Source organism: Piliocolobus tephrosceles, chromosome 5 (genome assembly GCF_002776525.5).
Source record: "Piliocolobus tephrosceles isolate RC106 chromosome 5, ASM277652v3, whole genome shotgun sequence".
NCBI classification, from domain to species: Eukaryota; Metazoa; Chordata; class Mammalia; order Primates; family Cercopithecidae; genus Piliocolobus; species Piliocolobus tephrosceles.
Window position 1 is genome coordinate 35938907 of NC_045438.1, and position 72089 is coordinate 36010995.

General features: G+C 39.8%; 1 protein-coding gene across 2 annotated transcripts; it reads right to left on the minus strand.

Moving 5' to 3' along the window:
* Positions 1 to 23456: 23456 nt before the first annotated feature.
* Positions 23457 to 43259, minus strand: IFNGR1 (interferon gamma receptor 1). Of its 2 annotated transcripts, none has more exons than XM_023190952.1 (7): positions 38981 to 38999; positions 32784 to 32898; positions 31961 to 32133; positions 30161 to 30333; positions 29314 to 29500; positions 26549 to 26676; positions 23457 to 24624 (listed from the first exon to the last, which is right to left on the minus strand). In XM_023190952.1, the coding sequence occupies exons 2-7, from the start codon at positions 32858 to 32860 to the stop codon at positions 24016 to 24018; spliced, it is 1347 nt and encodes a 448-aa protein (XP_023046720.1). In that variant the 5' UTR covers positions 32861 to 32898; positions 38981 to 38999; the 3' UTR covers positions 23457 to 24015. The 2 variants fall into 2 exon arrangements, with proteins under 2 accessions (XP_023046720.1, XP_023046719.1); XM_023190951.2 differs by lacking the exon at positions 38981 to 38999 and adding an exon at positions 43074 to 43259 and having other exon boundaries at positions 23459 to 24624.
* Between the last annotated feature and the right edge of the window lie 28830 nt (positions 43260 to 72089).

Below are 72089 nucleotides of genomic sequence, written 5' to 3' on the forward strand. Positions count from 1 at the left end.
TCTTGGTAGCAAAGGCCTAAGTGTTTCTTATTTTTGTCAGAAAAGTCTTTAAAAACTGGTGTTCAGTATGACTTTGGTGCTGTCCATTGAAGGGACGTCAGAGCGACTGTCTTTCTGCTAGGCCCTTTCCTTCATCCTATGATTTGGTGGGCAGCTGAGCATCTTTTAAAACTTTCATAATGGATGATAATCTGAAAACCACCCTTCTCTCTGGAAAACTACAGAGCTGTAGAGCCAACAACAAGGAAACAATTTGTTCTTTCTTATTTGCTGGGACCTTAATAACTCCACCGAGTAATACCTGTGTCCTTTAAGCAGTTCTGCATTCTGGAAATAATTGGCATGCAAAAATTCAAAATAGTTTGTGAACTTGAATTCAGAAAAGAAAAAGAAACATTGTTATTCAAACACAAGTGATAAGCACAATGAATAATCTGAGTCAGTTTAATTTGGATTCGTTTTTGGACTGTGATGACTAATATGTTACTTAAAATCTCCACTCATAGGACTTAGGGCTTCATGAGGTTAACGTTTCCTGCTCTTCACTCTTATTTTTCTGGATAAAAGATGCTATTGATTTTGCTTTGATTATTCTTAAAATTTTTTTAAAATTTATTTCTGAAAACCAAAACATAAAGGAGTGGTAATTTAAAAAAAAATTTATATATTTTTATTTCAATAGCTGTGCTAGTGCAAGTGGTTTTTGGTTACACTTGCACTAGCAAGTGGATGAATTGCACAGTGGTGAAGTCTGAGATACTAGTGCACATCTCAAATGAGTAATGTACATTGTACCCAATATGTAGCTTTGATTATTATTCACCCAAGGTCACCTTGAAACTCCTACTGGATATCATCAATCATTATGCCCATGCACCAGTATGTTTGTACATATTGTTTGACCCTGAAAAGATCTTCATGGCATTACCAGAATACAACTGGTTGTCACCTCCTCCACTGTACCCATTTGAGTAACCTGCTGTCATCATCTCTTGTGTGGACTGTGGCCACAGCCTCCTCACTGGTCTGCCTGACTCTGTCACTGTTCTCTGCATCAGGTGGAGTGTTCCTATTAAATGTCAGAATAGAACATTTTATTCAGAACCCTGCAATGCCTTCCCATCTCACTCAGATTGAAAGTCAACATTTTTACAGTCCCTTACTAAGCCCTATATAACCAGGCTCCATTACCTCTAAATTTATTTCCTACTACTCTCGTCCCAACCCACGGTGCTCCCTCCTGGGTGGTCTTTTTGCTGTTTCTCAATCATATCAGGTGCATCCCCACATTAGCAAGGTTCCCTCTGCTCTGATGCTCTTCCTGAGATGTCCAGGCTCCCTCCCTCACCTCCTTCATATCTCTGCTCAAATATTACCTTATCAATGAATTCTATGACACCCAAAATAGCAGCACTTCTCCCCACTAGCTGTCCCTAGCACCTTTATCTGCCTGTTTTCCAAAACACTTATCATCATTTGGCAGGCTATGTTTTATTTTATTCTTGCTGTCTATCTCCCCAACTAGAATATAAGCTCCACAAGCTCAGGGATATTATGTGCTTTGTTCACTGCTTTAACTCCAGCATTTATGACAAGCCTGGGGACACAGTAAGCACTGATCACATGTCTAGTGAATCAATATAAAGAATGTGATTTTAGCAACTGCCATGAATTTACAAGAATTAAGCTAAAGGAACCGGAAGGTGCTTTTCTGCTTTTCATGATGTGAAGTAGGAGTCCTGAGTTGAAGGGGCTGAGATTCTCCAGACCGTGAGGTTACTGTGGTCAGATACTCACGAGCTCAGACGCTCATGGGCAACAATGACCTTTGCAAAATCATGTAATGTTGCAGTCAACTCGTCAGCTGAATAAATTAATCGAGTGACCTAGGAATTATCTGCTTCTTAAGGATAGATAAATTTCCCTGAGAAATCATCTGGGTGCTTTTGGAAGTTGGGCACAGAAAATATAAGGTAGTATTATTTGACAATTTTCTAATTCTAATTCTTCTATGGTAATTAGTGTGTTTAGATTTTTTTTTTATCTCATCTAGGTTCAGTTTCTACAAAGTATATTTTCTTTAGAAGACTATTTTATTCATGCCTTTAAATTTATTGGTACAGAGTGGTGCAAGTTATTCCTTTATGATTTATTTAATTCTGTTTCTGTGACTTTCCTTTTATAATTTCCTGTTTTGAGTAATGATTTTCCCCTTGTTTTCTTATTTTTTTTCCTTCGTAAATTGGTTATTTATCTTTAAATTTCTTTTCAAGGAACTAAATTTTGTATTTATGTATTCTACTTTAAAAAAGTCATGTCTCATTTTTATCTCCTTTACCTTTAAAAATTCTGCCGGGCACGGTGGCTCAAGCCTGTAATCCCAGCACTTTGGGAGGCCGAGACGGGAGGATCACGAGGTCAGGAGATCGAGACCATCCTGGCTAACACGGTGAAACCCCGTCTCTACTAAAAAATACAAAAAACTAGCCGGGCGAGGTGGCGGGCACCTGTAGTCTCAGCTACTTGGGAGGCTGAGGCAGGAGAATGGCGTAAACCCAGGAGGCGGAGCTTGCAGGGAGCTGAGATGCAGCCACTGCACTCCAGCCCGGGCGACAGAGCGAGACTCTGTCTCAAAAAAAAAAAAAAAAAAAAAAATTCCTTCCTTTTGTTTTTCTTTGATTTAATTTGTTGGATTTTTCAAACAATAAAAACTCCTGAGTCAGATATTTGTTTCATTTGTTTTATTCTTTATTTTATACCAATACAAATTTTTACACTAGGAATTTCTCTGAAATGTATAAGCTCCCTTGTTGGCTCTAAAATGTGATGTTTTCTTTTTTCTTTTCTTTTCTTTTTTAATTTTTGTTTAGCAATTCTGCAATTTAGATTTCTTTTTCTCACCCAAGGGTTGTTAAGGAAAGAATGAAAAGCAAAAGTTCCAAATGGAAGGGCTGTTTAATTTTGATTCTCATTGTTGCTTTTTCATGATTTCCAGAGAAGAAGAAAAAGATGCTTGACTTACGTAACCATGCTCAATTTGGAAATACCCTTTCTTATTGCTTTGATTTCTGGGAGGTGGATTAACATTTACTATTAGATTGACTATTTAATTTACTCTTTAAGAACAAAGATAAAGTGTAGCCAGACAACTGCTTAGGGGTGTATTAGTCCAACAAGATGTACATTGAGCTTCTAAACAAAATTTAAAAATCTTCATGAACCTTAGAATAAGAAAAATACCTTTTACATTTTAAAATAGTGACTTAAATTACTTTTTTTTTACTGTAGCATGTGAGCAGCCACCATGACTAACTTATTTTGTATTTCTAGCTTCACCTAAGGCTATTTCTGGATGTGGCTGCTGGCTTGTCAAAGTTAAATAAAGTGTGACACATATTGTTCAAAGGCAAGTGGAAGGTCTCATGTTTCTTTTTGAAATATAGGAAACTGGAGACATCAGGCAACAGTGGAAAAGCATGCACTTTGGAGAAAGGTGAAACCTGAGTTCAATTCTCTCGAAACGTACTTTGAGCTTCATCCATTTGCAATGGGGTCTCCATCCTGGCACTTAAAGGCATGTAGGATGCCATTTCTCTTTCCCCCCAAATGCTCCCACACAAACCCAGAGTACTCACTAACTTTATTTGATTTCTGGGGTCTCTAGACTCTTTAACTAAACCCACTTAAACATCCCATATGCCCTAAAATAGGGGCTCCACCTCAGTCATGGGAAGGATTCCAACCTTCTTCCACATCCATGTTCCCCACTTAACCCAACAAGACCCTGGCAGAAGCTTCTGCCCAAGGGCCATGCTAGGCCTTGGGCTCCCCTGTTGGCCTTTAGCTGGCTTCTTGTACTCTGAGCTGCACTTGTTCCAGCCTGAGGCATCCCTCCCTCCCACCCTTCATCCACAAGACCCCAGCCCTGCCTCCTCAATGTTTTATTTGCATTCTGAGTTCCTACTATATTGTATTCTCAAGACATATATCTTCTAAATTTCTAAATTACAGTAAAACAACTTCTAAATTTCAAGTGTGATATGTTTTGGCTGTGTCCCCACCCAAATCTTGTCTTGATTGTAGCTTCCATAATCCCCATATATTGTGGGAGGGACCTGGCAGGAGGTAACTGAATCATGGGGGTGTTTGTTTCCCATGCTGTTCTCATGATAGCGAATAAGTCTTACAGGATCTGATGATTTTATAAAGGGCAGTTCCCCTGCACACACTCTCTTGCCTGCCACCATGTAAGACGTGATTTTGCTCCTCCTTCTGCTATGATTGTGAGGCCTACCCAGTCATGTGGAACTGTGAATCCATTAAACCTCTTTTTATTTATAATTTACCCAGTCTTGGGTATGTCTTTATTAGAAGTGTGAGAAAGGACTAATGCACTGTGCCTTAGTTTCCTCACTTGAAAAAACGTATAATACTAGCCTTACCAGATAGCTAGGAGGGTTAATAAGGGAAACTTTGCCAACCATCTGCCTATAGTAGAGGCTCATGCACATTAGTTCTCCCTCCCATTTCTTTCCCCTTCCTGCTGGAGCATGCCCCCAGGCTACCCATAGCTGCTTTGATGTTTCCCAAACTTGCAAGCAGGAATCAAGGTGTGTGGAGAGAGAGAGAGAAGAGTCTCCACAGGTCCCAGGAGGGAGTCACACCTGATTCTCAGTCCTACAGAGGGGAAGTTAAAACAATGGGAAATGAGCAGTTCTGCAGATGCAGTAACATAGGTAGAATTGTTGAAGTAAAGTCAATTCACTGAATTTGGCAAGCTGTTATAGCTGGTCTTTTGTTTTTGATTTTATCTAGCTTTTTGCAATCTGACTATAATCCTGTACTTTTATCTACATATTTTATTGACTTTCAATCAGTTCTGACATGCAAGAATTTCTGCAATTCTTCTGTAAAAGTTTTCAAAATTTCTGGAATCACAGAAAACAGACGTGTTTCTCTCTCTGTAATACATAAAATAAATTATATTAATATTATAGGTTATATATAATAACATACATAAATAAATATAAATTATATTATATAGAAATATATTTTTTATTTTTATAAGTACATATTTATTTGGAAACTGTAAAATCATAATAAAGGAGTAAAACTGACATTAACCTAAGTGAAATAGAGGGGGTTGTGTAGACAATATGTTTGGTTGACAAATATTTATTGAACACTTGTCCTGTGCCAGGCACTGTCTGAAGTTCTGGGAATATGCAGGGATTAGACAAGTTCTTGTTTTCATAGAGCTGATATCCCAGTGCCTGTGGTGGGGAGGCAGATAAACCGAACATCACTATTTTGTCAGGTGGTGCTAAGTGCCATGGAGACACACTAGGTGCAGGGAGGGAGAATAATGGGAAGATACCATTGCAGGTAGGGGGTGAGGAATAGCCTCGCTGACAGGGACATATGAACAGAGGTCTGAGTTGGGTTAGGCAGGATGCCACACAGACATTGGGGGAAGAAAATCTGAGTAGAGGGCACAGCAAAACCCCAAGGCTGAGGCCAAATGAAGGAGCAGGAGGCGATGTGGCTGGAGAAGAGGGAGCAAAGGGCAGAGTGTTGGTGGTGAGGTCAGGGACCCAGCAGCCTGATCCAGGGGACTTGAACATGATGGAAGGACTTTGGGTGCATTCTGAGGAAGGGGAAGCCATTGGAAGGCATTAAGTAGAAAAGAATCGAAGTGAGAGTAATCATATGTGAAAGTTGTTGGAGTCACAATGGAGTGATGATGAAGCAGGACAAGTAGTCAAGGAAGGAAGTACAGTTAACACAATGAGCCCCAGCATTCACATTGTAATCCAGCTCATGCAAGCACAGCTATCTCCTGCAGGGAATATTTCCTGTAGACAGCATTTACACTTTGATTTTACCTCTTTTCAAACTGACCCTGTTCTCATGATAGCAGTGAAAAACACACCCCTAGGTGGAGATTTAAGATGCTAATGAGTTATGTGATGTACGAACAAGCATGTACAGCTACTGCATGTGTGCTCCCCAGAGGACCACTAAGAACATGCTTACTAGCAACACCTTTTCTCAGCCTCTTATGAATAATCATGTAAGAGTCCCATAAAAGGATTTCTCCAGCAATAATCAATGCTGTCTACTCAGTGGCTCAGGCCTGTAACCCCAGCACTTTGGGAGGCCGAGGCGGGCGGATCACCTGAGGTCAGGAGTTTGAGACCAGCCTGGTCAACATGGTGAAACTTCATTTCTACTAAAAATACAAAAAACAGTAGCCAGGTGTAATGGTACATGCCTGTAATCTCAGGTACTTGGGAGGCTGAAGCAGGAGAATTGCTTGAACCTGGGAGGTGCTGGTTGCAATGAGTCGTGATTGCACCACTGCACTCCAGCCAACAGAGTAAGACTCTGTTCCCCCTCGGCCCCCTGCAAAATAATAATAATAATAATAATAATAATAATAATAATAATAATAATAATGATAATAATAATAATGATGATGATAAGAGGCAACATTAATGACCACCAAAATTTTATTTTTTCCCGTAGCATTGCTGGGGTGGCATGGCTGCCTGCCCTGGGTTCATCCTTTTCCTAAGTGGGACTCCTATGTCTGAGGGACTCAGAATCAAATGACTTATAGCCAATTAAATGTTCTAGTCCAGATGCCCAATTAAATGGGCATGGACAGACATTCGTTACCCTTTAAGTTATTTTTTAAGTGAAAAATCAACAAAGCAAAAAAGTCAAAGGTGAGGTTACAAAAATGACTTTTCTTTAACTTCTATGCTACTATAATCTTGGGTTTAGTTATTGACTTATAGAAATTATTTATACAAAACATAAGAATTGTTCTGAAAAAATTAAAAAATATATACCTGCACGACTCATAACTGGAAATATTATATCAGGAGGCTTTGTCACTTGGTATCTTTATCCTTTTACTTACTATTTTCTTTTAATTCTACAAGAAACAGTAAATTCTTTATGGCTGGAGTGGATGAAGAGGTGCCATGTAATAGCTCAGAAGGCAAAGTCCCTTGTTTTACCAGCTGTTTAGGCATGTACTCATCCTTGATTTGAAAGGTTTGAGTTAATTCTATCCTTCCTCACAATCTCATGTGTCCACCTCTTCTGCAACAGTCCCTGGCCTAGAGGGAGGACGCTTGCAACACAGGATTTTTTGCATGTTCCTTGTGGCTCCACTCTATTCTCCCAGTGCACATGTAGGCCCTTAGTCTGAGCCCACTCTACATTGATTTATTTCCCTTACTGAGCATATGTTAAAGGATGGAATTTTTCACCATGGGCATATTTAGGCAAGCCTCCTGCACACAATGTCCTGGATGGCATTTGGCTGTCTTCTGCCTCTATCATTCCCCCCTCTAAAGAAGTACATCTAACTGCCATTAGAATAAGGGTAAGGATAAAGACAAAGACCGATCTTAATGGCTTCCTCCTGACAGGGGGCACTGTTTTGGAAAGAAAGCAGTTGGGTCTGCCTCAGAGGCCTATCTAAGGGTATCTGGTAAAGGGGACCAACATTCGAGGCTCTGGTTGCATAACTGACTGGAGTTTGATGGCCTGAAGGTGAAAAGAGACAAACCAGGTTATTAGAAGACATGTACCAAAATGAAATGGGGAAGGGTAAGGACAGTTCAAAAATCCTGAGGCTGCTGACATGCCCAGATAACTAGTGGCTATAGTTATGCCTGCTAAGATTTGGGTGCATGGGACTTGGCTTTGGTTAGCTCCCATAGTTTATTTTCCCAAAAAAGAAAATTCTGGGTTATGGGCACCCTATTTATTCCCATTACTTGGCAGGATTCGTAGGATAATTGTTCAGAACTAGAATATTGTTCCAGATTTTTACATTACCCATGCCTTTTGTTTCTTCTGAGCTGCAGCCAGAGATCACCAATTGGTTCACAGGAATAAGCAGGGTTAATTTAAAATGTAGGCAAAATACTTAGAAACAACTAATGAGTCTAGAATTTAATGACAAATGTATGATGTTTTGAAACATAGTTTCTTTCTCCCCAGTCCTCATTTTTGTTAAAAACAAATCATAATAGGAATGAGTTGTTTGCAAAATAAACTTTAGTCTTACACTTGGTCCACTTATTTGCGCAAAGTGCAACAAGAACAATTATTTTTACATAGGCTTTTTAAATTGGCTTTGATGGAACTTTATTCCACAAGGAATTTCAGATAGGACTTCATAAAGATGAGCCCACCCATGGGTTTGTACCTTCAAATACCTATGAGTTGGGTGAATTCCTCTCTTCTTGAGGTCCCAAGAATATAGGGTTCCTTGGCCTGTTAGAAAGTGATATTCTTTACTCACCACAGGTTTAGGAACCCTGTATGGGGTCTGTGTAGACAAGGTATGAGGCTGGTTTACCCAAGGGGCTTTGATTGGCTCTGCAAGTTGAGCTCGATTCCTTAAAGGGAAGCATACCCTTCCAGTCAAAGCCTTGGTAAAACAACCAGTTTCTTCAATTGCATTCTGCCGCAAAAGAAAGTGGATTCTTACTGCACTGATGCAAATAACCATATTGCCCTAAGTTAAAAATACTCACAGATAGTTTCCAAATTCTAGAGGAAGCAGGCAGAGAGAAAAAAAACATGCCAAATTTTGTTCACAGTCTATGTTACTCAATTATTAAAGATTGTGAATAGCTCAAAAAAAAAGGTCAGCAATGTTTTAAGCAAAAGTTTAAAAAAGATCACTTCAATTTTCTATCAGTTCAGTCTGTTCAGTTAACTCTTGTTCTGCTTGATATTCATGAACATTTCAGGACTTCATGAATCCTGTCATTTTTCCTTTATTCCAATGTCACAATCTCCAAAGTTATCAGAAACCTGCATTTGAGAGCACCTGTTAAACTTCTATAACTGCTTATAAATCCTCTTTTGAAGAAGATCAAAACAAAACAAAAATTAACTGTGAATAACAAAATGTCCATGGTAGTTACAGTCAAAAACACAACTGACAAAGAAATTTGGTTATCTCTGTGGTGTATAATCACCTAACATAACACCTTTAATTGTGATTCATAGCATATACTCAGATATTAGAATTTTAGAAATCCTATACTGTTTTGGAATATATATTACTATTTTTCATTAAAATATAACCCAAAGAAGATTAAACATCATTTTGGCAATCCCATGTCCATAAACATGTCAGGTAATCCTATTTACCTCTCTTCTGGATGTTCCAGGGATGCTAGGGGTCAGGAAAGTCAACCTTGAAGCAGATCTTTGATTTTGAGAAGCCCATTAAATATGTTAGAGGTTTAAAACAATGTTATCAAGCAGAATTTCAGATTACCATTAGTTATTTATTTTGCCAAAATGATGACTCAAAAATTTTAAAACAAGCCAAAAACTTTTACTCGTTAAGAGGGAAGACTTAGATTTCCAGACAATTCTGTCTTCACTTTCATTTCCTTGGCAGTATAACTGGAAGATAAACTGAAATATTTAATTATCCTTTACTATTACATGAAAATATTATACAAGGGAGAGAAAGCAAATTTTACCCTCACATTAGTTTACTGTTAATGTTAACCCCAATTTTTTTAATGGAGGCTTATAGACAATTCTATTCAATCTTAAACAGTTTGATCATGAGGTAAGATTCTTATAAACTTTTTATAACCCTTTACAAATTACTAATTTACTAATCTGCTAAAGAGTAGATTAGGGCCTTAAGAAAACCTTGTTGTGCTTTCATTTCAATGCTCAGTCTGTAGAAAACCATATAATACAGTTTTGGATTTAATCAATGTTCACACACAGAATTTCTTTTGCAAGATTAATTTTTAGAAACCTTCCACCACTTGTTTAAACCTTTAGCTTTATCCTATCTAATTTATAACTTAGGCAAAAATTTACATTTCCATGCATTTTTATAATCTTTGACTAATAACACATTTTACTGTTCTTACATACCTGGCATGTAAATCTATTTTCAGTGGTCTCAATTACATGTTATAATGGTCCTCTTAGCACTTTTTAATTTTAGTTTAAAACCTGGTAAGTCGTTTTAATTATGCGCTAGGTGCTGATAAAGTTTGATTCCTTCCAGCATAGTTAAGGGTGTGGTTAATTCCATATGTCCCCATGCCTTACCAAGTTGTAAAGCAGGCAGAATGAACAGTCCTCAAAGGCCAAAAAGCAGTTTACAACCTTAAAACATTTAGCAAACCTAATACCTGACTTGCATAATTTAGACCACCTATTTACATTTTAAGAACATTTGCATTTTATCAATTATCTTTAAGACTATTTTTATTTCTCAAAGATTAAAGTCATAAGAACTAAAAGGCATTATAGCTTTTACCTTTCCTCCTCCAAAAATATTTGATCTAAGTGCTTATTTTTCTTTAAGCCAATTAATCAGAACTCTTTTTTATAACTACACAGATGGACAAGAAGATAGAGTAGTTATAAGATTTTTCATTTGCCAATCTTCTAATTGGATTCTTGGTCTCTGGGTGGGGTCCTTTAAGAGCAGGGCTAAGAAAGCATGCAGTTTCTTTTTCTTTTCTTTTCTTTTTTTTTCTTTTTTTCTTTTGAGATGAAGTTTTGCTCTTGTTGCCCAGGCTGGAGTGCAATGGCATGATCTTAGGTCACTGCAACTTCCACCTCCCAGGTTCAAGTGATTCTCCTACTTCAGCCTCCCAAGTAGCTGCATGCAGTTTCTAGGGCCTAATAAACAGGCATAGCTGGAAGACAAAAATGGATTTTGAGAGCGATCTATTTGCCTCTAATTCCTGGGGTTCCATGAGGAAAAGAGAGGTTTCTCCCAAAATGGAATCCGTGGTACCTTTTCTGTTTTTCCCAAGGAGCCCTAGGCCATCAGAAATTATCTTAGGGCCTCTTACGTGTACATTAAGAGTGGCAACACAAGGTGGAGAAAAGTAATTCAGTCAACAGAAAAAAAACTTTTTCCAGCAAAACAAGATCCAAGAAGAGAAAAACATAAAGGCCTTTCAACTATACCTATAACTTGGATATCCACTTTTAATTAAGCTGAGTGCTCTTTAAGAAAGTCCCTTTAAATCCCACATTACCTGACTTTAGCCATACCAAGCAGCCAATATTTCTGGCTTTGGAAGTTTAGCCAAAGTAACCTCACAGGTGAAACCAACAAGCCTCAATTAAGACATGCAAAGCACACCAGATTGGCTACACCTTAAGACCAGCCTCATAAACCCTTTTTCACTAATGAAAACTTGACAGGGAATATAAACAGTGATCCTTATCATTCTTTTCACCAGTTTGTACAGGGAGAGAGGCCAAAAGTCTGACTGGTTAAAAACCTTTTATCCTTTTGCTGACATGTCAGGCTTCTGGATTCCCTTCCCCTGAGCTCAATTCTAAGTCTACCAGTTTAAGGTTGGGGAAATTAACTTTTCTCAGGTTGGAGGATGCATCCTAGGGGAATGTCTTTTAGTACAGGGACACAATTACCCATCTGTGAAGAGAGGACAAAGGAGGAAAGAGTAAAAAAGAGGTTTTTTTCAAAGGCTCCCCAGGGGTTCAGGATGCGTTTGAAAAGGGGACAGATTGAAGACAAATGGCTACTCATCTGGAAAGGGGAGCGAGGCATCCCTGGTTCCTTTCTCTTTCTAGGAAATAGGGTATGTGAGGGAAAGAAGAACAAGCATCCTTTTTCCTTCTTCCATCCTTATGTCCCCAAGTCCTGACAACCTCAACAGGGTGCCACCTATGGGTGCCAATGTGGCTCTCACCCATGCTAACAGGGGACCTAGGGGGTCGGATTATCCACTGTTACCCACAAACTGCCTTTCCCCCTGCTGTCAGTAGGCTTCAAGTGCCCTAGACTTCATTTATGCCATTGATACTAGTATGACCTTTATCCATGAAACAAGAGGCCTGGCTTGATTGGCAGGAATTAGTCACGCTCACCTGTACTGTGCTTTTTCATTTTTGTTGTTGTCTGCCTCTGGATCCCTCAGATGCAGTTTTCTTTCCTAGGGCTTCAACATGAAGCTTGGAATTGAGTTTGGGACAAAAGAACTGCGTCAGTAGGGGTGTGCATGGACTCACCAATCCCCAGGTGTCCCTCACCAGCCTGGCTGCTGCCTCCTAATCATAAGCTAAGGCTAAGATGCAGCTGTGAAACTGGGTCCTTCTCAAACAAGGGAGGGAGAAAGCGTGTCCTGTGAATTAGGGTCCTGGTTTAATAAGATGCCTTCCAAAAGGAAGAAAACTTCTGGCATAGAGAAGGCCCCTCTACTCGCAGGGTTGCCTTATTAGGTTGGTGCAAAAGCAATTGTGGTGCCCATCATTCTAAGTAATGGCAAAAACCACAACTACTTTCACACCAGCCTACTCACTCCTGACTTGGCAGACAAAAGAAACCAATAACAACAAAAACAACTTAAATGTAGGGCTATGTTAACTGCTGACAAGGTGGAGAAAAGAAAAAGACACCTGGGGAAGAAACCTTATTCTTATGCAAATGGATTTCTCCAACAGGGAGAGAAACTTTTAATTGCTGTTGGACTGAGCTGGACCCCTTGGCTGGGGGTGGGGAAGACTCTGTGGATACATGGCAGGGGACACTGGCCAGTTGGCTGCATGGGGCCTGGGCCCCTGAGATCACCCTGGGGCTGGGGCAACAGCTGTGGCTCAGTCCTGCTCTGGACGGCTGTTGGACACCACATGCACGTGCAGCAGACATAGTCATGTGCCCCAGACAGGAGGGAAGGGGGAATGGGGAGCTGCTATCTTCCTATCCATCCTACACAAGTGCCTGTGGCCATTGGGGTGGGAGTGGAACACCCCCAACATTGTAAAAGAAGAGATAGGTGCCATTACAGTCCCCCCAAAAAGAAGGAAAATGCCATAGAAAAGACTGGGTTGGACTGAGGCCGACATTCCTGACCCCTGAGAGCAATGTGGGGTGGGAGAGTGGGGTGCAATTTCCCCCTCAGAAAACACCTGAGGACAAGAAAGCTCAGAGACAAAAGGGAAAGAAATTTTCTGGGTTCACATTTTACTCATCCAGGCAATGTCAGCTTTCTCATTATAACTTTTGGCTTTTGATTTTTTTTTTAATTTTTCAATCTGGACAAATAGTGTTTTAAAGACCTTTGCTTTAACCCCCTCAATTTCCATTCTATTTATTTCATTTCTTAACAACCATCTAAAGATTTCTATTACCCTTCTGGGGCAACTCCTTTGACTCTCTTTTGCCTTTCTCATTTTTTTTTTAATTACCCCAATGTTTTATTAAGCATCTGTAAGACCCACAAGGGACAGCAAATTTGATAAGACTTGTCAAATAATTGTATGGTTCTGTTGGAGGAATGTCACCTGGGATGCCTACGTAAAAGGGACCTCTTTAACCCCCAAATTTACCATGACCTGGGTAATAGGCATATTTAGTGGGAGAATATCCTGGTCATCATAAAGCCAGTACCATGTGGCTTGCTTATGAATCATATCAACTGCTTCATCTGGGTTACTGAACTTGGCATTTTATAGGGAGAGTTGGGCAGTCCCTTTCTTGGGATAAACAGACTTTACAGTGGCATTTATCCAGTTCACTAGGGTTGGATGTTCTCTCAGAAATAACCTCCTGTGCATTTGGATCACTTATCAGAGATTTAATAGTGAGCTGTGGGTCCTGGATCAAACTAAAGCTCGTTCACTCTGTAGCATTTAAAATTAAGGATTCTGTCCTTAAATTAGTTATTTTAAAATCCATTATAGTAAAAGTATCTCAGGAAGCTGACAATACCAATCTACAAAATGGAACAATTCCTTTACATTATACCCTCTGGTTTTAACAGTTCTTGTTTTGCCCTTCCCCTACATTTACTATCTTCTTGGTAACCACAGGTCTGAGAGGTAACTTTTGTTGCCCTGGTTTAATTTTTATTTTGGTGAGTAGCTTGGAAGCTAGAGGCTTGAGCTGGGACAGACCCACTTCTGGGCTTGGTCCACTCTTAAGGACCAACCCAGCACTCTTTTACTCTCATTTCAGCTATTACAGATAATAACCAAAGGATGAAACATTTTTCTTTTCTCCTTATTAGCTTGCATTCCTTTATGCATTCAGTGAACTAACTCTGTGGGAGTATGAGTAGGATCCATCTCTAATTCCACTGGTAACTTTTATTTTTAGTAACTGACTATAGCCCAGCTGCAGCTCCTTAAGATGGGTGACCACATGGCCACTCAAGAGTCAGGGTTTCTCATTTCACCCCCTTTTATTTTTTTCTTTATCCATTTAGTTTTATCTATATAATTTTTTCCTTTATTTTAGAGTGACTCGTAAATAGTCTCTAGAAAAAAATTACATTTTCTTTAGCAAAAACTACATCCTTGTGTTTTCAGAAACCTCACCAAAAACACCTTTTATTCACCTACTAGTTTAAGTCTTATTAACCCAAATCCCCAGTGGGGGGAAAAATAACCTAGTTTTACTTAATTTAAACATAACATGACTTTAAGATTTTAAATTACTGGAAAGACTTGAGATCAAATTTACCAAATTAATCTTACCAAAGATTACCAGTCATGTGAGCTAAAAGGCATCTGAGCCAGCTTCCATCAGTCTGATAAGCATTAATATTCTCTAAGCCAATTGATTAGAGCTCTTTCATACAGCTTGCTAGTGAAATATCACTTCCAAATGACACATGTAAACATATAGATATAACAGACATATAGACAATGGCAGGTCCAAAAATTTTTTCATTTGCCTCTTTTCAAAAATTCTCTCCCCTACTTTAGATTATTAATTTTAAAAAGTTATAAGACCAAACAGAAGTTGAAGGAGAGAGTTACCATTCTAGGCCTTCTCAAAAGAAAGAAAAGGACTGCTATATCAATCTGAATAATTTCAAAAAGAAACATTACAGAATTTAAAAGTTAAAAACTTTGTGCATTATGAGTAACTCAATATTTTAAATAAAATCTTGTTCTAAGCAATTATTTAGCTTTGTATTAGTGTTTTTTTTTTTTTTTTTTTTTTTTTTTGAGATAGAGTCTTGCTCTTGTTGCCCAGGCTGGAGTGCAATGGTGCCATCTTGCCTCACTGCAACCTCTGCTTCCCAGGTTCAAGTGATTCTCCTGCCTCAGCCTCCCGAGTCGCTGGGATTACAGGCACCCGCCACCACACCCGGCTAATTTTTTGATTTTTAGTAGAGACAGGGCTTCACCATGTTGGATAAAAGATTTTACTTGTCACATGAACTTGAAAAGCATTTGGGCTTATTGTTTAATGTATGAGTACCCTTACAACTTTAAACCAACTTAGTACCTTGTGGCCAAAAACACGTAATAAAATATGTGTTTGTATACATAAACACACACATGCACACTCATACAAAGATCCTGTAGCTTTCACTTCAAAATGTTAATATTAATATAAACTTATATATTAATATAAACATATATTAATATAAACTTATATAAACTATATTAATATAAACTTATCAGTTTGCAAAAACAATAACAAAAAGAAATGGTTGGATGCACACAGTGGATTTTATCTCAGTAGAAATGTGTTAATAATAGCAGACAAAGCAGGAGGAAAAGAAAACAGAGAGAGAACTTAGGAAATTTAGAGTTGCAGGTTGAACTTTAGGTTCTGAATTTTCCTTGATGTAATTTGCCCATCAGTTTAAAATGTGCACAAGAACAGACCTAAATTGTAACCAGCTGGAGTATTAGAAAACCTGGCATGCCCTTCCATTTACACAACCACTTGCAAGTGAGGCACCATAAAACCAAATGAGGTGCCCGAGAGAAGTTGTTCTCCTTGTTTTTCCATATCCTTAGATAATTTGTTCCCCACATTTTTTCTTAAAAGGAGGAATTGAGCTGTGGCCTAGGTTTTAGTTTAGTGGGTCAAAATGTGCTGATTCTGGGTGGGGCTCCACAGTGTGTCACCACTAAGTCATTGCCGCCCTTTTATGTATCTCAGTTTCTCTCTCTGGAGGTTTAGACCTCCGAGGGCTCAAAACACGGAGTTCCTAAATGAGCTTCCTGCATGAAGCTTTTTAAACGAATTTTGCTGGGGGTTCCCTGTAGGGTGGCTGCATTTCATGGGGTTGGTAGTCAACCTCCTAGGCTCCACCCCAGTCACCCAGGGATGCCTTTTGGCTGGAAGGAGCAAAATGCCCTATCTTTTCAGAGCTTAGGAAACTCAGTCTGACATTTATCTACAAAAACAACAGTTTAGTTGCTCTCACAAATACACAGAAAAGCCAACTGAGATTAATTTTGGGAGAAAAGGCAATGAGAAAACTCTTTAGAATGCACCTCTGAACTACAATTAGGATCCTAAACAACAACTTTGTAGGAGGGCGGGGGAAGAAAAGCTAAGACCAGCTGTAAACTGTTCTCAGTCGCTCCTAACTTTGTAGCCCTTGTCCGCCATTACACACTACAAGGACAAATCTTCTCACAGTACAAGGTAATCTGGTGCCCCCAAAAGCCAAAAAGGTCAGGTAATGCAATACAGGAAAGCAGAACTTTAAATCTTACAAGAATCTGCCCATGACCCTTGAAACTCCACAAAAAAAAACAGAACACCCCAAAGGGGGTGGGAATGGCGCCTTTGTTCTGAGTTCTTTAAGGGGTCTGAGTCATTAGAACCCTCTTCTAGATTTTTCTTGGTACTGGAGATGGTGAAGGGGGAAGGAAGAATAGAGTGGAACAAAAGTAAACAAAAGAACTTTTTTTTTTTTTTTTTTTTTTTTAGGAAGGAAGTGAACACAGAAGAAAGTGAACACAGAAACCAAGCACATGTTTTTGTTTTTGTTTTCGTTTTTGCAGCTGCCAGGAATTTTGGCCAATTCAGAGGCCTTATTTCCTCTAATTTGGCATTCTCATTGGAATTTGACCAAGTCTGTTATAGCTGATCAAATCCTATGGGAGAAAGATCAGAACAACAAAACCTCCAACAATATGATTACTGAGTGCTCTAATGGTAAGGAGAAATTAAAACCAGCTGCTTGTCAATTTCAACTTGTAGTCATTAAGGAGAATTTCCAAGACAAAAAAAATTCCAATTCAGCTACTTACCTAGGAATAGAGCCCTGGCACAAGATTGCTCTTTACCATCTTAGAAGCAGGAAAAAAACCTGGAAATGTGCACAGGACATAATGTTTTTGACTTCCCTGTCGGAAACTAGCTGAAACTCCAGAAAGGAGTTACCTGCTATTCTTTATCATGGAAGCAGAAAAACTTGCTTTCCTTGTTGGAATCAAGTAAAACTCCAGAAAAGGGGTTGTACAGCAAAATAAGCTTTAGATCTTGACCAAATTTTGCAAGATCAGGGATTCTCTGGAGGGTGAGCTCCCAGGCCTCTGCAAATTGTCCTCTTGGTTTGAGCCATAAGGATAGCTCAAGCTGGTACCAAGCTGTATTTATCAAAGGTCAGGGGCACCTCCACTCAGAATCCCTTCATCACCAATTTGTGAACTCAAAAGTATCTGAGACAGGTCTCAATAAATTTAGAAAGTTTATTTTGCCAAGGCACACAAGGATGTGCCCATAACACAGCCTCAGGAGGTCCTGATGAAATGTGCCCAAGGTGGTCATGCTTCTATATATTTTTAGGGAGGCATAATACATCAATCAATTCCTTTAAGATGTACACTGGTTCAATCTGGAAAAGCAGGACAACTTGAAGTGGGGCTTCCAGGTTATAGGTAGATTTAAGAATTTTCTGATTGGCAATTTGTTGAAAGAGTTAAGTTACTATCCAAAGACCCAGAATCAATAGAAATGCCTGGGTTGTGATGATAAGGGGTTGTAGAGATCAAAGTTCATCAGGCAGATGAAGCCTCTAGGTGTGTCCAGAATTGGTGGGCTCTTGGTCTCACTGACTTCAAGAATGAAGCCGCGGACCCTGGTGGTGAGTGTTACAGTTCTTAAAGATGGTGTGTCTGGAGTTTGTTCCTTCAGACGTTCAGATGTGTCTGAAGCTTCTTCCTTCTGGTGGGTTCGTGTTCTTGCTGTCAGGGGTGAAGCTGCAGACCTTCAGGGTGAGTGTTACAGCTCTTAAAGGCAGCGCATCTGGAGTTGTTCATTCTTCCCAGTGGGTTTGTGGTCTTTCTGGCTTCAGGAGTGAAGCTGCAGACCCTCACGATGTTATAGCTCATAAAGGCAGTGTGGACCCAAAGGGTGAGCAGCAGCAAGATTTATTGTAAAGAGTGAAAGAATAAAACTTCCACACTGTGGAAGGGGACCTGAGCTGGTTGCCGCTGGCTGGCTCAGGCAGCCTGCTTTTATTCCCTTATCTGACCCCACCCACATCCTGCTGATTGGTCCATTTTACAGAGCGCTGATTGGTGTGTTTACAATCCTTGAGCTAGACACAGAGTGCTAGACAGAAAAGTTCTCCAAGTCCCCACCAGATTAGCTAGATACAGAGTGCTGATTGGTGCACATACAATCCTCCAGCTAGATATAAAAGTTCTCCAAGTCCCCATCGGGCTCAGGAACCCAGCAGTCTTCACCCAGTGGATCCCACATAGGGGCTGCAGGAGGAGCTGCCCACCAGTCCAGAGCAACGCCTGCACTACTCAGCCTTTGGGCTGTCTGTGGGACCAGGCACCACGAAGCAGGGGACGGAGCCCGTCGGGGAGGCTGGGGAGGCTGGTGAGGCTGGGGAGGCTCGGGGAGGCTAGGGTCCTGCCGAGCCCACAGCAGGAGGGTAGCTCAGACATGGCGGGCTGCGGGTCCCGAGCCCTGCCCCGAGGGGAGGCAGCTAAACCTGGCGAGAATTTGAGTGCAGCACTGGGGGGCCGGCACTGCTGGGGGACCCGCTGCAACCTCCCGCAGCTGCTGGCCTGGGTGCTAAGCCCCTCACTGCCCTGGGCCAGTGGCGCTGGCAGGCCGCTCGGTGTGCGGGGCCTGCCTAGCCAGTGCCTGTGCCTGCCTGAACTTGCACTGGCCCGCGAGCACCACATGCAGCCCGGGTTCCCGCTCGCACCTCTCCCTCCACACCTCCGGGCAAGCAGAGGGAGGCAGCTCCGGCCTCAGCCAGCCCAGAGAGGGGCTCCCACGGTGCCATGGCGGGCTGAAGGGCCCCTCAAGCGCCACCAGAGTGAACGCCAAGGCTGAGGAGGCGCTGAGACTGAGGGCTGCTAGCACATTGTCACCTCTCACAGGTAGCAGATTTCAGAGGGAACAGACTGCAAATGTTTGTTATCAGACTTAAGTTTAATGCTGGTCAGTTTTTCCTGAATTCCAAAAGGGAGGAGGGTGTAATGAGTTATGTACAACTCTCCCATCCCATCATGGCCTTAACTAGTTTTTCAGATTAATTTTAGAATGTGCTTGGTCAAGAGGGGGCGTCCATTCAGATGGTTTGAGGCGGGGAGGGCTTACAATTTTATTTTTGGCTTACATAGTGAAGGTTAATTATCTCAGTACAATTAGGTCATCTTCATTTTTCTTTTAAAAGTTTTGTCTTCCTTTATCTCCCTGAATACACACACCGTTTACTATTGTCTCATTGCAAGACCCATTCTCAAATATTATTTTCTTTTAGAGAGACTCTTGCTGTTATTTCGGTTCACAAAATGGTGTCAGAAGTGAAATAAAAGTGGCCTCACCTCAGATGAATCAGTGGCCCCTCGAATTGAGTGAAGTACCTACTGACCCCTTTGGTCCTCACCTCTTTTTATACCAGGAAAGGGACTGGCACCTCTCTGGTTATGTAGCAAAAATGTCCCATAGCCCAAAGGCTGGGGTCTGACATCCAGTCTGACTACATACCTGCGTTGTTCAGTTCCATGAATTTTCCTTAAAAAGGCTGTCTGCGAAGCCAATCTGTGAGTGCTCTCTACTATTCACCTTTTATTGATAGATATCTGCTCAATATTTAATTTTGGAGATACACTGTGCGTGTTATAGTATTTCATAATTAGCTCTAGTAAGGATACTCTGGGAACATGCTAGTCAGAACATATCTCTGCTACTCTTTCCTCTCAATTAAATATCTGACACTTATCTCCTGAGCAGAGGAGCTACTGGAGCAAAGAGAGCTTGGGGTACGTGATTAAGCCTTAAAGCCCTGTAACAGTGCCAATGGAGAGACCAGTTATTATTTGCAGGGCGGTGGAAGGTAGAGTAAGTATTGCATCTCATAAATGAAACTCACTAATGACGATACAAACAAAGCTGGCACTTATTATCTAAGTCATCTACTTATATTCTTATCAGGCATAAGAAGTTGCACCTTAAATCGAACCCAGGCAGTAATCTTAAGACAATTTTTCTTGGCATGAATAATGGTTCAGTAACATGAATTTCTGGTGACCAGAAATAATGTAGGGGAAAAAAATTAAGTTTAGACACAAAACTGTGTTGGAAAGATGATGCTCTTACTAATTAACACAAACGGAAGCAATGACTCTTAAGAGCCAAAAGGGAGAGAGAATGTAATCCAACTCTCTCATGAGGCTAAGCGATTTGCCCACAGCCACCAGGTTTGGTCAATCATTCTTGGAAAACAGCCTATACCAATTCATCAAAGTTTGAGGACAAGGGAATAAAAAACAAAATATAATATTGGCAATGAGAAGGCAGGATTACTCTTATTTATAGATGTTTGTATACTGGGAAAACCAATCAACTAAAAACCATGGAGGAAAAAAAGTTTAGATGTTGGCTAGATACAAAAACAATTTGTAACAATAGTTTTGTGTGTGTTTATATACAGACAGCCATTCAGGAGCCACAATGCAATGCACAATTCCCATAAGCAACACAATACATAAAATATCAAGGAATAAACTTAGTAAGAAATGCTCTACACCTGTATGAAGTAAACCTCTAATGAGGGATGTAAGACTTGAAGACAGAAATAGTCTCTATTCTTGCAGAACATTCAACCTTTGAAAATATTAGTTATTTCTAAACATTTTATAAAGTCAACACAATGCCAACATAAATCCCAAAGGAGTTTAAAATTTGGGGGAAAACTTGGCCAAAACATTTAGGTTATAGTTCACCAGAAAAATAATTATTGCTGGCCGGGTGCGGTGGCTCATGCCTGTGATCCCAGACTTTGGGAGGCTGAGGCGGGCAGATCACGAGGTCAGGAGATCGAGACCATCCTAGCTAACACAGTGAAACCCCGTCTCTACTAAAAATACAATAAATAAATAAATGATTATTGCTAAGAAATATGAGCAATGAACATTGGCTGAAAGTATTCAGGAAAGCCTCAAAAGTCAAAACGGCCTGTAATTGCAGCACTTTGGCAGGTTGAGGTAGGCAGATTGCTTGAGCACAGGCATTTGAAGCCAGCCGGAGCAACATGGCAAAACCCTGTCTCTACAAAAAAATACAGAACATTAGCCAGGTATGGTCATGGGCACCTGTTGGGTGGCTGAGGCAGAAGTATTGCTTGAGCACAGGAGGTTGAGGCTGCAGTGAGCCATGTTTGTGCCACTGCACTCCAGTCTGGGTGACAAAGCTAGACTCTCTCAAAAAAAACCCAAAAACCACACAAACAAAAACCACATAAAATATACCCCAGTATAAGGTGTATTAAAATAGTGTGATACATAGACGGGAAAAGACTGAACAACAAAACTGTTCCAGGAGTGCTGAGAATTTGGCATGTGATAAATGTGACATTTGAAATCAGCATAGAAAAGTTAGATAATTTAATAAGTAGTATTTGGGATAACTAATTTGTTAGGGGAAATATATGGGTTGTGTGCTCAAAAAGATGTGTTGAAGTCCTAACCTCTGGTACCTATGAATGTGATCTCAACTGGAAACAGTGTCTTTACAGATGTAATCAAGTTAAGAGGAGGTCATACTGGATTAGAGTGGGACTAATCAATCCAATTGACTGGTGTCCTTATAAAGATCTGGACACAGAGACATACAGGAAAGAATGCCAAGTGACAAGAGGCAGAAATTGGAATAATGCAGCTATAAGTCAGGGAGTATCAAGGATCGACAATCACTAGAAACTAGGAAGGGCCCCTCCTCCCCTAGAGCTTTCAGATAGAATCTGGCCCTATTGAAACCTTGATTTCAGACCTCTAGTCTCTGAACTGTGAGATAACAAATTTCTGTTGTTTTAAGCCACCCAAGTTTGTGGTAATGTATTACGGCAGCCATAGGAAACGAAAACAAAATAATAAAGCTGGATCTCTATCTCTGTCCTCATATATATAAAAAAAAATCTAGACGGATAAAAGAATTAAATGTAAAACACTCACCACTGAAGACCAGAAGAAAACATGAATGAAAACTTGCATCAAAGGGGAAGGGCTTTTTAAAAACAGAAGGAAATAAATTCGACTTTATAAACATCTTAAACATCTGTGTGGTAAGTCAAAAGGCAAGAAATTATAAAATAAATCTGTAACTCAGGGCAGATAAAGGGTAGTAAGAAAGATATAAACAGCCCATAAAAAAATGGACAAAGAACAAGATGAGTTGGCATGAAAATATAAATAAGATATAAAAACATGCTCAAATTTACTAAAGAAATGCAAATGCATTAATGCATAAAGTGTTTTACCAAGATTAAAGACTTACTTCAGTCAATTAGCTAGGGTGTAAAAACAGGTACTTCATTCACATTTGCTGGGAGTACACATTGTTATAAATATTTTGGAGGGCAATAAATATTACCTCTTCCTTGGCTATTTCAATTATTTTCATATTTTTGCTTTTCCCATTCTAATGTGTGCATTGTTCATGTAAAGTCTTTTTTTTTCTGGTAATTTTCCCACAAGAGAGATCAAAGTCTGTTGAAGGATATTTACTTTTGTGGAATGTGATATGTACGGGGATATCAGTTTAAAAAGCAATTTACAAGACATTACCCCAAAATAAGTGACTATACCAGTTTCACTGCAAACCACACCACTACTTTTTTCACTAGTAGTATCGCATTTGTAATTTGCATTTTTAAGTGAAGAGAAATATCTTTCCAGAAACCAAAGAAATATGATTTGCTACTCATGTAAATGGTATTTCAATTTTTTTGGCGGATTAATTCACAGATTCATATTAATTTCTGAATATTTCTATCCTCTTAGTAATTCCAATAAATCCTTGTATAACATATATATTAACTCTTGGCTTTGCCTCTCACTGGGGATTCTTTCCACACCATGTAATTCTCAAGGTTCCTTCATCCATTTCCATGGCTCTGCCCACCACCTTTATGCTAGACTCCTCAATTCACATGCTCTACAGCGAAATCTTTTCTTCTCAAACCACTTGGAACAGTGTTCTGCACACTGGGTGTTAAACACTGAAACATAGACCTGTAAGGACCATCTAAAAATATTAATTTTAGGGTTGTTTTAAATATTAAATATGAACGATTAGCAAATAATTCTATAGCATTAATGCATGGAAATAAGCACGGGATATAAAAATATTCTGCTTAACTATGAAAGACTGCCTAAGTGCTTAAATAAATGAATATAAAAACGAGTTTTAAAATTCTTTATTTAAAAATCTCTAACTGTAATGTTTCATAAAAAATATATACGTTTCTATTTACATATTCCATTAATTTTATTAGTTTGAATTAGATTTTAAGTCCAATTTTGAAAAGCTTACAGAATTTCTTCTGAAATTAACCACTTAAAATTACTGTATGCATAAAACTTACAAAAACATATGCTATATCAAGGCAGAGAAAAGAAAAAAAGTGAAGTGGCTACAAAGGTCCCTGGAGCATCACCTGCTCACCTAGGAGCAAGGAGTACTGGATACTGTTCCTTGTTACTACTAACCTATCTGGATGTAAAGGGTCAAAAATTACTTTTTTTGTTAAAAAAAAAAAAACAAAAAAAAAAGTCTTTGTAGTTTTCAGGCCAAAATTGAAAATGCCACACATCCTCTTTACACTTTTATCTACACTAAGTCACTCCATTTGGTTGATACCAACTAAGATACAGTTTCTGAGATCATAATCTTTTCATGAAATTAAAGCAGAAAACTGTCCAGGAAAATGAGACTTCAAAGTTGGTGGATCTTAGCTGATCTCATGAAAATTCTTTGGAACCTTCTGTTGGTCTGTAACCAATCAAGGACTCTTTACGGCCATCATCCACAAGTAGATCCACTAGCACATGCGGTTTATCATAACCAAAGGAGGTGGGGGCTTTTATTACTGTTATGAGCTCTTGTCCTTCTGTTTTTATTTCACCTTTATTATTTGGGGGAAATTCTGAATCAGATAAGGAGTTATGTGATTCCAGACAGCTGGAATCAGTATCAAAACCATTTCTGGAGGGATCACTATCAGAACAATTTCTGGAGTGATAGGAGTTTAAAGCGACGCTGCAGGGTTCAGACTGGTTACTACTTAAAGGTGAAGAACTCTCTCTCTCTATTGGAGTCAGACGGCTGCCCGGGGCCATGTCAGGAATGTTTTCTTCAGTAGTCACCACTTCTGTTATACTAGAAAGTTCTTCTGTATGCTCTACTTTTCCTGGATTGTCTTCGGTATGCATGCCTGGAACTGTTGCTGGAGACAACGGCTCTTCACAGACCACCTCCTTTTCTAAGGAAAATGGCTGGTATGATGTGATGAGTGATACATATTTTGATTCAGGTTTTGTCTCTAAAGTAGCACTTCTGACCACAGAGATCTATGGGGAGAAAAATTTGATTAAAGATAAAAAATTGTTAAGCTTAAGTGCCTACCCTCAAAAAAACAAATGTCTAAAGTAATGGACCACCAAATGGCACATTTAGGATAACGGGTGAATCAGATGGCTGCCTTTTCTTTTTAATGAAAGGTACCATAGTAAGATTAAAAACAAAGTTTTAGCCATTTTTAAAAAGCCATCAGATATCTTTTTTTATTATTATTATACTGTAAGTTCTAGGGTACATGTGCACAAAGATATCTTACTAATATACGTTGCTTTTTGAAACATTACTGTGACGGTTAATACTGAGTGTCAACTTGATTGGACTGAAGGATACAAAGTATTGATCCTGGGGGTGTCTGTGAGGGTGTTGCCAAAGGACAGTAACATTTGAGTCAGTGGGCTGGGAAAAGCAGACCCTCCGTTAATCCGAGTGGGCACAATCTAATCAGCTGCCAGCATGGCTAGAATATAAGCAGGCAGAAAAATGTGAAAAGAGAGATTGGTCTAGCCTCCCAGCCCACATCTTTCTCCCGTGTTGGATGCTTCCTGCCCTTGAACATTGCTTGGACTGGCTCTCCTTGCTCCTCAGCCTGCAGACAGCGTATTGTGGGACCTTTGATCGTGTGAGTTAATACTAAATAAACTCCCCTTTATATATATATCTCGATACTTATATATATATTCCATTAATTCTGTCCCTCTAGAGAACCCAGATACAATTATCTTCCACATGTATGCATATTATGTCTGCAAAGTGAGCACATCTACTTAATATTCTCATTACTTGCCTTCATCATTGTAATTTTTAGTGGCTCATATTATTTCTTTATATTGATAAATAATTTCTCTAATAGATGTGGAAATGTTTCCAATTTTTACTAGCTATACAACATGTTAAATATCCTGCACATCTTTTTATTTATGAAATTATTTCCTTATAATACATTTTTTAAGATTGGAGTGACTATATTGAAGAAATGGCATGTTTATGGCACTATTACACTGAATACCCACTGTGTGCTTTTCTTCTTACCAGGGCTAGATTACTTTTAACCAGCATTTACCCATTATCCTACTACTACTGGATATCCCGGTTTCTTTTTCCTTCTCTAGTGTAAAATGGCATACTGCAAGGTTGCTTTGTGCTTAATTACTAGTAAAAAATAAAATATTACAATTCATTTGTGAGTTGACTACTAATTGTTGAGAGTTCTTATCCACTGTACTTAAAGGTAGTTTTTTTAATAGCAAATTTTAATGTGCCCTTTGAGCATCACAGATATTATTCCTGTCATATTTGATTCAAATAGATACTATTCTGTTACCTTTAAATGTTCTTTTCATCAAATGCTTTGAAATGTTGGACATAAAAATCATCAAACTCCTGTTAGTCTCATTTTTGGCCAACTTTCCTTTTATACTCCAACAATAATGAAGTGTTTCCATATTTGCAGATCTTTCAAAGTCATGCTTTCTTGGCTCTGCACCTTGGCACATTCTGTCCCCTAGTGCCTAAACTCCTGTATGTCTCTCAAGACTGCTCAGGCATTGCCTCTGGAAAAGCCATGACTAACCCCATCCCAAAGCTGGACAAAGTCCTCACAGGCTCAGGTATAAACCTTTGAACCTATCACACTGTATAAATCCAATGTATACTTATCTTTTCTTTCCACTAGACTTTAAGATCTTTAACAGAATTGTCTGTGTTTTTGCCCTGAGAAAAACAAAACAAAACAAACAAACAAAAACTGCTGCATAGCAAAAGACACAGTATGTCATTTTGGATGTGTGGTAGACTGATTGATGGCAGGCGACATGCTGTTGAATATCATTCCACTTTAAAAACATAATTTAAGAAACTATCAAAAATGGTTCAAGTTAACCTTATAGTGTGTACAAAAAAAATTAAATACATTACCAAGGACTTGGGTAATATTATGCTTTTTTCCTTCAATGGATTAATCTTCTTAATATAAAAACAGATCAATACCACGCTAAGTACTAGAAAGAGTAGTAAAGCAGCAACAACTGGAATCCAAAGAGAACCTTAAAAAAGGCAGAAATCGCAAATTACAATTAAGATGGAATACTGCTATTATCTATCAAAAAGTCTTAGTGCCATTCTTGAATAGATTTACACATTAGTGAATATGGCCAGAGTTTTAAAGAACACTAAAGGAAGCAGAAGTTAGGAACTCTGAGTAAAAAATTAAGTATCTGTCTTGGATAGCAATATGATTCTTCCCAGCTCTGCAATTCTAGAACTTTCTGGGACTATTCTGCTATGACATAATATAATTAAAATAGCTTTTCCACAATAATTTCCTTACAGCCCTACATACAGTGTGTTTCCAGGGTTATGTACTTCTTTCAGTTAAAAATGCAAAAGAAGAATTTTAAAAATATCTCTCCTTAGAAATAAATTCTGGCAGCTGGGCACAGTGGGTCATGCCTGTAATCCCAGCACTTTGGGAGGCTAAGGTGGGTGGATCATGAGATCATGAGATCAAGAGATCGAGACCATCCTGGCCAACATGGTGAAACCCCATCTCTACTAAAAATACAAAAATTCGCTGGGTGTGGTGGCGTGTGCCTGTACTCCCAGCTATGCGGGAGGCTGAGGCAGGAGAATCACTTGAACCCGGGAGGTGGAGGTAACAGAGAGCTGAGATTGTGCCACTGGACTCCAGCCTGGTGACAGAGTGAGACTCCATTTCAAGAAAAACAAAAACAAAAACAAAACAAAACAAAAAAAAGAAAGAAATTCTGGCAATGTTTATAGCTCTTAAAATGATTTAGCCCCCACTCCTCAGAATTTTCTGTTACATTTATTTATTTCATGACTGCAAATACTTATAAAGCTTCACAGATGTACATGCACACAGGAATGTTGCACAGGAATAAAGTCCCCTTAATTACAAACCAGACATAAATAATATAAAATAGGAAAGATTTGTGTCCAAGCACAGACATCTAGAATCACCATTGTGTATTTTGCTCTAATGCTGCTTTTTATTTCTGCAGCACAGTCTTCAGTATTTTTTTTTCATAGTTCTCTCTTCCAATTAACAGCACTCTAACATTCTGTGGCAATGTCTGGCTTCCTTTAGGGCATTTTGTCACCTAGAATTTTCTAACTATGGAAGTTACTAGTTAATGAATGCTTCTATTACGCTTACTACAGGATGTGAAAAAAGTTAAATCATTACAAAAGTAAAAAATAACTACAAAACCACTCCCTTTAGTGTCGTTAGAAGTCCCATGGGCTGAGCAAGTGCTGGCTGCAAGGCACTGAGGCAAGCAGGCAGGGGCTGCTGCTCAGGAGCCACAGCGATGCTATAGTGTGGCCATATTATCAGTGCAGTTTATAATTCAGGCTAAAAACAAATCTGGGGCATTTGCAGTATTTCAAATTTTGAGCATTAAGAAGGGTTTTATTTTTCAAATAGCATAATGAAAATTAGCATAAAATGCATTGCACTGCTTTAAGTCACCTATTTGAAACCTTCATATAATGGCTTGAAGTTATTAGTATTGAATTTTAGGTGTTTGTTCTGACTCTTCAGCCTGTATTTCCATTCTTTGAAAATATACTTGCATCATAAAATTTTAGTAAATTTTTAAACCTATGAAATATATTCTAAAAAATTCCTAGAAAAAAATGTATATATATACACATATATGTATATATAGATATATACACACCCATACACAAAAAATCATCAAAGCATGAGTTGTCATAGTGAAAACTCCTATACTCTTAAAAGTCCAAAAACAATAAAACATTAAATACATAATTTATATAGTGAAATATTCTACATTAATATTAATGAAGTATCTGAAATAAAATGGAAAAATATTTATAATATATGCTTAAAGCAATATATAAAATCATATATACAATATGATCATATCTATGTAGAAAAACTAAAGAAAATATCAAACTGTGAGTAATGGGGTACTTTTGCATGGTAGAACTACAGATCATATTGTTTTCTTCTGGCTTTTCATATTTTATAAATTACCTATAATGAACACTTACATTTCATAACTACAAAGAAAAGTCCAAACTTCTTTAAGATACCTGACACCTGAGAGTAACAGTTCTAAAGTTCAAGTTCTAACATATATATCTCTACCTCCCAACCCCCCCATTAAAAGATGAAATAAATTAATTATTGTAAAATGCTATAAAAATGACCCACTATTTATTATTCAAACCCATCTATAAACTTTTCTGGATATTAATCGCAAGTCTTTGTCCAGTCCACATCATACAGCTGTAATCAATGAGCATTCCTGCTCTTCAGTCTTTAAATTACAATCCCCATAGAGAACATTTTACTGGATTCATAACATCTTGCTATAGTGAAGTAACAAACTGACTTATAATTCATAACCCTGAAATGCAAACATTTGTGCAGTTTTATGTACTTATTATATTTTTTTCTTTCCTGGGTCAAGGGGCCATCACATGGCTTTCCAAATTGGTTGTTCTATATCTTTTAATGTGTGAGAAATTGCTTTATTTTTAATTTTGAACTTTTCTAAGGAATGGAACTAATGGAACTGAATATTGTTAAAACAGATCTTTTGAAACTGCAAATGAGTTTGCTTTCCTCACATGATCCTATTTGAGTTACTGCTCCCTCTATATTTAGAAGAAAAATGGTAAGAATTTACCTTTTATGTTGCTATTGAAAATGGTAATACAAACTTCTTTTGACTTTTCAGTTGTAACACCCCATACATGTAAGACTCCTTCTGCTGAAACACAGTACTGAGAATTCACTGAGGACACTGGAATCGCTAACTGGCACTGAATCTCGTCGCAATCATCTTCCTTCTGCGTGAGTATTTTATACTGGATCTAGATGGAAAAAGAAAACAGTGAAAATGCACAGCTTCTTTTAATCTGCATTAAAAAAAAAAAATCACCATACTAGTCCTGGTCAAACAACTGAAGAAAACATATATGACTGATTTGAACATGTCTAAAAATAGCTTTGATATCAATAAGTCAATTTGTTACTTCAACATAGCACGATACTATGCATCTGTTATATTCTTTATAAAGACGGTTAATTTAAAAACTCAAATTGCAGGAATGTTTATTGTTAGTTGTTAAACTAACAAATGTTCATTTGTCCTACTCATTTGTCCAGAAACTTAGCTGGTGAGAAACAGAAGTATTAATATTACTTTACATCACTGCCAATGAGGAAGAAAATCCTCATTTTACTAGTGGAGCAATGGAGGTGTACCGGGAAAAATCCGAGATTAGAGCCGTTCTGCTAAGTGAAGCAAATAAAAACGTAAATGTATTCATGTAGTCAGTGTCAGTGACTAACTCCGTATCATTTTTGCTTCAATAGCATTCATGTATTTTTTTTCTTATCAAAATCTATGATCTGTGAGTCTTGCTTGAATATTTATAAGCATTCTATTTTCATTACACTACAGAAAGAAACAACTTTTGCTAGCTACACAAGAATTTCCATTATGAAAAATGTGAAATAGAAACACATACCTCACTTCCATTCATTCTCACGTACACATTGTACACCTTAATGTAACAGGTAGTTTCTGGATCATAATCGACTTCCTGCTCTTCTCCATTTACAAAAACTGAAGGGTGAAATACGTCAATCATGATTTGCTTCTCCTCCTTTCTGATATCCAGTTTAGGTGGTCCAATTTTTCCTGGGGAAGGAGGAGGAGGAAGTATCATAAGTACTTGGAGCTTCATGGTACATTTCATAAAATTACCAGAATCTGTCAATCAGCCTATTCTTTTTTTGTTCTGGTTGTTCTAAAGCAGGACCACATTTAAACCACTCCACAAATATCTAGAAGATAGTCTGTGTCCTTTATACACAAATGTTTCATAAATCTCAGGAAAGAAGCACTCTTATTTAATCTAAATGCCTCTTTAGCAGTTTACTTTCATTTCTAGTTATAAACAAAAATAGTTATAAATTTTGGTTTAAAAAAGACTTCACATAATATAAACTCTATTAAGTAATTTTTCCTTTATCTTTGCTTCTGTGGATTAAGAAGCCTGGTTTCTAAGAAACGCTTCAGAAATGGCATTAATTATCTTTCCTCATCAAAACTTTCTACTGTGAAAGATCAGAACTTACTCCATAAATGTTTATTAGGTCTTTGATGTTTGAGACTTTGTTGGTGAACCATTTATCTAGTCTTCACATATTACTGTGTACCACTGTGTGCCAGGCAGGTCTGTTTTTAACGCATCGCTGTATCCTCAGGGCCCGGTATACTTTCCGGCACATAGTAGGCCCTTGATAAATCTATATGGAAAAAAATCTAACATGCAGACGGTGTGGTAATCAGATGACAAAAGTGTGGACTCTGGGGAAGAAAAGTATTTAAAGGGCAAGGAGAGGAACAGCCTGTAGAAGAGACCAAGGAGGCACAATCTGAAAGGCAGGAGCAGAGCAAGGTAGTGAGGCTAGAAGGAAAGGGACCCAGGGGCTAGAAGACCAGGGAGGAGTCAAGTGACTAAAGGTGTCTTTCACCTAGGAGTGAGGGTCTGAGAGCTAAGGCAGGATGTCATAGTTCGAAAACAGGAACTGGCACTAAAGATTCAGGAGTTTGAGGTGACAGCAAACATCAGGTACACTATGGGAGTGGGATGCTGGAAGAATGAAGATCTGAAAATCACGGTGGCTGAAGAGAATAAGGAACTCTGCAATTTTGAAATGTATTAAGGTGGTATTCAAACTCCCCAGGCATTAAGAATAAGAGTTAGCTGCCAAAGTCCTTAGTGAATATAACTTACAAATGAATGACAAAAGATGGGAAGGGCAAGGGTGGTGCAGGGGACTGCTGGGCAGCACAGACCCATAATTGTATGAAGTGGAAATGTCATAGCATAGAAGCAGCAAAGTGATGGCCACCTGTTAGCCCTATTTTGTGGGGCTTAAAAGAAGGGGAGAAGGATACAGGTTGAGTATCCCTTATCCAAAATGCTTGAGACCAGCAGTGTTTTCGGTTTCTGAGTTTTTTTTTTTCTGGATTCTGGAATATTTGCATTATACTTACCAGTTGAACATTCCAAATCTGAACATCCAAAATGCTCCAATGAGTATTTCTTTTGAGTACCATGCTGGTGCTCAAAAAATTTCAGATTTTGGAGCATTCTGGTTTCCAGACTTGGGATGCTCAACCTGTACTGATTCTCTAAATACCTCCAAGTGCTTCTTAAGCACTGTGATAATTTTCAGCAACTGCTAATAAAAGCAAATATATAGAAGACATGTATGTTTTCCAATTTAAAATTTACATGTGTACACATTCTACTCACCATCTCGGCACACAGCAAATTCTTTTGACTTTGCATAGGCAGATTCTTTTTGTCCAACCCTGGCTTTAACTCTGACCCAAAGAGAATTTGATGGATCACCAACATGATCAGAAATATTACAATAATGATGAGAAATATTGATGCAGGCATCAATCCATTCTGCATTCTTAACACTAAAAAGAATAAAAAAAAGTGAAGATAACTTTTACTGTTATTAAATAAACTCAAACCATTTCTGCCTGTGCTTTGCTTTTTATTCACAGCACAAAGCGGTAGAAAGAGCAGATTACAGAGTAAGAATAGGATGGAGATGCTAGAGAAAGTAGGAAGCCCTTACTCTTTAGTTAGAAGAACTACAAACTCCGTTACAGTAAAGAGTCTCAATTCAAAATGTAAGACCTATGCAAGCCACATTCCACATTCAATTTTTTAAAAATCTGCTTTTTTAAACAACCCTAAATTTCATTAATATACATGTTAATTATAGGATTAAGCACATTACAAAAACTAACAGTTGTCAAAAAAGTTTTTTGAAATTTATATTGTTCTACTAAAAACTACATACACTATAGGAAGACAACATACTTCCTTTATTTGTCATGCTAATCTCAGTTTAGTGATACTTCTCTACTTCAATACTGATAAGGAAGAGGAAGTAAGAGGCAAGAAATAACTGGCAAAGAATTTACATCTTTAGCACTTTTGGACATCTACAAGCAGTTCAGGATGTTTTGCCATGTGGGAAGGATGATGAAAGGAGAACACAGTTGTGGAATTTGCAAGGACCTAAACAAAAATGGATAAATCAAAGAGTGACACTCACCCATAGTTCTTAACCTCTACAGTAAAAACAGAGACCTGTGGCATGCTCTGGTACTCCCAATATACGATGGTGTTCATGTTATAGGACTCAATTGTAACATTAGTTGGTATAGGCACTGTAAGAGAATAAAAAAGTAAAATGGACAATTGTAAGAAACTAACATTAATATTGGAAAACCTTATTGTAAGATGCCACATTAGTCAGATATGTACATTTGAAGAAAAGCAGAATTCACCAGGATACCAAAATCATTTAAATTAAGAGTAGATATCTAGAAGTTAATTTTATTGAAAAATCTGTAGAAGAGTTCTGATTCATTTTAAATTATGGAAACATTGCAATATAAAGGAAACACAAGTACATCATGAAGCAATAAATTCTCATAATATGGTAGAAGTTTTATAATCAAATGAACTGACTACTGTAATAATAATCCTCATTTCATCACTAGAATTTTCAATATTTGATACTGCAGATTGTATTCAACATTGATATGGTTTGGCTGTGTCCCCATCCAAATCTGAACTTGAACTGTATCTCTCGGAATTCCCATATGTTGTGGGAGGGACCCGGGGGAGGTAATTGAATCACAGGGGCTGGTCTTTCCCATGCTAGTCTCTTGATAGTGAATAAGTCTCAAGAGATCTGACGGGTTTATCAGGGCCTTCTGCTTTTGCTTCTTCCTCATTTTTCTCTTGCTGTCACCATGTAAGAAGTGCCTTTCGCCCTTGCCATGATTCTGAGGCCCCCCCAGCCATGTGGAACTGTAAGTCCAATTAAACACCTTTTTCTTCCCAGCCTTGTGTATGTCTTTATCAGCAGCATGAAAACAGACTAATACAAATGTCTACAGAGGAACTGGCTACACTAAGGATGGCCAATTTCACTCTAAAGTACCACCAACCTCTCAACTCTACACATAATACTATTATGCCTTCAACACTTTTTCTATAGTACAGGAGTAGATACCTAAAGATTGAACAATGGAGCCACACATTCCAGTTTCATAAACATTCTGCTCTCTGGGGTGTGCAGGGCTTTTTACAAAACATACCCAACATTTCTTCTTGCCTTCACTCTTTTAAACCTTTCAGAAAACATCTGTTGATAAGACTTGAAAGAGTCATGCAACAGGACAGAGAGAAGTCATTTTAACATCTAATCAGACACTACCAAAATCTAGTTATTAAAAATAGTCACAGGCCAGGTGCGGTGGCCCACGCCTATAATCCCAGCACTTCGGGAGTCTGAGGTGGGAGGATCTGTTGAGCTCAGGAGCTGGAGACCCCATCTCCACAAACAATTAAAAAATAAGCCAGGTAGAGGCCTGTGCCTGTAGTTTCAGCTACTTGGGAGGCTGAGGAAGATCGCTTGAGCCCAGGAGGTCAAGGTTGCAGTGAGCTGTGACTGTGCCACTGCATTCAGTTCTCTTAAAAAAGAAAAAAAAAAAAAAAAAAAAAGGTAGTCATTTTTCCCCACTATTTGGTGTAAAAAGGTTGTTACCCAACACCCCTTGGAAAACTGAACACACACACTTCTCCTTTCTCCCTTCACTTCTTTATAAACATGAATGTATACAGTTAGTGATGTGACCCCAAATTTATGGTTATTCAATCTCACCTAGCTGGAACATTCTATTAAACATGATTTACTTACATAATTAAAACAAATAAATGAATGGCAATGTGGACAAGAACAGGGGCTTCCAAACATAACTTATAATCATCCTCAAAAATTGTGAGAGGGACAGAAGTTTCTATTTTTTCAAAGTGCCTTGGATGATAATGATGATTATTTATATTTATATCAAGCAGACTGCTTAAATAAGAAAAATACTCCCTGGGTCAAACATTAATAAACTTGGGTTCTTTCTTGGCCACACTGCTAAATACTTCAGATTTCCTGATCTTTCAAGTGAGGTGTTACTTTCATATCCCTAAGATATTTGCTTACTGATGAAGGGAAAATCTATATTTTCCCCAAAACAAAAATTCTAATATTCAAGACCAAACTGGTATATTGCCTTAATTTACAGTTATTTAACACATATATTTTCAAAGCAGAACATGGATCAAGAGTTATTTAGGTAAATAATTGGCACTAATGAACCATTAAATGCTATCACCATTATTATTTTCTTTTTCTGATTATTTTTTCCTTTATTGTAGCGGTTCTCTGTGGGAAGTGATTTTGTTGCCCAGGAGACAGGCAATCAATGTCGGTAGACATTTTTGGCTCTCACAACCTGGAGAAGAAATGCGGGGGGTAGGTACTGCTGGCATCTAGAGGGCAGAGACCAAGGGTGCTGCTAAATATCCTAAAATGCACTGAACAGCCTCCACAACAAAAAATAATATAGCCCAAAATGCTAGTAGTGCCAAGGTTGAGAAACCCTGCTTTATGTTTACAATTTAAGTGTTCTTCTTTAAAAAAAAAATTTATGAGGAAAAACTTAGAATGCTTTACAGTAAACCAGTATATTTCATGGCTCCCCTGAAACAAATGAATAGATTTGGTTATTGCCAAAATATCTAACTTCTATATTATTTACCAAAATGGTGTAATAATTTGGGCCAAAAGGTTGAGATTATAAACCTAGGAGGGTCTGAAGATTCAAATACTTCATACTACTAACTTGACCTTTTTGTGGTCAGTGACCAGACACCTAGTTTTTCTCCTTCTGCTTCCAGAAGCGCTGCTGAAGACTGTTGGTACCTGCCATCTCTGGTTCTCTAAGCAACTTCCTTGTAGGTGATCCCAACAGCACTGTTCTCGCCAGAGTAGCCTTGGCGCTTTGTTTTTTGTAGAGTTCCCATGGCTATTCATAGCAGGGTATACTGAGGCTTCCTTAAGAGCGTCTTTTTTCTATCACATGCTTGCACCTCAACCTCCTGAAACAACTCAAATACTTCACAATCCATATTTTAGGTAGAAATAAAAGTCACTCCTCTTCACCTGGGTTCAATCAACATTAATATCAAATGACAATTACACATATAAACACACTTTTTCAACCAGAAAAGAGAGGTACTTGATGCTAAGGAAACTCATACTAAATCTGAGCCTTCCTTCAGAGGCCATTTCTTCATTTTGGCATTTTTTTTGCCTCTTGAGAGGCTGAGAATATTCAGACCAGGTGGTCCTGGTTTCTTTTTAACAGTTCTTCCCATGATTGAGCAGTCTCACCTGTTACCATAAGGCCCAAGAAAAAACCAGGTGGCACTTTCAGCACTTTGCTTAGAAACCTCCTGAGCTAGATCATACAGCTCCTCAGACATTCTCTACTTTTGGTATCACTGAAAGCTACAGTGTCACTCAGCTTTCTGCCACTACATAGCAAGGATCGCCATTCCTCTGGTTTCCAAGACTGGAAATCCTTCGCTTCCTTTTAAGCCCCATGCATCCACCTTTTTTTTTTTTTTGAGAAGGAGTCTCACTCTGTTGCCCAGGTTGGAGTGCAATCTCTGCTCACTACAACCTCCACCTCCTGGGTTCAAGTGATTCTCCTGCCTCAGCCTCCTGAGTAGCTGAGATTACAGGTGTGCACCACCACACCCGGCTAATTTTTGTATTTTTAGTAGAGATGGGGTTTCACAATGTTGGTCAGGCTGGTCTCAAACTCCTGACCTGGTGAACAGCCCACCTGGGACTCCCAAAGTGCTGATATTACAGGCATGAGTCACCGGGCCCTGCCTAAGGCCTTCTTTTTAATTATTCCCAATAGGAATGGCTTTATAATGGTATATACTCAACCTGAAATTCCTGTATGTGAGAAAAAGGCATATAAAAGCCAATCTGCATACCAGAGTATCAAAAAAAGTGCATTTGTACTTAGGAAGGGGCTATTGAATCACACAATGGAAAACTACAAACAGGAGGAGGCTTGTGCAGCATTAGATTAGTTTTTAATGTGAACCAAAGTATGTTTCCTATAATTTAAGTAAAAGCCTGATATGGTTAGACTAGGACAAGGACTTAAATCATAGCTTTCAAAGCAAGACAGACAGGTGGTAGGAGGAAAAGATTTCAATGATTTATAGAAAAAGAAATTACTACTAGGTTAAAAGAAAAACTTACACCCAAAAGATGTAACCTGTGGTTTTTAATGCTACCAGAGGAGAAACTATGTGGTTATGAGACATCTGCCTTTGTTTTGCCAAATATTACTTTTTGCCAAACATTATTTGCCAAAATAATATGACAGACATAAACAGTTTTCCTAAGCTTCAGAATTTTGTAATGTGAGGTTTAAATTGTTATATATTCAGATTAATTAAGACTTACAATAAACGTCTAATATATTTATACTATGTAAATAAAAATATATGTAGAAATAGCAAAAGAGTATTATTATCTCTGGGGCTTAAGAAAAGATCTTACCAGAGTGATTTCATGAAATAAGATCATCTTACAGATTTTCTCATCTCTTGAAAATGCCAAGATAGATAGTTTTGTGTAGCTCATGTTGCTTTTGGAAACGTGCTTAGAATTATTTAATATATTACATCTGCATACTATCCGGAGTAAACTTTAGCTATTTTAAGATCTAATTCCCAGAACTCCCCTACAACTCACAGCTAAGAATTTAAGAAAACCAAACACAGGAGAGAATAATTTGTTTTTCCTAACACTTTAATTACAATGCAGAAAAAAAGGAGGGCCCTGGTTAAAGCCAACTGTTTCCTCAGAAAGCTGATAAGCCAGAAGAGACAGGATATGAAAAAAGAGAGACAAAATAAAGGAGCAGTGAAGATCAGCAGGTGATATAGAGCAGTGCTACCGACAGGACAATAAGAATGTCACAAAGGACCAAAACATAGCAGTCGTGATAGCTCTGCAATAAATGTTGGTGAATGCAGGGTGGATGGCAAACTACAGATACCTGCAGTATAGTCTGAGGACGCTGGCCATTTCCTCCGCATATGTGGGTGACAGGAACCAGGGCTGCTACCTGTGCTCCATCTTGTAACCACTAAAAGCATCTGTGTCTCTTCAAAAAACGACAGCCCGAGGAGTTCATCACCCATCTTAACACACTAGTGTAAAAAGACTGTATAAAAGTTATGTACACCTATGGTGGAACGGGGCTATGGACTCTACAGAAATCATCCGACAACCTGCTCGCCAACCTCTTTCATGGAAGAGCACACTGAGAAGCATAAGGAAGTGAGGATGAAGTAAACTATTGTTCTGGATTTTAAGTCATCTCACGCTACAACTCAAAAACAATGTTTCAAATGAAAGCATCTGGATCTTTTCTGAAAGAACAACCCTCAGAAAAGATCTAACACCTTCCCCATGTTAAAGATACAGGGACAGGAATGGGGACTGTCACAAAGGTTTCATCTGCATGGCAAACAGAACCAGCATAAGAAATCCACACCGAATAAATGAAAAGTACCAAATCAAGGCCTTTGTATTTTTGTCAGAATATATTTGATTACAATCTACCTCCTGAATGGCTTCCGGTGCTGATAAAATGACTATTTTTCTTAATGCTTTCCAACGTTCACTTTAGCAAGGAGCCGCATCCCCCAGGTTTAAGCTGAGTAGGACATTTTGAGAATTCTTGCATGTGATGTTTCAGGTGTTCACTGAAATCTTCTAATTGAAATTTTTCTTTTTAAAGAGCCAGGCATAACACATAGTGGCCTGCAGTGAACTTGTAAGTAACTAACCTCTCCTATATTTTTCCCTCACACCACCACCAAGTTGGGGCTTACCCAATAAATATTTGCTTAGCCACTTTTCTGACTTGAAATTCAGGGCTTTATTCTTACTCCTATTTATTCAATCTCATCTAGTTGGGTTTGGGCTGGCATTAGTTCTGACTGGACCAGACCCATCTAGTCCCTGAGAGAAGTCATTTCTCAACACTAATTGTCTTTTGGACTAACTCATTCTGAATTGAGAAATAGTTTAAGAAATGAAAAAACAATGCAAGCTTTTCCAGTCTACTGAAAGAACAAACTATTTTTGTCTGTTGGAAGAGATGGAAGAATGAGTTAGATGCTGAGCCTATTTTAAGTTTCTCATACTGATCTGGTCAAGTTTGTCTTTTTAAAAGCCAACGCAATTTCTCACATAAGACTAAAGGAATTTAATATTTAAAGATATAGTTGTTAAAATAATAATGTACATTATTGAATAATCCCTAAAATATTAAGTATTTACTACAAGACACAAAATGTGCTCACCTTTTTAATGCATTACCTCAGATACTCATCACATCCATCCTGTGAGGGAGACAATGTTATCATATATATTTTACCAATGAGAAAACAGAGCCTCAGAGAAGTTACGTAACGACAATATGCAAAGTTTTGTTGGTTTTAATTAAGAAAAATGCTTCCAACATCTTTGTGATCGTTTAATAAAATAAGGGGTAAATAACCTCCATATTCCAACTGGAATTGGAGAAGACTATTTTCTGGTGACTTCACAAGCATCTGCTTCAAGTAATTCTGCTTCAAGTAATGTTTCCTGATTTTATTACATTATCACAATTATGGCCACCGCAAAAGTCGAACAATGTATTAAAATGAATAATTTCTTAAAAATGCACGAGACTTAAACAGATACCTAGTATTCTGATTACTATGCATTAGGATAATCTAAAATAAAGATACCCCTTTAGTAAGAAAATTACAAATAAATTCCTTTCTGTTAGGAATTCACTTCATTCTGGTTCAAACCTCATTCTGATTCTTTGTTCACTCAAAATTGAACCATTAATTACTCATCTAGTTTGTAAAGCAACTGCACTATTGGTATGCTGCCAAATTTTGTAAGACAGCTGTTTAAAACTATTACTTTTCTTTAGGTTTTCATACACACACACACACACATACACAGATGAGACAGAGTCTTGCTCTGTTGCCCAAGCTGGAGTGCAGTGGTGCAATCATGGCTCACTGCAGCCTCGACCTCCTGGGCTCAAGTGATCCTCCTACCTTAGCCTCCCCAGTAGCTAGGACTACAGGCACATGCCACCACATAGGGTTAATTTTTGTATTTTTTTGTATAGATGGGGTTTTGCCATGTTGCCCAGGCTGGTCTTGAATTTCAGGGCTCAAGTGATCCTTCTGCCAATGTGCTGGGATTACAGCCATGAGGCACTGCTCCTAGCCTAGGTTTTCTTTTATATAGAACCAAAATGTGGTCCTTTCAAAGTCTGTATGAATCATGAATCAGAATAAAGTGAAAAAGAAAATTCAATACCCTATTCAATAAATATAATTAAAATGTATTATCCTGTGTATTTTGAATCTCGGAAATAACTATAGAATCCAAAGAAATAGTGAAAAATTTAAACAGTACTCAAGGCTTTATCCTAAAGTCAGATAATTAGTAGGAAGCATAGCTGATAAACTGTGCAAGGTCAGTGAAGAGCCTTGCAGTTGGTGTAAAGTCCAGCCTAGCTCTTCAGCTATTACTCAGAGTGGGACACCCATCTGGATAAAGAAAGCCAGTGGCACACCCTGATTCACTTAAAAGTATATATACTACTTTTATGTGTAGAAGTGTATGAAGAGTGAAATACTACTGATTAAGTGGCACATACCGATTTCATTTTCACTTAAGAAGTATTAATGAAAAGCCCATGAATGTAACACAATACATTCCTAAACACTTGGATTTCCTGGAGACTGACTATATCATGATATTCTCTTGTCTGCTTCCCTGTTCTACTTTTATAGAGTCAAGCCCAGCAACAGTAAGAATAAGGCTGGGAAGCTAAGCAAGAGCCAGAGCATTGTAGGTTTCTTCCTACTTTGGAGACTTTGTGTTTTAAATTAACTTTAAAAGAACAGGGAACACAACAAAATCTAGAATAATGCACCGAAAAATCTAGAGAAATGTGTTAGAAATGCACTTTAAAAGGAGGGCTCACTAAAACTAATGAAAAGCAGGGCCGGGGTGCCTGTCTCTGCTAGAAGAGTCAGGAAAGGCTTCACAAAGGTGACCCCAGTTTTAGAACCAGAGGTACAGAGACAAATTCTAAAGTTTCTGCAGAATATAGAAGGCTGAAGTTGATCTTCCCATGGGAGGCGGACAGGAAATCCTCCTCCCAGGGCAGGCTACAAGGACGTGCAATTGTGCACTCATAAGGGTTACATGCTTAGGAGCACCCCGTACTCAGAAGGAAGGGCCTGGCACTTGCTTTTATGCTATGCCTGAGCTAGCATTATCCTCTTTCTCTGCTGACATCCAGTCAGAGGGCTACTAACTCTTCCTTCTAAATGTTCTTCTAACTGTCCTCTTCTCCACTTAAAACTACTTCTCATTGACTCCAACTTAAGCAGCAGCCTCCTAATGGGCCTTGTGTTTACCCTCAAACTACTTTATAAGATGACTGGTCTTTCTAAATGGCATGTCTGATTCTGCATAAAATCATTTCCCTTTGTAATTGATAATCCAATGATGTCAGCATTAGTAAATAATGACTGACTTCAGCAAGGCATAGTGGGTGTATTATTTTGTTGGCTCAACACCTGTACTTCTTTCAGGCACGCCATTCCGCTTCTTCTGGTAACCCAACCTCACCCTTTACGAGAATGTCCTTCCCATGCAAGCTGGCACCTGAACCTAGCTGGGCAAATCAGAGCCTTTCCCTGGGATTTTGTTAGGATGGAGGAGGCTGCAAGATGTCAAAACCCAGAAGCTGTCAGAATCCATGATTCCTGCCAAGTGTGGAAAGCTGTCAATGCCAACAGTCAGAAATAAGAAATGGAGAGTCCTAGCAGTTTGGGTTCCTGGTTCTAGCTTCTTGAGACCCAGCTGGCATCTCTAATTTTCTGTTTAACTCTGGTTTTTCTGAGACAATAAATTCCTCTTTTTGCTTAAGTTAATAAAGCTAGGTTTACTGCTGGTACACATAATATGGCAATTGATTATTTGGTTTGTACTTCTCCACCTAACCTATCTCCCCTTGTAAGCTCTCACACACAGTTTACAATAAAACGCTTAATATTCCACGAATTCAACATGCTATCACACCTCTGCACCTCAGTCTCTGCACCTCTGGTTCCAACACTGGAGTCACCTTTGTTAAGTCTTTGCTAACTTCCCTAAAAGAGACAAGCACCCCACCTTGCTTTCCTTTAGTCTGTGCCTAAGTGCAAGCTCTTACGGCAAAGTACTGCAACTGCCCATGTGGATGACTGACTTAAGCCTGGCAGAGCAGTTAAGAACTTGGACTCTGGAGCCAAACTGAGCAGCTCCCCACTGAGTGGCTATGATCTCTCTGCCAGTTGGGCAGGCCTCTCCGCAACTCAATTTCTCATCCATAGAGAGACAACGCCTACTCTAGACTCTAGAAGATTGTTGTGAACACAGAACCAAAACGTGGACCTTTCAAAGTCCGTATGAATCATAAATCATAACATAATAAAAAAGAAAAGGAATTGAAAAGGTTTACTGATTTCTCTGAAGCTCGTAATCACAATTACTCTGCACTTCAGAAAAGCCATCCTCAACATTTGTTTCCTAGGAAATGTCAATAAGCAGGTGGAAATAAAATGCTCCGAAGAACAAACCCAGACGAAGAGACCTATTGCCAAATCTGCAAGTGAGTGCCGGCAATCCACCACTTCCAGACTGAGACTGGCCACTTCTCCGCTGCCACTTACTTCTCAGCTGGCGACAGAATGCATACTCTCCTACCCTAAGCACTTTGAGTCTCCCCCCGTAAGAAGTATTTAAGCCACGAACTGAGACCACATCGTCACATGCTGGTCAGGACATTCACAGTCATGCGTCACTTAACGACGGAGATCCGTTCTGAGAAATGGAGAAATGTCCCCTTAGGCAATTTCTTCGGGCAGTAGCGCACTGACACAAACCCAGATGACACAGCCTACTGCTCCAGGGCATGAACCTGTACAGCCTGTCACTGCACTGAACACTGCAGGCAACCGCAGCATACTAGTGAGTATCTGCGTATCTAACCATAAAAAAAGTACAGTAAGAAAACGATATTATAATCTTATGAGACCACGCTGTCCCACATTGACCGGCAACGTCCTTCTGCAGCGCACAATCATATTTAAAAGTGGATTACAAGAGTCAGAAAAATAAGCGGCGTGATTTGTTGTGGCTGCAACCAGGGAACTGACGAGTGCAAACCACTGGGCCCCAGTCTCGCGTCCCCGTCGCCCGCTCAGGGCCCGACGCAGGGGTCCCAGGAAAGGGCAACTGCGGAGAAGCGGGGCGGGGCTTCTCGGCTGGGGCGGATCCCGCCCTCCCCCTCGTCCCACCCGGCCGCAGCCCTGCCGCGAGCGACGGTACCTGAGGACGGCCCCAGATCCGCGGTGACCATCTCAGCCCTGCTCACACTCTGCATGACAAGGAGCAGAAGAAAGAGGAGAGCCATGCTGCTACCGACGGACGCCGGCTCCAACCCAGAGCTACTGCGGGCCGGGCCCGGCGCGGCCCTCCAGCCTCCGCCTTGCGTCACTTCCGTCACCGGGGTCTGTGTCGGCGGCGGCAGGAGGCGGGACCAGGGCGTGGGCGGGGCCAAGTCCGGGAAGCCGCAGGAGGCTGACTCAGGAGGCTCACTCAGGAGGCGGACTCAGGCGCCGCACCCCGCGGTGAGCAGGGCGCCCTGTGGTCGGGACCTGGGTTTCTCGGTGTGGGAGGAACTTGAGTGCAAAGGTTAAAGTCTTTCAGCCTGGCATCCCATTCCGCAATTCTTCTTCCAGTTTTTTTCAGTATCCTGGGGTTGCGAAAGTTTGCATTAGGCCACAGCCGAGCCACAATCCTTATTTTACTAACTCTTAGACTTCACCTGGGTGTCTTGGAGCCTGACATTTGTAGAAAAGAAAGAGACTTCAAAATTCATTTCCAGTCCCTGCTTTTTCATTTGGGGATCCTAAGACTTAGCTAGTGAAGTGGTTTGTGCAGATTCCTACAGCCCAAATCAAATCGGCTTGGCCAAGAACTACTTTGTTCTTGGAGGAAAAAACTATTTGCATTACCTTCTCAGCAATTCAGTGTCAAATCAGTTTATTAGGCAGCCTCTCATGCAGAGGTCTGCTCTCTTGCCTCTCTGGGTTTGGGTTTGTCTGTTATTTTGCATCTCTCCCATTCCACTGCAGTCACTTTGCTAAATCATTGAGCGCTTGTGTTTAAACGTGCGTATGTCTAATGATCTCACCTGCTTCAATTCTGAGTATCATGACCTTTTGTAAAAATTTTAAATTGTGACACACCCTCTCCTCCTCCTTACTTTCCCTCTACTGTTTCTTCATGGCACTTTTCACCTTGCTGTACACTATAATGTACACCTTGATATTTGTTTTCTCCTGAAATGTAAGCTCCGTAGAGCTGACATCTTTACTTGGTACTCAATTAATATTTGTTGAGTGAAAGAGTGCATGATTACTAGTGTTAAAGAAAATTTTTAAAGACGGAAAATCCTTAAGGGATTATCAGCCTGATCGTTTTACTTGTATTAATAAATCCCTTAGCTGAGTACTGGTCAAACTTCAACGTACATGTGAACCTTCTGCGGATCTTGATAAAATGCAGATTTTGATTCAGTAGTTCCAATTCAGGTTGGGTCTTGAGATTTTGTATTTCGGACAAAATACACCGGGGATGCCAGTGCCCCCTTTCAATAGGGCCACATTTTGAATCAGAAGAATTTAGCTCAATCTAGACTAAGTTTAGGGAGAATATTTTCTTTGATGCGTTTCTGATGTCCACTATACGAAAGACGCCTTCTAGTCGTTGTAAGGATGCAAGGAAAAATAACTGATCTTTACTGTTTAGGCGTTTATGGAGTACGACAACATATGGTATCCAGCTTGTAAACATTTTTGTAGTACTCGTCACACACTGGGTTACCCTGGCAGTAAACTCTGAGGTCGAGATTAAGGTATAAGACATTGATTAGGGAGTGCTCTTGGAATAAACCTTTGTGAAGGGGAGGTGGAAGAAGCAGAGCCTAGGAAGAAGTTGATCTGTGATGCCATCCCAATAAAGACTCCCAAGGGGCGCTCTGGAGTTGGGATGGCCTTGTAAAGGTCTGTTGAGTTGGTATGAGGGGCTGGGCCTTAAAGCCCAACACTGATTAGCCATTGAATACCATCTGTCCCTGAAATGGCACATGATTTGCGGTCTGTCCATTTCTTTCATGGAGATATTCCCCAGAGGAAGACTGACGGCTGAGTGTGTCTACTAGCAGCACCCCTAGCATCAGGAAGGGGACAGAACCCAGTCGTCTGTTCCTGAGAGGAATCTGGGCAAGTTTCACAATCACAGCACCCACCACCCTACCTATCCTGAAGACTGTGCTAGTTAGTAATTTGGAAACTAAATATATTTATTAATTGGGTGAATATTATCAAGTGACACTGTGTGTGACCGACATGGTGAGACACTGAGATAAAGACCTGAGCAAGACAGACATGGCCCCTGCCCTCATGGAGCTTACTGCCTACTGAGGGAGATAGCTGTTAAACAAGGAATTACACAAGTACTGAAATCGTGATCATCATTCCCAAGGAGAGCAATGGGAAGAGATTAAAGGAGCATAACCAAGAATGTAACTTAGTCTACGTTTTAAGGAAATTCTTTTTCTTTCTTTTGAGACAGGGTCTCACTCGGTCACCTAGGCTGCAGTGCAGGGGCATGATCGTAGCTTACTGCAGCCTCAAACTCCTGGGCTCAAATGATCTTCTTGCCTCAGCCTCCCAGATAGCTGGGAATACAGGCGTACACCACCATACCTGGCTAATTTTTTTTTTTTTTTTTTTTGAGATAGAGTCTGGCTGTATCACCTAGGCTGGGATACAGTGGCACAGTCTAAGCTGACTGCAACCTCCACCTCTCTGGCTCAAGCCATCCTTCCACCTCGACCTCCCAAATAGCTGGGACCACAGGGTTTTTTTTGGGTGCTTTGTAGAGATGGGGTTTCACCATGTTGCCCAGGCTGATCTCAAACTCCTGAGCTCAAGCAATCCACCCACCTTGACCTCCCAAAGTGCTGGGATTACAGGCATGAGCCACTTTGCCTGGCCTTATGCCCGGCTAGTTTTAAAATTTTTTATAGAGCTGTGGTCTTGCTGTGTTGCTCAGGCTGGTCTCAAACTCCTGGGCTCAAATGATTCTCCTGCCTCAAACTCCCAAAATGCTGGGATTACAGGTGTGAGCCACTGTGTCTGGATTTAGGGAAATTCTTTTTTAAGGAAGTTTTCATTTTGTTGTGACCTGAAGGATAAGGTAAAATTAGCCTGAATAAAGTTAAAAGATGGAGATGACCACAGACTAATAAGAGAGGTAGGAAGAAGAGCAATAAACTGTATTTTTGAATCCGATATAAAAATCTCATACAGCTAACACAGAAACAAATGAGCGGCGCCAGCTTTCCTTGATAAATTTCCAGTGCCTAATGGCTGGGGAATATCCAAGTATACATTGGTCCACGCTAGAGCCTCAAATTAGTTTTTAAAATGAAGAAAACAAACTGGGGAGGAGCTTAGATCACTCTAAAGCCAAGTGTATACTGAAGTGCTACTCAGGAGCAAGGCTACATTTTGAAGACCACACTCACATGCCTTTCAAGTTAATTGGCCAAATAAAAGAATTTAAGAAGCTAGAAATATGATCCAATGAGAACAGAGCCTGTGTGTGCAGCACAAACTGTGCATTTTAGCTCTGAGCACAGTGCATTTCCTTCCTCTTTTCTCCAAAGCAGAAATGTCTGCCAGCTTCCCTTTAAAGGAGACAGCATGAAGGTTTGTAGCTGTAGCATGTAGTTCTAAATTCCCCTGATTCGTCTGTAAATTATAGACAATACTTTTGCCCTCTCACATTCTAGCCATGCCTTTACACTGTCCCTTATTTAACTTTGTTTATTCCATAATACTTATTATCATCTGGAGATTCTACTGGAAATTTAATACATCTATTAAATTTGAATTAAATATGAATACATTGTATATGTTAAATGTATGCATATATGTATTTCACAAATAATTACTGAAATTGTAGTAATTGTTACCAAGGAGAGTAACAGGATTATAGGTGCATAAACAGAGACTTAATCTGAGATTTAAGGAAATGCATCCGTGTGCATGTGTGTGTGCATACATAAATATATATATATACACACATAGAAAATTTTGTTTCAGTAGTCTCTCTCTTTCTCTAAAAAATAAATTTGTTTTCTTCACTGTCGGATCCCGAGCACCTAGCCAAGTGCCTATTACTCCATTAATATTTATGGAATATTGATGATCCTGAATCATCAGTAGTATGATTATGATTAATATCCTGAATCATCAATGTCAGCATTGAGCAACTGAACCAATGTCTGTGGCCACTTATTAAATAAATATATGATGAACAAAACAAGCTTGTAAAGAGGTGTAGGACTGAAGCAGGGATAGTTGAATTTATGGCTGGCTAAGCTATATAATTGGGTCACTGATAAGAATTTAGAGAGATATTTGGATATCATATTGGTACTCAACAAAGCACTATCCTCTTGCCTTGCGCTCAACCCTCTTCTTAGCTCTCATGCTGACATCCGATTGTTTCAGACCAACCCCTGGCTTGAAGATGGTTATCCATAGACAATCAAGAATTCTAGTAGATGGCTTGTCTTAGAACACTGCCTAGGGTAGATGCCACATGCTGTGTGGTGACTGGCAGATACTACTCATTAGCTGACTGCTAACAGCTCTTTTCAGTCCCCTTCTACCTTGCTGCCTCCCTACTGTAGAGACTAGACAGGCTTATTACTCCCTTTCTCAACCTTTGTGGTAGCTAAGTGTAGGGATATGACATAGTTTTGGTCAGCAAAACACAAGCAGAAGTCTGTGAGGTATGTGTATGTGTGGTGGGCATTGGGGGTATAATGGGGGACAGGATTGCAAAGCATTCTGTGAGAACTTTTCCTTTCTCATAGAAGGGGCAGATGCAATGGGAGAGTTTGCTGGCCTTGGCCCTTTTCCAATCTTCTTGACTTGAATGTAGATCCAGTGATGCTGGATCTTGGCATTTTGCAACCACGAGGCAACAAGATTGAAGATGAAAAGTCAACAGCTACCAGTGAAGAACAGGAAGATAGAAAGCCTGAATCATCATCAGCATTGAGCTTCTGAACTAATGTCTGTGACCACCTGCCTTTGGCTTATTATGGGAGAAAAAAATAAACCCCTATTGCTTTAAGTCACCATCAGTTCGATTTTCTGTTAATCGTGCAGTTTTTTTTTGTTTTGTTTTGTTTTTTAACTCAGTGTCAGGCCAACCTAAATAGATTCGCTTTCAGAGAGTTGGAATGTAAACCATGATGGAGAAGAGGATGACTGAGTGGAAGGGAGAAAGGAGAAAAGAAGAAACAACAAACTCAAGTACAGGATGTAGAAGACTAGAATAGTAAGCAAAGAAGATCACTTGTCCAGGGGAGAACAAAAGGCCCAGCAGGCAGAGGCTTAGCAGAACCGCCATGTGCCGTGAATAGTGCTCCCTCACTGTGCTGCCTGGGCACTAGCTCATTGGTGAGGCTTTCCTCTTCCGACATTCCCACACATCTTCACAAACATCCCTTGTCACTAAAGGTAACCTAAATGTCTCTGTTCCTTGCAACTAAAAGAGTGCAATGGGACAGGTACAGTGTCTCACGCCTGTAATCCCAACACTTTGGGAGGCTGAAGTGGGTGGACCACGAGGTCAGGAGTTTGAGACCAGCCTGGCTAACATGGTAAAACCCCGTCGCTACCAAAAATATAAAAATTAGCTTGGTATGGTGGTGCACGCCTGTGGTCCCAGCTACTTGGGAGACTGAGGCAGGAGAATGGTTTGAACTTGGGAGGCAGAGGTTACAGTGAGCTGAGATTGTGCCATTGCACTCCATCCTGGGTGACAGAGCAAGACTCCATCTTAAAAAAAAAAAAAAAAAACACAATGTATTTCATTTCTAACCATGAAATTTTTAGCCATTTCAGTATCATAAAGGGCAGTTACCCTATTCTTTTAGAAAACATTTCGCAATATCACACTAAACACCAGGCTGAAAAAACTGTTGCTAAAAAGAACTGAGTAATCTAAAGAAGCATGCAGTTTGTCCTCAGAGCCTCACAGTTCCTCTTTCAGTGCATCTTCCCCTCCAGTCTCCGTACTTCCTTCACCACACACCAAAGCCCAGTGACTTCTTGCTGCTTCTCAGAAGCCCAGAGTCCTCCTACTTGGAGAATACCAAAAACTTCCCTAGCTCACAAGGCTTCAGCTGAAGGCGTCTCTCCATCCTTATCTTTCATCAACATCTAGGTCAATGGTTCTGTATTCCGTAGCAGATGCTCTTAGATGACTCTGGGTAATGATAGATGAACAAATTGAACAAATTAATTTATTGACATCAGTATTTGATAACCATTTTGGGGTGGACACTCCTAGATATTTTGGCATTCAAACAGTTCTTAACTAGCAGAACCAATATGTCCAATGGTGACACTGGAGGTCTTGACAAGAAAGGATACAATAAGATACTTTACCCTGGGCAAAAAGCTCTTTTGGGTGCCTTTCAAATCATGGTATGATGGCTCATTTTTCAAAAGGCAGGGCATACCTTATATAGTTACCACAGACTAGCAGCTCAGAGCCTAAAGTCAGCGAACAGATATGTTTTGTTCAGCCAGCAGAGAGAATTCCATTTTTATTGGTTCTAGGCAGGGCATGTAGTCTTGTTAAGTTTTAAGTATCTATATTTAATGTGATTATCTTGAATGCCAATACTAGATTTCTAGAGCGGAACACTTTCTTTTTTGTTGTTTGTTTTTGTTTTTTTACTTACAGCAAAGTATTTAGCCAGCTCTTATCTCTGGAGCTTTGCAATGAGACCCAGTTGTACATGTAGGCTGCACATGTCATTCTATATTTAATGGTGTCTACTGTAAGTGAGGACACCCTACAAAATGAATCTGGGCATTTATATAGGAGAAAGGGCCAACTTTCCCCTCCCTCTCTGAGAAATGACGAGAAATCCTTTGTTCCCTGGTATAAACACATTCTCCTTGGGAACAGAAAGAAAGATTCTGGGTGCTTAGCTTTTGGAATGTAAGTTAAGTTTCCCCACTGGAAAGATGAGACTAGGGTCTCTGGCTTTACATCCCAGGAGATGTCTCCATGGTCCTGGGGGTTTAATTCTTCCTTGAAATGAAAACACATGTATCTTTGGGAAGGTAAATTTCTCTGGCATTCTCACTAATCACTTCGAAGTTAATGCCAGGCTTGTCCTCTTAGCTCAGATTCCAAGATTCAGTAAAATGGGCTCAGAAAACACTAACTGTTCAGAAATGTAAAAATATTATCTCTATGGCCCACAGTTCCACAGTTGAACCACACGCTTACCATCTCAACTGTCTTACAGTCTGCAGCTTGATTTTTGTTACCTTTTTGGTTCTTACATGTACGCATTTGTCAATGATGGGATTTAGAACATGCTACCTGAAAATATGGTACTCAGGCATTTGGAGAAACAGCAGAACTGAGAAGGTGACTCTCTGACTTTTTCCCACACTTCTCCCCTGAAGCGGGTTATGAAAGAAATCTCAGGGCCGGGTGCAGTGGCTCATGCCTGTAATCCTAGCACTTTGGGAGGCTGAGGTGGGTGGATCACCCGAGGTCAGGAGTTCAAGACCAGCCTGGCCAACATGGTGAAACCCCGTCTCTACTAAAAATACAAAAATTAGCCAGGTGTGGTGGTGCACACCTGTAATCCCAGCTACTCAGGAGGCTGAGGAAGGAGAATCGCTTGAACCTGGGAGGCAGAGGTTGCAGTGAGACGAGATCCTGCCACCAAACTTCAGCCTGTATGATGGGAGCTAGACTCCATCTCAAAAAAACAGAGATTCATGGGCCTTTGTCTGAAGGAGGTCACAAGGCAACATTACAGAGTGCACTTTCTATATCAGGAAGGAAGGAATTTTTTTTTTTTTATCTCTGATGACACAGGGACACAGAGAAGTAGCTCAGAAGCATGCTTGCTAAATTCCCTTCATTTTATGACCATTAGATCACAGCCTTTTGTCCTCCAAGCACACTTCTGCGTGGCTGCCCACTCTTCATCAAAACTCAGTATAAAAAAACACTTACATTAAATACATTTATATGCACTTCTCTTGTTAATCTGTCTTTTGTTATAGGTGCCTTGGCCATGAACCTAACAATGGGTGAGAAAAGAATCTCTTCTCCCCTACATCATCAAGTTATAACAACCAATACTTTGGTCAAAGAATGTATACTTGCTAACATCTAGACCTTTAAAAAGAGAATTGAAATACACTCCGTTTGTATGAATGAAAAATTTATAATATGTCTTTTCGGACAAGAAATCATCCAAAAATGAAAATGTAATTTCTTACTACTCCAAATTACATAGAGGATAATTGTATCTGCATGGGAATGTGTCATCTGAGAAATGGGCTCATTTTGTCACAGAAATCCTAGTTGCTGGTTAGGAGTGAGCAAGATAGTCTTTGGTCAGTCAGGCTGTGAGACTGTGCAGCACCTGTGATCAAGCCTGAAGCCCCCGAGGCTGGACTGCCTGCATTCAGGGCTCCCACCACCAATGCTTCATCATGTGATCTAGGACAAGGAATTTGTCTTCTCTGTGCCTCAGTTTCCGTACTTGTAAAGTGGAGATAGAATAATGTATAGAGCATAGGATCTTCGTGAAGGTGAAATGAGATAATTATGAAAAATCTGTAGTCCTCTGCTGACAAGTAACATTAGCTGTGTTATTAGATGAATGTTAGCTGTGTTATTAGATAAGTGTTAGCTGTGTTATTATTTGCTACATCACCTCCCTGCTCCTCTGTGATTTAAAGAGAGCTTATTCTCTAATAGCAAATGATAGAAAGAGAGAGGGAGAGATTTGTAAACTAAAAAGGGCATCACAGTTTTATTTCTTTGACTTGTAATGGAAGTTTGGACCAGCTCTGGCAAGAATGCCACAGGGAGCAGAGAATTCTACTCAAAGTGGTGGGGAGTGGTTAGAAAATTTTTTAGAGTAGGAGGAGACCTTTGAACTGAATCTTGAAACCACTTTCTACTCTCACTTTGGGCTCCTAGAAACCACCAAATAGTGGTAGAGAAAATAAAACAGACATTTTTAGAAAGTGTGTATTTTCCTATCGACTAATAAGCAATGACTGTATTTTTGAAAAGCGTGTTTACAGCTTTCGATTCCAATAATTGCATGTGACAAATCTAAGCCTGGTCAGCTTGTGCTTCTCCTGCCTTTGCCTTTTATTAGCTCCTGTACTGGCCAGCCACAGTTATTGTACCTCCATCCTATTCCTTAGTCATTTGTGGTTAAGTGTATCAGCAGTCTGATAGAAGACTGTAAGAGCTTACTTATTAAGATCAAGATAGAATGAGGGCAACACTATTCCTTAGGCCAAAGGAGGGAGGAACAATTTAACTGGGACCTATCTGAGGACATAAGCGTATGTTTTAGAAAACTACACCAAAAAGGAATAGTTAGGATGGAAACATGACAAAAATGTGGAGTTCAGGAAAGCAACATTTTTTAGTGTGTTCCCATCAGCATCCAAGAGAAAGGATATCTTTTCCTGATAATTCACATGTCTAGTCCCTTTGTCAGGGAATGCAGGGGTTAATTAAGAGTATGAGAAGCCTGGCTGGGTGGAGTGGCTCCCAGCACTTTGGGAGGCCAAGGTGGGAGGCTTACTTCAGGCTAGGAGTTTAAGACCAGCCTGAGCAACATGGAGAGACTACGTCTGTACAAAAAATAAAAAATAGCCAGGTATGGTGGCATGCACCTGTAGTCCTACCTACTGTGGAGGTTGAGGTGGGGTGATTTTTTGAGGCCAGGAGTTCCTGGTTACAGTGAGCCATGACAGCACCACTGCACTCCAGCCTGGGCAACAAAGTGAGACCCTATCTCTAAAAAGAAAAAAAAAAAAGTGTGGGAAACCAGACTCACTGGGTTCAAATCCCAGCCCCATCATTTAATAGCTTTAGAACACTGGGTAAGTTATTATATCTCTGTTTGCCGCACTTTCCTCGTCTGTAAATTGGGATTCACAGTAATACTCACTTCAATAGAGTAGATGTGAGGGTTCAGTGAAGGCATATGAGTTGTTCAGTGCCTGGGACAGAGAACATGTTGGATAAATCATGGCTAGTATTTCTCTTTGCTCAGCATTGTCTGCTCACATTTTCATTCTCTTTCGTCTGGCCCTGAATCCCAGCACACTTCACACACAAGCCCACTCCACTTTGACATTCCTGACTTTCACTTTGGTTATTTCATGCAGCTAAAGCTGAGACTCAGACAGCTGGTGTTCAGCAGAATCACCTGCTAGAGCTCCTCAGAGTGCATAGGATGAGCAAATTAGATAATGGTAACAAAATGTTGGGGGACTTCCTAACTGCCATGAAATGGACAGGAGCCCTACACAGGTGCTGAGCCACATCCCCTGATTTAAACTGGACTGGGAATCTCTTGAGATGACCTTGAGTTCTGCCTGCAGTTGAGACTCAGGGACATAAACACAGAAGTGAAGTATGACAGAGAGAACAGTTGGCCTCTGGAAGAAAGCCACTGTGGGAGTGAAGTGTGGCAGGGTGACCCATTCTGGGCAGCAGCACCAGGCATTAGTGAGGGCCAGTGATTCCGGTAAAGTGTGAGCTGGAGCTTGGCTTTCCATCAGTTGTGCTTTTATTCCCATCCCAAGTGTCTGTGCATTTAGTAAGGACAAGTGTAGATAACATGTCCCATTTGTGGTCTAAAACGTTTCAATGCATTTTGACACTTTCACTCATTGTGATGATTCCTTAAGTTTTGCTTGCTCAAGGGAGAATTAAAACAAACAAACAAACACTATATTTTCCAGACCCCCCTTATATCTTGGGTATGGACAAGTGCCTACATTTCTTTAAACACACATGACAAGACTTCAGTTGGAAGGGGGTTGGTGCAGCTGCATTCTGGTGGTGGTGGTGGAGTGGGGGTAGTGGCCGAGATCACCACATCCACATTGCATTCATCCTCCTCCACTTAGGCCACTTTCACCCCATTTTCAAGGGAGACAGCCACACCTGGCTCCTCATGCTCTTATAATTTACAGACTAAAAAGATGGGTTAACGAAATATGCTGGATCTTCAGCTGGGAAAGTTGAAATACTAGAGGTGGGGCTGGGGAGAACTGGGCTCTAAAGTTGGCCTTTGAGGCAGATAGGAAATTTTCCAGAAGGTGGGAAAACAATCTCTGACCAAGCAACATCTCTATCCCAGGGTCCTCATCTGACATACTGTCAGGTGGGTGGTAGTGCCATGGCATGGGCTGGGGGTGGTGGTGAATGGAGGGATTCTGCTCTCTTGTTTGATACAGTTGTTCAGAAGAAGTCAGGGGCTGTGGTCATATATATATATGGAGGGGGAGAGAGAGAGAGAGAGAGATAAAGATAAGGCAGGGTTTCAGAACCCCTGCCAGGTGGCTGGTTTGCTGGGCAGTGCTCCAGTTCTGGTGAGAAATGTGAGTGCTAATAAAGCCGAGCAGGCTAAAGTTCTAAGGATCAGGGACCCTTACCATGGAAATTCCAGAGAGGCTGGGGCTCTGCAAACACAGCAATGCTAGAGTAGGGCAAAGGAGAGACCACACGTAGGACATCGTGTCTATATTCTGAGCCACCATCCAGTGGGAACGGGTCTTGAAACCATAGATGAGACTGCCATTGGGTCAGGTGTAAGACTGGTTCAAATGGGTAAACATAGTAGAAGCAGGGATGGCTTTAGGCCTGATTCGCACAGCTCCACCTTTCTGTGCTTTGTTTTGTCCCTTCCTCATCTTAAGGCTGACTTCCCTCATGGTCACAAGGTAAGCTGCAGAAGCCACAGAGCCCAGATGCTCCTCCATCTCACGCAGAGGACATTTGCTACAAATTTCACATGGACTACCTCTGACCAGTTTCCTTGGGCAGGGAATTAGGGTCAGTAATGGCTTAGGTCTGGATTACCATTGTGGTCCCTCCTGGAGTGAGGGGTGAGGTCTGCTCCACCCAAACCCCAGGACTGCTCTGCAGTTGGGGAGGGCTGGGATGGACGTTTTAAGAGACACTCCTATGTTCAAGAGGAATCTTCAAACTCTCCTAGGCTTGGTCAGAAATCACTAGCAGCATAGTCCATTAAATCACCAACTAAACTTTTGAAGCATTGTGCACGATGGTATAAGTCGGGATTCTCCAGAGAAACAGAGTCACAGGATGTGTATCCGCAGTGAGAAAGATTTATTTTTAGGAACTGGCCTACATGATTATGGAGGCTGGTAAGTCCAAAAGTTGTAGGGTGGGCCACCAGGCAGACACCAGAGAGCAGCTGATGTTGCAGTTCGAGTCTCAAGGCTGCCTGCTGGCAGAATTTCTTCTGTCGTATTGCAGTTTTAGGGCACTTGTTTCTGAGGGGGGCACCTGTCTCTGAGAAGGAGGTAAGGACTCTTATAGTACTAAGTTCCAAGAGACAGGCCTGGTAGTGCAAGAGAGGGTCTGACTACCTAACCACATGGTTGAACTTGCTCCCAACAGCCTCTGAGAGGCAAAACTTCCAGCAAAAGGCACATTAGTTGGAATCTGCTTTAGGAAGAAAACAAATGGTGTCCAGTATAGTTTTCATATACACTCCAGGCTTGGTGCCTTAGGATGATAGGGCATCTGATATAGAAGAGAAGTTAGGGAGGTGAATTGAGCCCTGAACTTGCCTAACAGGACACGAGCTCTGTTTCTGACTCAGTGAGGGCAAAGAGAAAGCCCTCCCATTCCTGAAGCCATCCTCAGCTATGCCCAACCTCATGAGAAACAGATTCTTTGTTTATCTTTCATCGTTGCCTTAAAATTATCAGCTACTGAGTAGCTGTATTATTAAATGGTTATTGCGATGATGATTGTATTAAATTTCAGTTATTTTTATGTTTCCTTTAGGAAAAGGGAACACAGTAGAAATTGATCTCATTTTCCCTGTCAAAAATAAAATTGAGAGGTTTTGAACTAGAACTTAGAGGTTTAAAAGTTGTAGCAATGGGCTTCTTTTTTAGAAAGCGTTAAGTTCTAATCATTGCTTCATTATCACTTCAAAAGATTTGCTTTTTCAGCTCTGTGGTTAGAAGTGTGTTACTGTCTCAGCAGTGAAGATGAGTTAGGCATGTTATGTTTTTTTTCAGCCAGAACACTCACGGTGAACATTGCTTTTAGGTTCAAATCCATGTGAGCGGACTCTTCTCTAAGTGGAAGATTTTGGAACTGAAATGGACTGGACATACAATCCATTTTTAAGAGTCAAAGATTTTGATTTAAGAATCAGTAAATCTGGTCCAGTTTGTAGGTTATGAAATGAGATAGACTAAAACTTTTAAAGGTGTTTTAAGAGTCTAGGCTTTCCTTGTCCACAATGATGACCACTAGCTACATGTGTCTTCTGAGCACTTGAGATATGGCTAGCCTTCACAATGTTGAACTGTAAGTGTTAAATACATACTGGATCTGGAAGACTTAGTACAAAAGATGAAAGTAAAACATTTCATTAATGTTTTAAAAATATCGATTATACATTGAATGATCATAATTTGAATATATTGAGTTAAATAAAATATATGACCAAAATTATTTTCACCTACTTCTTTATAACTTTTATACTTATTTAATGTGGCTAATAGAAAGTGTAAAATGATATATGTGACTTGCGTTAAAATCTGCTGGACTAGCACATGATGTCCTTCATGTTTGTCATTTTGTCCTCATACCTGTGGTCACTGTGTTGGCTTTGGGCTCTTCTGCTTGGTCACTGCAACAGCCTGCCGTCTGATCCTTGTTCATTCTCAGCTCAGCTCCATTGTCTGTTCTTTTTGGCCTAGTCTTCCTCAGTAGGCAGGTCATTGCAGTGCCTCACACTGAGAGTGACTGCAGCGGGAAGTGTTAGGTTCCGGATCCTCTGTCTGGCCCTCCTTTGCACCACTATGAGGCTTTGAAATTATAAATTGTTGTAGTCCAAAATTGAAATTTGTTGGAAGGCTGTGGGGGCAGAAATAAGTGGAATCTTACTGTATGCACTTTTTTGTATCTAGATTCTTTTGCTAAACATCCATGCTTTTAAAAAGTATTTTTGATATTGTTTTGAATTCATTCGCATTTCAATTTATATCAGGGACTCCAAAGGTTGGGCCTTGGGAAAGGAAGCAGGAACTAGAGCACTATGGGCTACGGAGTGATTATTTTATTGTTTTTCTGTTGCCATGTCCATGGTTAAAGAAGCCACAGTACAGCTTCTGATTTTTACCCATGAATCAGTTTCTGCTACATGTAGAGAGTGACACTTGTCACAGCCTGGTTTTGTTTTGTTTTGTTTTATTTTGTTTTATTTTATTTTATTTTTATTTTTTGTGATCTCACTCTTGCCCAGACTGGCGTGCAGTGGTGCAATCTCAGCTCACTTCAACCTCCACTTCCTGACTTCAAGCAATCTTCCACACTGCTTCCCTAATAGCTGGAATGACAGGCATGCGCCACCACACCCAGCTAATTTTTCTGATTTTTGTAGAGCTGGGGTTTCATTATACTGCCTAGGCTGATCTCAAACCCTGAGATCAAGCCATCTGCCTGCCTCAGCCTCCCAAAGAGCTGGGATTACAGGCGTGAGCCACCATGCCCAGCAAAAGGTTTGGAGACAGCCTGGTTTTAAATCAGAGGTGTCCAGCTGGGGGGCCCTGGTCTAGGAACTGTATCTCATTTTTCTGTTAATCTTTCACACTGCAGCTGACCTGAGCCTATGGGCTACCTCTCAATGCTGACTTCTGGTGTAACAATAGTAACAGGAACTCATCATTGTGTGCTGTACAATGTAGGGAGTGCTTTTAAACAACCATTGTATTATTGGATTCCCACAACTGTAAGCAGTAGGCAGCACACCAGTGTTGTTTATTATCATTTTGTAGATGTGGTCACAGAGGGGCAGACCAACTAACTGATCTTCCCACAGTCCCAAGCCAGGTGACTGAGTTGGTCTGTCCTGCAGTCAGGACTCGGCCGGGTCTCTGAGTCTCCTTCTACTGGTGCACATTTCCTGGTAGTATTTTCCTCAGGGAAATCCTTTTGGCTCTTACTCCTGAAAGAAAGCTTGTCTTCTAAAGTTGCCAAATAATCTGGTCTGCTTTCAGTTGAAGGTACTTTGAATCGTGGGAAGAGGAAAGGGGAGAGCTATGCTAAAAAGATGAGTCATTGCTTCAAGATTGAGGAAGCGAGGATTTATATCTTGGGGACTTTTCAGGAGGGGGATCAGTGTTTCTTGATGGTAAAAACAAGGAAGTGGAGGAAGGGAAGAAAGCACACACAAGTATTTATTTTCCTTTCTCTCTTTGAATGCATATTCTTCCTATTATATTTTCCATTTGCCACATCTCTTACTCATTTTAACAACTTTTTGTTAAAAATACCTATTGGTTAAAAATTATTTTTTATTTTTTAACATTGCAGTTTGCTTTCTATATCATGTCCTCAATTGACTACCTCTGTGGTAGCTGGTACGCATGTATTTTTTTAGTAATCCTTTCTTACTTATATTCAGATGTGGCTTTAACTGGACAAACCCCACCGAGGTTCATCACTCTTCTTTTCCTTTTCTGCTTGACGGTCCTCTTTCTCCTCCAGCCATCCGTCCACCTGCAAGAACGGGCTATAAAAGGTGTCCTTACTTCCTTGACAGGAAGGAAGTGACAGTGAGTTTTTTGAGTTTTTTCACCAGTAGAAACATGTAGATGAGTCATATTTATAGTTTTTTTTTTTTTTTTTTTTTTTTTGGCCCAGGCTGGAGTGCAGTGGCACACTCTCTATAGCCTAATTCTTCAATGTGTACACCTGTTTAGTAGGCATTTCGTTGCCAACTTTTCAATGCTTTTATGGGTATTTAGTATGATCTGTGCGAATCTGGAGGGCTGGTTAGTATGTTAAGTCCTGAACTTTTAAAAAGAAACTTGGTTTCTTGCTCTGTTGGAATGAATTAAGTTCTCAAGCAAGAAAATAGATTAATTAATTGGGCAATGTTAGTTGTGGGCATAGTTTTAGGAAACTTCTAGGATCTTCAAAATATCCACTTCTGCCTCTTTCTGGGACGAGAACTATACTACTTTTTCTTAAAATCACTTTGAGTGAATTGTAATATACATACAGAAAAGTGCACATACGTGAATATAATTATTCATTTTCAAAAATTGAGTATATCTAAGTAACCAGCAGCCCCTAGTCCTCCTTATACTCCCTGCTTTTCTTTTCTCTTTAGCCTCCAGGGAACTCTTGTCCTCACTTCTAATAGCAGAGCTTGGTTTTTCCTGTTTTGTACCTTATATAAGTGGAATCTGGAATCTTACTTGATGTAATCTGGTGTTTAGATTCTTTTGCTGAACATTGATTTTTTTTAAAAGTATTTTTTAATACTGTTTTCAATTTATTCTCATGTGGAAAGTCTAGAACACACAGGGAAGTGTGAGAAAAACCTGAAAACCAGTAAGCATAATCTCATCACCTGTAGAGACCTAATATTATAATTTTTGGCTATTTCTTTCAAATACTTTTTATATGAAATGTTTAAAAAATTTACATAGCTACTTTTTATATGAAATGTTTAAAAAATTTACATAGCTAAGTGTGCTGTGTATTTAACTTTGAATTCTGTCTTATTTTGGCTTAATATTATATTTTAGCATTAAAAAAATATTGTTATTGTTATTATTTTTAGTTACGGATCTGCCTCTGTCACCCAGACTGGAGTGCAGTGGCACAATCATGGCTCACTGCAGCCTCGAACTCCTGTGCTCAACCAATCCTCTGCCTCAACCTCCCAAGTACCTGGGACTACAGACACGTACCCCCATGCCCAGCTAATTTTTAGAAATCTTTTTAGAGATGAAGTCTCCCTACTTTGTGCAGGCTGGTCTTGAACTCCTGGGCTCAAATGATCCTCCTGCCTCAGCCTCCTGAGTAGTTGGGATTACAGACATGAGCCACCTGCTTAACTCAGCATTTTATTTTTCATCAAAGACTTCATACACATTTTAAAAGGCTGAATATTGTCATTTTATAAATAAACCATCATGTACTTACCTGTTCCCTTTACGGTGAACATTTAGACGGTTTCCAAATTGTTGCCAAACAAGTAATGTAGTGGTTGACATTTTAATACATAAATATTTTGTTTGCTTCCCTTTTTACCTCCCCACTTCCTTCCTTCACTTTTTCTTTTTTCTTTCTCTATTTTCTGTCTTCCTTCCTTACTGTAAATACTTATCATGTGCCAGTTAGTGTTGTAGGTACTAGGGAGAAAGCAGTGAGTAAACCAAAGTACTTGCCCTTGTTTGCTTTCATGATTCTAACTTACTTCTTTCTTCTTCTTTTCTTTTTTCTTTTTTTTTGAGATGGAGTCTTGCTCAGTCGCCCAGGCTGGAGTGCAGTGGCGCAATCTCAGCTCACTGCAAGCTCCACCTCCCGGGCTCATGCCATTCTCCTGCCTCAGCCTCCCAAGTAGCTGGGACTGCAGGCGCCCGCCACCATGCCCGGCTAATTTTTTTTGTATTTTTAGTAGAGGCAGGGTTTCACCATGTTAGGCAGGATGGTCTCGATCTCCTGATCTTGTGATCCACCCACCTCGACCTCCAAAAGTGCTGGGATTACAGGCGTGAGCCACCGCGCCCAGCCACTTCTTTCTAAAATCAGATTTATTGAGGTATTATTTATATTTGCATGCAGTAAAAAGCATCACTTTCAACATACATTTTATGACATTGACAACATATGCAGTCATCTAACTACAACCACAATCAAGTTATTTCACAAGAAGTTCCCTTAGGTCCCTTTGCAGTCACCTACCTCCACCCACCACCAGCCCCTAGTAAACGCTAATCTATTTTCCATCTGTACAGGTTAGCCTTTTCCTGAATGCCATAGAAATGGAATCATTCAAGACTTAGCCTTTTGTTTCCGTCCCCTTCCCTTGGGATACTGCTTTTGAGATGCATCCGTGTTGTTGCATGCATCAACAATTAGTTCTTTTTTGTTCTAGAGCAGGCTTCCATTTTATGGATGTACAACATTTTTAAAAGATTGATTTGTTCACCAGTTGGTGGTCATTTGGGTTGGTGATTATGAATAAAGCTGCTGTAAACATTCAGTTTTAGACTTTTCTGTGTGTGGACACACATTATAGTTTATTTGGGCCAGATACCTAGAGTGGGACTGCTGGGTCATGTGCCAAGAATTTGTTTTACTTTATAAGAAACTGCCAAACTATTGTCCAAAGCGGCTGAACCATTTTGAATTCCTGCCAGCAGTAAATGAGAGTTCCACTTGCTCTGTGCCCTTGCAGTAAAATATTACCAGGTTTTTAAAAGTTTTACTTTTTTCTAATAGGTATATGAGCTTATATTTTATTGGAAAGCATCTGTCCTTTGCCCAACTTAATCAGTGTTGATATGTTTCAGTCTCTCACACTTCCTTATAGATTAACAGAGACTGGATCAGTCCCTTAAATTTTGATGATTAGAAGGGGCCTCTTGGAATTCCTGTGAGTGGCAATTCTAACTGTGGATTCTTTGAAGTTAAGGCAGACCTTCAGGGTTGACAAGTATTAGGAGTATGCTGTATATCAGGAGGGTATGTTTGTGCACTGGGGTGGGGAAGTGGGAGAGGAAGGCCCTTCATTACTATGTTTCTTTTAAGAGCCAAGGAACCTGGGAAATTCCCAAGGAAAGTTTTGTTCCCAGATGACTAAGCAAGATGGGTTGCTGCTGATCATAAACTAGGAGACACCTTGGGGCGGTACTCAGGAATCCAGTCCTGAAATAATAGGGGCCTGAACTATGTTGTAATATTGGTAAAGGCTGGGTGTGATAAAATGAAAAAAAAAAAGTATAAAGAGGGTGGAAATGATAAAAGGATTATCAGAATTAATAGCTGAATATTGACATGAGGGTAAATAAGGAGTTGACATGCTTGAAGTTTCACATTTAAACAGTAAGGAGAAGGATCCCAATAGTACAGTGAAACAACATTTTACAAGTCTCTGTCTTGCTAAATCCAATGGTCAGGCACTTCCCCAGCTGCATTTTACTTGACCTATCAGCATATTGACATAGGCTAACTGACGCACAAGAAGCTCCCTTCTTCTTTCCCCTCTGAATCTTAGGGTACTGTTATACTTCCTCTTGATTCCTTTGTTTCACTGGCTGCTCCTTCTCATTCTCCTTTGGTGGTTCCTCCTCATCTTCCCCACCTCGAGATATTTACATCTCTAGCCCAAAGCTTTTTCTCAGACCCCAGACTTGCATATCTACCTAGCTACTCAACACTTCCCCTTGGGTGTCTAATAAACATCTCAAATTTAACATATCCACGACCAAACTCTAGATCTCCATAACCCCAAGCCTGCTTCTTTCAGTCTTCTTCTCTTCTTCCAAATGCTCAGGCGCAAAACCTTGAGATCACCTTTGATGTTCCTCTTTCTTTTATACCCCACATTATCTCCATCAGCATATGTTTCTGGCTTCACCTCCAAAATTTGCCTGGAATCTGACCATTTCTTTCCGATTCTACTGCACCATTGTGGGTCAAATCATCATTATCTCCTAACTGGATTCTTGCTGCAACTCTCTGTTTTTGTTCTTGTCCTCTTAGATCCATTCTAATGGCAGGAGCCAGAGTAATTTAAAAGAAAAAACAGTCTGAGCTTGTCATTTTGCTGTTCAGAATCCTTCAATGGTTTCTTATCTTATTCAGAGTTAAAGTCCTTACAGTAGTTAATGGCTAAAAGATTCTACAGCAATTGACTTCTTGCTACTGCTCTAACCCAAGACTGGCTATGTAATTTGCATTTCCCAGTACCAGATGAAATGCGGAGCTTCTTATTAAAAATATTATGAAACATTTCAAGGTGCTGATGACAGAACATTAAACAAAGTGCAGTGCCCTTCTACGCCCATGGCCTTCTGTGACTGCACATTTGCACAGCTAGTCGTGCTCACACCTCATCTTATGCCATTTTTTCTTTTGCTTTCTCTGCTCCAGTTGTAAGGCCTTTTGTAGATTTCTTGAACATACCAGTCAGGCTCCAACCTCACATTCTGTTTCCTGTTCTTGAATTGCTTTTACCTAGATACGTGTGTAATTAATTTCCTCGTTTCCATCAGGAGTCTGCTTAAATATCCATTGATAAACAGGGACATTGGGAAGGAGCTGTTTGGGGCATAATCGATAATATAATGGCATTTAGGCCTACTTATAGACTCATGGAATTGTACAGGGTAGACCAGAGAGCATGTAAATGTACTTATTTCTAGGATTAAAAAAACTGCGGACAAAATAAATTCAATGCCTGCCTAAACTTACATACTACCTGTTATGAATTGAGAGCATGGTATTCAAAATAGAAATTCTCAGAAGTTAAGGATATATGGCTCGCGCCTGTAATCACAGCACTTTAGGAGGCTGAGGCAGGCATATCACTTGAGCTCAGGAGTTCGAGACCAGCCTGGGCAACATGGTGAAACCCCATCTCTACAAAAAATAGCTGGGCATGGGCCTGTAGTTCCAGTTATTTGGGATGCTGAGGTGAGAGGATCACTTGAGCTCAAGAGGCAGAGGCTGCAGAAGTGAGCTGAGATCGTGCCACTGTACTCTAGCCTAGGCGACAGCGCGAGACCTCAAAAGGAAAAAAACAAAAAAGAGAGGAAGAAATTAAGGATACGTGATGCATACATGGAGGAGTAGTGTAGGATGTGTCAAACAGCACCAGTCGTAAAGTCTTACAGGTAGGCAATGTTCTAATTCTAACATACTCATTTTGGGGAAGTGTTTTTAAAAGCAATAGTTAAAATAAATGAAAGAATATATAGAGAAAAGAGCGAAGGCTTCAAGCCTCTTCTTTCCAAAATATCCATAGCTATAGGGAAAGATAATTTGCTTAAAAAAAAAAAAGAATAGAGCTTTAATTCTGGAATCAGACAGATATGGTTTTGAATTTTGGCTTATTCATTTATCAGCCATGAAATTGATTCTCTATGCCTTATTTTCCTCACCTGTAAAAGGTGGATAATAATAATAACTTTTCCATAGGATTTTGGGAAGAATGAATGGGCTAACCCCTGTAATGCAGTTAGCAGCTTGCACATAAATCAGTGGCATTTCATATTTTGGTAACTTACAGGAAGAGATATTCCATATCAGCAAATACCTCAAGCTGCATTAAAAAAAAATTGTCCCTTTTTCCATAGTCCTAACTTTGAATGTAACATTTTTAGTTGTTGCTTTCTAAAGACATGGTTGTTTATGCTATAACTGTTTGTGGTTTGGTTGAGGGGAAGTTACACTATGTGCTTTATTTTATGCTGACCTTACAAGAAATTTTCTCTGTCATTCCAAGGAACGCTTTTTTTTTTTCTTTTTTGAGACAGAGTTGCCTTCTGTTGCCCAGGCTGGAGTGCAGTGGTGCAATCATAGCTTGCTGAAGGCTCAAGTTTCTGGGCTCAAGCAGTCCTCCTGCTTTAGCCTCTTGAGTAACTACAGGCATGCATGACCATGCCTGGCTAGCAATCCCCCTGCCTCAGCCTCTTGAGTAACTGCTTCTACAGGCATGTGTCACCATGCCTGGCTAACAATTAAAAAAAATTTTTTTTGGTGAAGAGTGGATCTCACTTTGTTGCCCAGGCTGGTCTTGAACCCCTAGCCTCAAATGATCTCCTCACCTCGGCCTCCCAAAATGTTGGGATTACAGGGATGAGCCACTGAGCCCAGCTGGAGCACAACTTTTTTTTTTTTTTTTAATTAAGACAGAGTCTTGCTGTGTCGCCCAGGCTGGATTGCAAGGGCGCAATCTTCGCTCACTGCTACCTCTGCCTCCCAGGTTCAAGCCATTCTCCTGCTTCAGCCTCCTGAGTAGCTGGGATTACAGCCATGTTCCCCCACACCCGGCTAATTTTTGTATTTTGAGTAGAGGCGGGGTTTCACCATGTTGACCAGGCCGGTCTCTAACTCCTGACCTCAGGTGATCCACTTGCCTTGGCCTCCCAAAATGCTGGGACTACAGATGTGAGCCACTGCACCCGGCCAGCACAACATTTTTGAATAACCTAAAGTATGGTTTAAAATGGAAATTTCTGGGTATTGAGAAAAACTAGCATGTTTCTGAATTATTGTTCAGCTGTACTTTTTGTTTCGAATAGAACAAGAAATGCTTCAGATTGGCAGCCTGTTCTTATTATAGAGACTAGAATATGCAACATGACTTTTTTCCTTCACTTTGTCTCTAAAGTGAACGCTTTAATTCTTATACTGGATGTTTCTTTATCAAAAGCTGGATAATGGCTTTATTCTCTATTATTTTATACAAGGATATATTTAGGGATAACTTTTCAAAAACATCAGCCATAGTTATCAAGAAAGAGAGGCGACAAAGGTTCTTATTCAAATTCCATTAACTTTGACATTCCAGAAGATATGAACTTTAGATTTTGGAAAGATGCTCCAAATAAATGTTCTATCTGCCACTGAAAAAGTCTTCACTATTGACTCATTATCTCTAGGACATGAGTCACTTTTCTGGTTATGATTTATCAAAACCAGAAAAGAATATTCATTAACCTAGTCTTTCTCTTAGTACTCCTGTACTGTCTATTAGAAATAGCTGATCAGGATGTGGGACACACATTGCGTTATATTAGCTTTTAGTTTTCTTTGCTAACTGGTAATGAAGGAGCTCTGTATCTAGCCAGAGATGGCAGTGCGAGATTGTGCTTATTTGTACAGTGTCTGTGGTACATTAGTCAAATATATGAGGGTTTATACAGAGAATTAGGTTGGCTTCCTGGAAGTTCTTTTTGCTTGTAGATTATCCTGACTGGCTGTGACAATTGCTATTGCTCTGTGTTTGCTAGAATTTACCAGCTCGTTGGATCCCACAAGGGAGCAAAACAGGAAAAAAAAAAAAAAAAAGATTAAAGCAAAATTGAATGTACCAGCTCTGTGCTGGGAATACTTGTGTGTTGAAATGAGGGCGTACCAGAATCAACTTTGCCTTGGTTCATGGTCCAGATGAGGAGTCACCACTGGCCGTAGTAGAGCTAAGATTCAGATGACAGCTCTGCTTTTTTTTTTTTTTTTTTTGGTCATGTGCTTCTAAGGAAATCATAAAGCTTTAAGCACAGGGATTGTGATCAAAAAATGTAATTAGAACAAGAACCAAAGAAATACAAAAATTTAAATATAATTAACATTCTCATCTCTATTTCACAGATACTGGTGCTTCATTCATTCTTCATTTCTTCCTTAGAAAAATATTTGTTTAGTTTTACTCTAAATCTCAATACTTCTTGCCCTAAATTCTCCCATGCTATGCACAGATTCAGGGCTTTGAGGATTCTACCCAATTCATGAGTATTCTACCCAATATTCCTAATATTTTGCTTGCCACTTTCAGATTCTTGAATATTAAAATTCTTGCCACTTTTTCTAAGCCTTCCTCAAGTCTTAGTTCTAAGGTAATTCCCGGAGGATCTCATTCCCTTTGAAATTTGAAAATTGGAATTTCTTTATTATTCCTTCCACAGGGAAGTGAAAGAGACAATTGCATCCGCCTATGAAAGGCTTTACAGTTTCCCTGTTAAAGCTAATATATATGTAGTTTAACTAATTAGAAAATCCTCTCTCTTTGTTCAACCATAGCTCCAGCTTTATTATTTCCCTGATGTATACTAAAGAGTCCCTTCACAGTTGCCTCTCTCAGAGGGTGGATCTAAAGAAAACACAGTTGTGACAAACTCTAACTTTAAAATGTATATTTAAGCAATTATGATTTAAGCAGTAAGATTTGGAAATAGAGAAATATGTGCTATCACTATACTGGCCCATTTTACCATAAATACCATAAAAGCAGAGACAGTACTATATATTTTACTTATTTATTTATTACTGTCTCTCCCTATAATTTTGTGTGTTTTTATTAATTTCTGTATGCTTAGCACCTAGAATAGTACTTGGTATATAAAAGACACTGAAATCTTTGTTTAATGAGTTAATTAGTGTCTTTTTCTTCCACTGTAGCTCATGTAACTATTAAGGGTCTTACTATGCGGGTATTGTGTTTAAAAGATTTGGGTTTGAATGAGAGATAGGGGGTTCCAAACAAGAAAATCGTATATTTTAGCTATTATTCCCTGAAAGGTATAATTATATGATGGTTATGTCTTATCTTCTGTATAAGAATTCTGAGTAGGAAAAATAAATAATCTGTATTTATTTTATATTTCATACAAATATAACATTTTGTTACAAAAAATAAATTGATACAAGGGTTGGAAGTTCTGGATCCCAGTCCCAGCTCTCTCCTTGATTATGTCTGGGTCCATAAGCACATTTATTTTTACCTTTCTGGATACAGTCCTGTTAACAGCATCATCAGGTTGGGCTAGATGCTCCCCACTATCTTCAGTCTTGCTATTCCCACTGCACCCTGGTTACCTATCGATTTCTCCCCACTTATGGCATTATATTGAACACATCTGCCTATGTGTGTTCCCCTATTTGATTTGAGAAACTTGGACTCTACCTCATTAAAAAATAATGGTTACTGTTTTTGAGTACTATCAAGTGCTATATTCTACCTATTGTATGTTACTTAGAACATCATTAAATAAGTATATCTAAGTCAATTTTGAAGAAGTGAAAATTTAAGACTTTGAGAACTTAAACAACATGCACCAGGTCTGTAAACTTACGAGATTCCAATCTCTACTCTAACCCCAAATTCTCTGCTCTTAGCCCTCTACAGTACATTCTACTTCTTATCTACAGGATGATCATCACGTCCTGAACACTTACTAAGTGCCAAATATTTATATATTGATTATAATCCTGAAAATAACCTCACACAGTAGACATGATGATTCTCAGCTTACATCCTATAGGCCAGGTAACTGATGCACAAAGATGACAAGTAATCTCCTCCCCAGCCATACGACAATACCTGTGGGGTAGTCTGGTACTTCTTGTTGCAAATTATCTCAAAGCTAATTGATATTTATGCTTTCTTTCACCTCCTACCCATTCATGTTCCCTTTACCTTTAGCCAGCACCTTAGCTACTTGGGATTCTTTATATGATTGAATGCTTTTTTTACTTGATTGTTTTTCTTGTTTTTTTTCTTTTTCTTTTTCTTTTTTTTTTTTGAGACAAAGTCTTGCTCTGTCACCCAGGCTGGAGGGCATTGGCACAATCTTGGCTTACGGCAACCTCTGCCTCCTGGGTTCAAGCGATTCTCTTGCCTCAGCCTCCCGGGTAACTGGGATTACAGGTGCACACCACCATGCCTACTAATTGTTGTATTTTTAGTAGAAATGACGTTTTGCCATGTTGGCCAAGCTGGTCTCGAACTCCTGACCTCAAGTGATCCACTGCCTTGGCCTCCTAAAGTGCTAGGATTACAGGCATGAGCCACCACGCCTGGCCCTTGATTGTTTTCAAACCTTCATTCCTGAAGTGTCTGAGCCCTTAGTGGGACTGCTTCGGTTGTGTTGTTCTGTTCTACAAAATGTATCACTCAATACAAAAGTCTTGACATACATTCCCTGCCCCCAAACAGATTGAGACAAGAAGAATAAAAAGAGAAAAGCATGCAAATTTTATTAATTTTACAATCACATGGTGATGTTCACAAGAGAGGGAAGTCTCAATAAGTGGCCAAAATAAGATGCTTTTATTTTAGATAAACAACAATAAATTTGTGAAGAAATGACAGGAGAAAGGGGATCTGGCTAGGGACAGTAAATTCTAGGGGAGTCACTAGGAGATATTTGGAGTATGTAAAACTAGTGGAAGATAAGGGTTACTTCCAGAAGTTTATTTACCTAGGCCTGTTGCAGCACCAAATCTCAGTCTCCAGTGAGAAGGAATATTCTTTTACCCAGGTAAGAAGGCAGCCCTCCCAAAAGAATCTTTTTGGCTTGCTACATGCAGGAAAAGACTGGGAGACTAGACTTTTTCTGAAACTGTAATTTTTCCAATGTTTTTTAGCTCAAAATATACCAATTTGTTATATTTGGGGATGATGTTTCCTTCACTTCTTCACCGTAGAAGCAGAAATTCCAAACACCTCTTTGAGAGTTACCCATTCTCTGGGTGTCTTCCATGTATATATGAAATATACATGTTAATACATGTCTGTTTGTTTTTCTCTTGTTAATCTGTGTTTTGTAATAGGGGTGTGTTTCAATTACTTATTGGGGTTTTTATTTTTCCCTACCCATTTCATTCACCAATCAATCTAGAGTCAAGCTATGTAAAACAACTGATAAGTTCAAGAGAATTGCACATGGCTCATCAAACATCCTGTTATTTGCCCAAGAAGCTAACACATTGCTGTTGGCTGTTGTGTGTGCCTGGGAGAAGGGGTAGAGGCTTACGTCCTAGCTTTTGCTTTTCCAAGTATGCTTTAGGAGTGAGTATGTGTGTACTTTCTCGGCTTGGAGGGTTCTGATGTGAGGTGAGGTTCGTTTATTATGCCCCCAACACTCCTTATCCTGTTTCTCAGGGGACCTTTCTGAATCTCACCTTGCACAGGCCTTCCCCAAAGCTACCTCCTGGGCTGTTATCTCCTGGTCCCAAGGGATGGCCTGGGTGGGACTGGGGGAAGAATGATCAGGAAGCAGTCAGTCTGCCTTGCCTGCTATTACTCTTCTCAGTGACCTGGTTTCAGGGTTGTCCTGATGTGATGCCACAACCTCTGACAAGTGCTATAGACCCTGGCTGGTGATGATCCAGCAGGGCATACGCGGTGGAGAAATGGCCACCACCAGAAAGCTCTCCACAGCTCGTCCCCACCTGCTGTACCTGTGGTCTCTTTTGCTCCAACCCTGGCATACACGCTTTTTTTTTTTCATCTTGTCTGGAGTTTCTCAGAGTCTTTATGTCCTGATCCATCATCCACTTTCTTTTCACCATGACATTTCTGGGCTCAGTTTGGGGAGGAATGATGGCATTGAGCTTTAGTTCACCATCTGGTGAGGAACTAGAATCCTTTGTGCATCTTTATATTCCCCTCCTTAAGATGCTTAAGATATGTCTTAGAACAGCAGTCCCCAACCTTTTTGGCACCTGGGACAAGTTTTGTGGAAGACAGTTTTTCCATAGATGAGGGCAGGGGATGGCTTCAGAATGAAACTGTCCCACCTTAGATCATCAGGCTTCAGATTTTCCTAAGGAGCATGCAACCTAGATCCCTCACATGAGCAGTTCACAATAGGGTTCGTGATCCTATGAGAATTGAATGCTACCCGCTGATCTAACAGGAGGTGGAACTCAGTGGTAATGTTCGCTGCCACTCACCTCCTGCTGTGCAGCCTGATTTCTAACAAGCCATGGACTGGCACTGGTCCATGGCCTGGGGGCTGGGGGCGTCTGTCCTAGAACACTGACCTGGACTGTCTCACCAAGTGTAGTATGAAGGACAAGTCTGTTTGTGAGGAAAAACTATGTTAGAAAAATATAAATATAAAAATATGCTATACTTAAGTTAGTATAATTTAATGCATAATAACTGCGGAGTAAATGACCACTAAATAAATAAGACTTTGGATGAGCAGTTGGAGTAGGCTGCATACCACTGTGACAGCATTATTTCTCGGTGCTGCAGCAGTTAAGCACAGCCTAAAGAGAAGAACAGATTACGAAAGGTTGATTTGAACAAATCCTTTAATACATTTGCTTGTTGTTTTGGATTTGTTATTTCAAAACTATTTTAGCTTCTCAATTTTGACCCAAACACTATTAATTGTTTGTGAGTGAGCTTTGTAAAACTGAATGCAGAAGTTTTGATTATGAGGCAAAAACTCTCCCATCCTGTTTTAAAGAAGATCTACATGCCCTTCTTGGTGATATTCTAGGAAGCAAAAGGAGAAGTGCTCTCTGGGAGATAAATTTCACTACCCTTGTTTTCCCCCTCCTTACAAGATTGGAACAAATTCCCATTTATTTAGCAAGCAAAACATACTTTATAATTTCCAAATAAGGAGTAAAGTTTGCCATGTACACATCTGGAACCTGTGCATCTAGTCTCAGTTTACCACAAATAATGTTTGTATTCTATGAATTCACCAGAAAGCTCAGTTTTGAGTTGACTTAATTCATGAGAAAAGTGCAATAAAGGTAACTGATATTGATGACGGTTTAAGTAAAATATTAACCATTCACCCCAGTACGATTTCAGGTTCTAGCTTGTTTCAAACTAAATCACCGTATGTATCAAATTAGACCACCAGAATTATTTAGTGTAACTCTTTGTAAAGTTGCCTTTACTAATGTAACTTAATCTGCCTTATTTGAATGTCTTTGGCATTCTTGAATATTGATATGAGAAATGGTCCTATGGAATTAAGGTTTCTGCATCTTTTTAGAAGTCTCTGTTGCAAAAATTAATAATTCTGCAAGAGCTACCATTCAGAGAGTACATCGGATGTCCCAGGCACATGTTTACTAAATGTAATTCTCACTATAGTCTTCTAGGTGTATATTATAATCCTTACTTTACATATGAAGAAACCAAAGCTATGTTAAACAACTTGCTCACACCTAATAAGTGCTTGACACAAGATTCAAAATCAGGTCTGTTAGATCTCTAAGTTTGTGGCCTTAACCAATGTTTTATATTGTAATTATGCTATACATGTAGAATTTCTCATATAAAATGGTAAGAAATTACCTGCAGAAGGGAGGAACTGCATTGTAGAGCCAGAAGTCTGACTGGGATGGCAAGCTGCAATCAGAACAATCTTTGGCACATGTGGGCTTGCCTAGAAATTCCCAGATTCCATTTATCAGAAGCTGGATAAAGACTGGACTGTGGTCACCCAACCCTGCTGGAGACTCAGATTATTCCTGATTGGACATTAAAGGAAAACTTAGTTCCAGGGGCAAGGATGTCTATGACACTTAGGTAACCACATGAGCAAGAGCTTACCTTTGACTTCAGGGCCTTCAATGAGCCATAGGTTAAGAAATCCTTATCTAAACCATGGTATTTCCCAGTGTTTCTTGGCTTCTGAGAAGCCCTGTATCAAATGAAATACTCAATTCCAATATTTTCCTAAATGTTATTAAGTTCTTCTTGACCTCTACTTCAAACTGTGTTCCACATAGTTCTTTGAGTTCCACAGGCCCTCTTTTAGGGTGCCCCATTGCTCGAGGAGAAGACGCAAAGGATGGAGCTGTGGGCAGGCATCCTGCCCCATAGTCCAAGCAGCTTCAAGGCCACAG

Coding starts and splice junctions, on each gene's coding strand:
- IFNGR1 (XM_023190951.2), bottom strand. CDS start 43,158: ATGGCTCTCCTCTTTCTTCTGCTCCTTGTCATGCAGAGTGTGAGCAGG. Junction 30,334..31,960: donor ATTTGCTGTGTGCCGAGATG/GTGAGTAGAATG, acceptor CTCCTTCCCCAG/GAAAAATTGGACCACCTAAA. Junction 26,677..29,313: donor TTTCAATAGCAACATAAAAG/GTAAATTCTTAC, acceptor GCCTTTTTTAAG/GTTCTCTTTGGATTCCAGTT.